Genomic DNA, 72,089 nt, shown 5'->3' on the forward strand with positions numbered 1-72,089 from the left:
ATAAATATAAAAAAAAATTACACAATACATGCAAAAATCTATTAAAAAGGCTGACTGTAAAAATGTAGTAGACTAAACATATATTTAATTCATATTAATATTAATTGCCTTACATTTAATTATATTTCCAGAAAGCTGCAATTGTTACCTTTACAGTAAGCAAGATTGAGGATGAGGATAACTGGTGGTACAACAGCTGTAACAATTGTCATACTGAGGTTGAAAAAATTGAGAAAAAATATAGATGCATGTAGTGTAAGAGAAATTTCCCATATTCGGAGAAGAGGTACATGACAACTTATCATTGGAACAGTAATAGATTGTACCAGTATTATAATTAACTTAATAAAGTATATATGTGTATGATATTGTGACAGGTTTAGGTTGTTTATTCTTGCCGATGACAGCGCATTTGCGTGTAATGTGATACTCATGGATCGTGTTGTTAAGAGGATTGTTGGAACTACTGTAACTAACCTCTTAAACGAATCTAAGAAGGTAGTCTGCAAAATTTGCCTTTACTAATTAATTTTTGTGAATGTTGTGAAAAACAGGCTCCTTTAAACAACTCCATGCCTACTACTTTGATTGATATTGCTGGAAAAGAGATTACAGTTAAATTATCGCTAATTGAAGCAAATATTAATGGTGATAGTAATGTATTTGAAGCTGTTGACTTATATGACATGCATGTTATGGAAAATGTGATGAAATACTCACCCATTACCAAGTGCCCTTCTTTCAACCAATCTGAGGTTTGTAAAATCGTAATTTAATTTTCAATAGCTTCAGATATATTGTACCTGATATAATTTTTTGTCTTTATCTGCAACTAAATCAGATCATGGATGGTATTGAGCTCTTTGATACTCCAGGTTCTAGCACCTCTGTTTCTAAAAAAATTAAAAAGGTGATTTATAATTAATATGTCTTTATTTCATTTCTTATTTTCATAAAAATGTATTATTCCTCGGTATAACTCATTAGGTTAAATTGATATTGATACTTTTTAAAAACTTTCTATGTATGCTCAAGTAATAAGCTTGCAATTAATTTTTTTATTATAATTTGTCCCTTGATTTGTATTTTATTATATTTGGTTTGCAGGATCCTTGATATGATGTGTTGCTGCACCTATGTACACTTCTTTCCAAAGCATTGGGACAATATTGAACTTCTTTCACTTTTTTGAACATTGAATAAAAATAGGGAATTAAGTTAAATAATTCTGCAATTGCACTTTTCATAAACATTTTGTCATTCCTTATTGGTTTAATTTTGTTTGGTTGTGAGTTGGTTTGGTTTTCAGAATAAAGCTCAGTTTCAGTTCGATTGTACTCAATATTAATCCAAGAAATTTGATTTACCTCTCTTCATGTTAATTTTGCCAATATTTTTTCAAATATTATTATATTCATATATATCTTCACAATTATATGTGAAATTGTACATAGATAAATTTAGATTAATTCACGTTTTTCAGTTGAGTCAATTTTTTTTATTATCCCGATAAGTATTGGTGTGTAGCAATGCATCCGTCCAAACTTGGGCTGCTACTCAATGTACTTGATTAAATATAGAGAAACGTTTATAATGTAAGTAAAATAGTTGCATTTTCAATCATATTTGTGCTCCCGATTTTTTTAAATGAAAGAAAGTAAGTGGTTATAGATGTAAATTTTACATATTTTCGCTTCAAAACTTTGATCCCATTTTTGGGATGAATTTAATTACCTACATATTACTTACTTCCTTCCCTAATAAAAATTTCGGAAGCAAGGCCTTAGCATTAACAAAAAATATATCAAAAAATTACGTTATTGATTCAAAAATATTTGTTAATGTATACAAATATAATATATTTTCTGAAAATATATATGTTATAGGGAGAATTTCGTATAACAATGTTGTGGAGGTTAATGGGCGGAACAAAGATCAAGGACAGTGTTTGAGGGCGGAGGAAGGTTGTTTGGTGGTGGCTGAGCTTGTATGTGGACTCCTTAAGAAAGAATAGGATTTGTTATTCTCTATCAAGTGTCGACTCCTGTCCCATACAAGTGCCTACGTACCCTATTTATAGGGATCAAGCCTTACGTAGTTCTTGGGGAACAAGTCACGTAGGCTAGGGTTAGGACTCTTCAGCCCGTGCAGCCCAAGCCCACGATAAAGTCAGGCCTTCAGCCAATTAGTCACGTAAATCTCGATCGGCTCCACACGCTTCCTACAATCTCGCGGCATCTCCGCAATCCTTCCCGTGATCGTAGGAACAACCCGTGTCGACCCCGAAATCTACGAGCAACTCAGTCATCTATGAGTCACTTTCCATGTTGCACACAAAGTCTTTCGATGCGACCCGGCCTGGTCACCTCGGCCCGCACCGCCTTCAAATAATAAATATAATGTTACCTTTGTTTCTATAAGATGTGGGCTCATGAGCTCAGCCCGCGTATGGGCAGCTAAACCCACCTCGCATGAAGGCACCTGAGCCCACCTCGCGTGGGCACAACCGAGCTCGGCTCGCATATGAGAGCCCAAATGACAAATATGAGCTCACCTTACATGTGTGAGCCCAGCTCGCATGTCCTCACTTGAGCCCAGCTCGCATGTTTGAGCCCAGCTCTCATGTCATGAGCCCAGCTCTCATGTCATGAGCCCAGCTCGCATGTAAACTCAGCTCGCATGTTACGAGCCCAGCCCGCATGTGAACCCAGCTCGCATGTTGCGAGCCCAGCCCGCATGTGCTGGCCCAAGTCATATAAATCCATGGTTCTAGCCCACACACAAGAGTCCAGCTATTTAATGCACCCACAGGGACCTGTTTAGGGCCCATGGCCGAAAGCGAGCATAACAACTACCCCCCAAAATTCCTGGTCGCATCTTGAGGCTAGGTATTTTCTAATCTTTTTATGGCCTCGCAAGTGTGAGCCCACCAGGCCGCACCAAGCCGCCTCGCGTGTCTCGCCTCGCATGCCTTTCATCTTTGCATTCATTTTGACAGCCGTTGGACAGCTGGCGTGGGGATTCGTGTCATCTTATGAGATGACGACACGTGTCGCCTCCTCCTTTCTCTCTCCTATCCCCTATAAATATGTGAGATTTCAATTCATTTCTCACATTTCCAAGAACACTTCCTGAATTGCTGCTCAATTTGCTCAAGGATCTACCACGGCGAAGATTATCATTTCAACAAGAACCGTCTACCGGCGGCGATATTCTCCGGGACCAGATTCATCAGGATCTTCATACACCTCTCCCACAGGTACTCTTCGATTCGAGCCCGTTTTTTATTCATGCTTTATTCACGCACACCATACGAGCACACACCACCTGTTCGATGCGAGTTCACACACAACCACAACGCGCGATGCGAGTCCTTTTGCTCGTTTAGATACTTAGGTGTGATCCCGTGTGAGATGTGAGGACACTTAGGTGCGATCCCATACTTGTTTTTTTTTCTTTTTTAGGGCCACACACTAATTTTCACCATCTTTTACAGATGTCGAGTGCGTCTTCAGCCCGCTCCTATGGATCATCTCGCTCTTCCTCGAGCCCGGCTCGCACCTCTGCTAGCCCGGCTTGCTCTTCAGCTACTCCATCTCCATTAAACCAATACCCTCCTGAGCAGCGAGGCTCCAAGGACTTCCAACGCGAGCTGACCTCTCTTTCTGGTCGTCTTAGCCAACCTATCTCTCCCGGCTCAGCTATCACCCCTCAAGGGGCTTTGAACATTGCCAGAGTTGAGAACTCAATGCGAGCAGCTGGGTCCGGCTCGCTTGATATTCACCTCGACCCGAACCCTGAGGATTTTACCAGGGAGAAGAATATATATAATTGGAGAAATAGGCCCGTGGACCTCTCTCATATTCCAGCCTCCCTTGGGGTAGAAGAGCTGCTAAACCGCGAGCCTGCTCCCTTGGATAAAGACCGAGCCGAGGAGATTTTAAGAGAAATGGCTGAAGAGAGGGCAGCCCGTCTGAGGCAAGCAGCAGCTAACCACCTCGACCCCATTCACCTTGACTCAGAATCAACTGACAGCGACCTGGGGAGTGCATACTATGACACCAGGAAGAAAGGAAAAAAGCCTGTAGCTGCTGAATATCCCATCCTGGGACTCGAGGGTGAAGAGGACGGCTCGCATTGGTCCTATGACTCTCCTCAGAGCGAGGAGGTGGCAGATGTTACAAGTCAGTACAAGATTTGTAACTATAATTATGTCCCCGCGGCCTCTCCTGAGCCTTATGTGCCTCCTGCCCAGCCCGAGCTCGAGGGTGAGATTATTTTCAAAAGGCAGATCATTCCTGATGGGGAGGAGAGCTCAACTGCAAACGAGGAGGTTAAGGTGCTCGCTTGTCGCGACCTGCCTACCTCGCTGACTCAGAAACATCTGGCCGAGCACATTGAGCAGTTTCAGCTCGAGGGCCATATTGTCTTGCCCCTACCTCATATGAGATGCTATAGATTCAATCACTCGGAGAATGGAGGTAGGGTGCCTCGCATGGTCTTGTCCACCTTCCTATTAAGGCTGGGAATCTCCTCTCCTCTCCATCCCTTCATTAAAGATGTTTGCGAGTACTTCCAGCTCGCACCCCTTCAGATCAATCCAAACGGATACCGGGCCGCCCTCGCATTGTACATCATGTACCACAAATGCGGGTACCCTTCTCTAACCGCGAGGCAGCTGGGTTACTTCCTCCATTTGAAGCATTCTCCTAACGACTTTGGATATTTCTACTTCTCTGTCTGGCCGTGCTTCAACAAGAAGAACCTCATCCACAACGGGCCGAGCAACTCAGGGAAGTGGAAAAGCCCTTACTTCTATATCCACGAGGTGCCTCGAGTCCAGACTCATTTTTATTATAATCCATGTAAGTTTTCTCTTGCCCGCTCTCGTCTCTTCTACCATAGCTCTTTCCTTTTAACAAGAATTTCTTTCATCTCCAGCCACCCCGCCTCGCACTGTTCTTGTGGGACAGGAAAAGATAAACGCGGACAGTCTTCTAAACCTTCCTAAGGCGGACCGGGACATCCGAAAACTCATAACGACCTCCAATCTGGTCGCATGTGGGTTTTTGAAGGAAGGAGTGAGGCTGACTCCTCAGAAGAAATCTAGGAAGAGATCCAGAAAGGGTAAGAATATCGGGCTCGCACGTCCGGGCCTGGCTGCTCGCATGCGCGAGCTCGTGTGCTCACTTTTTCCTGCATGCATCTTGTTTCACATCGCACTTTAATTCTCCATATTTTTCACATGCTCGCATTACTTCTTTCCTTTGCATCATGCTGTGACTAATCTATTGCTTTGTTATTTTCTTTTTTAGAAATGGCCATCTCCCCTATCCCCTTCATGGAAGAGGCTGAGCAGGCTGCGGCCTCGGGCCCAGTTCAGCCCGCAGCTGCGAGCACAAGGGCTCGATCTCAGGCCAATCCTCCGGCCCGCATGACTACTCTCTCCGAGCATCTCAAGGATTCAGGGCCCTCTCCTCGACTAAAGAGGCATAGAGGTAAAGAAGGAAAAACTGGAGAGCCTGAGCCAAAGAAAGCTGCTCCCTCTGATGCTCCTCTTCCCTCTTCTTCTTCTGCCAATGCGGTCGCGACCACATTCGGCCGGCTCGCCCAAGGTCACATCAGCGAGCAGGATTTAAAGGATTGGTCTTTCTCTGCTCTCGAGGTTAACCAGGATGCACTCTCCCGAGCCGCGGCCGAAGTATACTATCGTCAGTTATCTAAGGCTCGAGAGATGCGAGCCCTCAGCCAGACCAACACAAAGCTCGAGGCTAAAGTCAAGTCCCTTCAGAGTAAGGTCGCTGAGCACGGGCAAGAGAAAGTTACGCTGGTGAACAACTATAATCAGAAGTTAGTTAACCTGAATGCTGCTCACGACAAGGCCCTAAGGGAGCAGAAGGAGGCTCATGACCTGGCTGCTGAGGCATGTAAGAAGGAGAAGGATGCCCTCGAGGAGAGGGTGCTTGAGCTGGAGGGATCAGTTTCTGCCCTGACCGAGGGCCATGAGGCCGCCCTCGCTGATGCTAGGAACCTGGGGGCCAGGAATTTCATGAAAGTCTTTATGAAGAAGGTTCCTGACTTCGATTGGGCGGCTCTGGGTGCGAGCACAGCGAGGCATGCTGACAAGTTGAAGCTGGAGATGGAGAGGGATGCCCAAATTGCTGAGGAGGCTCGGCTCGCGGCCGAGAAGGCCCAGGTCGCTGGTGAAAATCGTGAGGGAGCAGAGGCTGATAACCCTTAATGTAATTTTGATTAGAACTAGACTTTTGACTGGGTAAGCGGGCACCCCTCTCGCCTCGCGCTTGTATTTGAAATATTCTGCCTCGGGGCATAACTTATTTAACTTTTGTTTGTAAAAAATGTCTAAGTTTTTTGTGCCCGCGTATGTCTTTACGGTGCTAGCTGTTTTTTTTTTACCATGCTTCTACTGACCAAAAAGTAATCATAACTCTGGCCGCTTATGGCGAGCGTTACCCCTTCACTGCGAGCCCAATTTATTCAGCTCGTGTCATTTGTTCAATCAAACAACCATTGAAAGAGAATGCCAAGTGGAACAAGCCCACATCGACTCGCAGGTGTTGTAGGTGTGCTCGCACTAGGAGCTCGCATGTGTCTTCTCCTCGCATCATGCAACTTTGAGTATGTTTGATGGAGGGCTGGGCCCCCTGGGTCGCATTTATGGTTTTGAGGGCCAGGGTATGAGCTCGCATCGCGGGCCTATATCTCTATCCACATCTTTTATCTACTATGTGTTCGTATTTGCCTAAGCGGGCCGTGGCCCGGCTCGTTTCATGTTCTTGGCATCAAGCGGGTCGGGGCCCAGCTTGATTTAACATGTTAATAAAACAACTGTTCTGTCCTCGCATGGGTTCCCAAGGATGGGGTCCCCTGCTGGGTATTTAATCTATTAACAGAAGTTAAAATATCAAGTGCACAAATAGAGATCAATCGTTTATTCATAGATAATGGGAAGTGAAAGGAATACATGCTTGTGGTCTCAGGGAGGCACCTATATGGCACTACCCCCCGAGACTTAGGAATATTTGAAGATAATACTAAGTCTGAAAAGAATAATATTACTGATAATACTTGCGAAGGTGTTCCGCGTTCCAGGCTCTTGGGATCAACTTGTCTTGCATATCATTGAGGTGGTAGGTTCCCTCCCAGAGCACCGATTTTATCTTGTAAGGGCCTTCCCAATTTGCTCCCAAGACTCCGTGACTCACCACCTTGGTATTTGGCATGACCCGGCGCAGAACTAAATCTCCCACCTTGAAAGTTCGGGCTCGAACCTTACTGTTGTAATGCCTAGCTGTCCTCTGCTGATATGCCGCAATCCTGATCTGAGCCTCTTCTCGAGTTTCTTCGATCATATCCAAATAGAGCCGATGATTGACCTCGTTTTCCTCTGAGTCATAGTTGTCCCTTCGAAAAGATCCTGCTCCCACTTCAACGGGCACCATAGCTTCACACCCATACACCAGAGAGAAAGGGGTCTCTCCAGTTGTGGTTCGGGGTGTAGTGTTGTAAGACCATAGGACCTGGGTGAGTTCTTCTGGCCATGCTCCTTTCTTCTCTTCAAGCTTTGCTTTTAAGGTATGCTTAATGATTTTATTAACAGCCTCTGTCTGCCCGTTACTCTGGGGGTGGCAGACTGTGCTAAAGCTCTTCTGAATCCCCAGCTGCTCACAAAACTCTCGCATCTCCTTGCTATCAAATTGTTTCCCATTGTCAGATATCAGCTTGTAAGGGATGCCATAGCGACATACAATAGCCCTGTATACAAACTCCCTGAGCTTTCTCGCTGTGATAGTGGCTAGGGGCTCGGCCTCTGCCCACTTAGTGAAATAGTCTACCGCAACTACCGCATACTTGACGCCTCCCCTGGCCTTCGGGAGTTCCCCAATCAGATCAATTCCCCACATGGAGAAGGGCCAGGGGCTCATGAGGGATGTGAGAGAGGCCACGGGGTTGCTGTAATAATTGGCATATCGCTGACACTTATCACAAGCTCGGGAGAATTCAAAGGCGTCTTTTTTCAGCGTTGGCCAGTAGTAGCCTTGACGGAGGATTTTCTGAGCTAGAGAGCTACCCCCCGAGTGATTGCCACAAATACCCTCGTGTACTTCCCTTAGGATGTAGTTGCATTCCTCCCCATGTATGCATTTGAGAAGAGGAACACTGAACCCTCTTCTGTATAGAATCTCGTCGTATATCACATAGCGGGCTGCTTTGTATTTTATTCTCCTTGCCTCGTTCTTTTCGTCCGGAAGTGAGCCTTCTCTTATGTATGCTAGAATAGGTGTCATCCACGTGGGGCCGAGCTCATTATTGAGGCTGCCCACCTCGTGCTCAGGCACACTAGGTTGCCTCTGTATATCAAGTGGCACGGTCCCTAGCAAAGTGCTCTCGCGGCGTGAGCCGAGCTTAGCTAGCTCGTCCGTGCCTTCATTCTGTCCACGCGGGATTAGTTCCAGCCTCACCTCGTTGAATCTTGCGATTATCCTCTGTGCGCACTTCAGGTAAAGCTCTGTTCTCGGCCCCTTAGCTTGATACCCCCCATTTATCTGATAGACCACAATCATGGAGTCACTAAACACATTCAAATTCTCGACCTTCATTTCCAAAGCTAGCTTGAGACCGTTGATCAGGGCCTCATACTCAGCATCATTGTTGGTTGCATGAAAGGCCAGATGGGTCGCATGTCTGATTTTGTGAGCCTCTGGGCTGATTAGCTCGATTCCAGCTCCTGCTCCATCACCGTTAGAGGCACCATCCACATATAGGCTCCACCATGGGGCACTATTTTGTCTTTCCAGTCCAACTTCTTCTGTGCTAGGTATAACAATAAGGGCTCCCGGCTCCACTTCTTGATGTGGGGGAAATTCTAGCACAAAATCGGCCAGGGCTTGGCCTTTGATCGCAGTCCTTGGCTTATAATCCACCTCAAATTGGCCGAGCTCAACCGTCCACTTCAACATTCGACCAGAAGATTCTGGTCTATGCATCACTTGTCTGAGGGGGTAGGAGGTTCGCACTTCTATCTTATGTGCCTGAAAATAGGGCCTGAGTTTTCGGGAGGCCAGAATCAGAGCATACGCTAGCTTTTCGAGGCTTGTGTATCGAGTCTCGGCATCGGCTAGCCTTTTACTCACATAATATACCGGGAGCTGGACACCATCCTCCTCTCGGACTAATACTGCACTTATTGCAAAGTCGGAGACGGCCAAGTATAGAATCAAAGTTTCTCCTGCTTTTGGGTTGGACAACATGGGAGGGCTACTGAGATGCTTCTTTATGTTCTGAAAGGCTTCCTCACATTTTTCGGTCCACTTAAAGTTCCTCCCCACTCCTTTGATTGCTTTGAAGAACTCTTGGCATTTATCGGAGGATTTTGAGACGAAGTGGTTTAAGGCAGCCACTCGTCCCGTTAAGCTTTGAACATCCTTCACCCGTCGAGGGGATCTCATCTCGAGTAGGGCTTGTATCTTGGCTGGGTTGGCCTCAATGCCTCTATGGTTGACAATAAATCCCAAAAACTTCCCCGATTCAACCCCAAACACGCATTTCTGGGGGTTGAGTTTCATTCTGTACTCCCTTAGGATCTGGAACATTTCTGCCAGGTGGCGGACATGATCCCTCGCTTCTTTCGATTTTACCAGCATGTCGTCTACATAGGCCTCCATAGTCTTCCCCAATTAATGTTTGAACATCTTATTCACCAGCCTCTGATAGGTTGCCCCCGCATTAAGGAGCCCGAAGGGCATCCCGATGTAACAGTAAAGGCCCCGATCAGTAATAAAGGAGGTGTGCTCCTGATCTAGCCCATACATGGGGATTTGGTTATATCCCGAATAAGCATCCATAAAACTAAGCAGCGCGTGCCCAGCCGTGGAATCAACCAGCTGGTCGATTCGGGGTAGAGGAAAGCTGTCCTTCGGGCAAGCTTTGTTCAGGTCGGTGAAGTCTACACATGTCCTCCACTTGCCATTGGGCTTCTTGACAAGCACAGGGTTGGCCAGCCACACGGGGTAGAAGGCTTCTCTCACAAGTCCTGCCTCCATTAATCTATCCACTTCTTCTCTGAGGGCCTCTGCCCTCTCTCCACTAATCGGCCGTCTCTTTTGCCTAACCCCCTTCTTTTTCGGGTCCAAGTTGAGCCGGTGGCACATGACATTTGGGTCAATCCCTATCATATCGGAGTGTGACCATGCAAAGACATCCAAATTCTCCCTTAGGAAGCGGGCTAGATCCACTCTCAAGTCAGGACTTAGGTTAGAGCCTATTCTGAGTACCTTGGAGGGATCATTTGAGTCTACCAAGATCGGGATTGTGTCCTCTGCGGCCCCGGCCCTCTCGACCATTGAGGGCATTCTCGGGTCTAGATCTGCTCGAGCCTCGCTAGTTTTTTCCATTTCCGTGATTGCCAAACCTTCCGCATCCTTGAGCTCGGTTTGGTGAGCTTGGGTCGGGTTTATCAAGCGTTCAGAGGTCGCAGTTACAATTCGAGTGATTGGGTCCATAGTGATGGTTGTTTCTTTGTGTGCCCACTTCCCTCTCCTAAGTGTTGCAGTGATTTGTTCTGGGCTCTCTTCTTCATCACTTGCTTCCTCTACAATCCCCTCTTGTATCAACATGATGGGCTGAGATGCTTCCATTAGTAAGGCCCCTGGGCGTGGTTCCACATGAATTCCCATGTGCTCGAAGTAGTTCTCGGGCAACTCCTCAATTGAAATCAAATTACAAGTCTCGTGGCCCTCAGAACGTATTCTTTTCCTGCCCTCTGCCTCTTCCATGGGGATGTCGCACTCACCTGCTTCAGCTATCTCCCTTGAGGCATTTCTTGACTCGGCCGCTTTGAGTGCCTGGTTGTAGCAGACCCTGGATTCGTATTGACAGCTCTTCAAGATGCCTACCCCCGTGGGGGTTGGGAATTTTATCGTCATATGATGGATCGAGGTCACCATCCTCATTGCCCTCATAAGGGGTCTGCCCACTATAACATTGTAGGCACAAGGCTGGTCTACGACTGTAAACATAGCGATCTGGGTGGCCACATGAGGCTCCTCTCCTATGGTCACCGGGAGCCGAATTGTCCCTTTCACTCCGATCGAGTCTCCCGTGAACCCGTACAGGTGCCCACCTGTTGAGGTTAATTCTCTATCCAATAATCCCAGTTTTTTGTAGGCATCATAAGTCAAAACATCAGCCGAGCTCCCGGTGTCCACCATTGCTCGGTGAACATTCACCGTCCCAATCTTCATTTTTATGACTAGGGCATCGGTATGAGGGTAATGCACCCATTTTGCATCATTCTCTTTAAACACGATATCATCGACCTCCCTTTCAAAGAGCTCCGGGGGCCTTTGGCTTAGATGATTGACGTTGGTGAGTGGCTTGTCCTTTGCTTCCCGGGCATATCTGTCCATCGCCTTCCGGCTGTCTCCACCAATGTGAGACCCGCCTAGAATAATATGAATACTACCAGCCCGAGGGACCCTTTCTTTGTCTTCTGGGGGTGGAGGAGGGACGGTATGATAATCCGTCCTGTGTCTTCGAACCTCCTTGACAACCCACTCCGTAAGCTTCCCTTGTCTAATCAAAGTCTCGATCTCATCCTTTAGTTGTCTACAATCAGCTGTATCGTGTCCGGTGGCCTCATGGTATGCACAATACTTCGAAGTGTCTCTTTTATTGTAGTCTGTGAGAGGAGTTGCCTTCCTGAATACCCCCTTCCCCACATATGTAGCATATATGTGGTCGATAGAGGCTACCAGAGGGGTGTGTGTCTGCCATTTGCTTGTATAAGGCCTTCCCGAATCTTTAGTGGTCTCTTTGCCACGGGCAGACTTTTTCGGGCTCGAACTACGCCGATATGTCTTCCTCCTTTCGTCAGGGCTTGAGGATCGGTCCCTCTTGTCTCGATAGCTTTCGCTGATTTTCAGCTCTCTCATCGATTTCTCTACCCTCTTGAAGGGTTCGGCTTGCTCATAGAACTCGGCCAAGGTCCTCGGCTCACTCGCTTGGAGGCTCTTCCAAAATTTCGATCCTTCTTTCAGCCCTGCTATCAAGAAATTTTTGATGGTCTCCTCACTGGCTCCTCTCACCTTGGGGACCTCGGCGTTGAACCGACGAAAGTATTCTGCCAAGGGCTCCCTCTCCCTTTGCTTGATGTTGGCTAACGTGGCCACAGGAGGCGAATAGTGGAGGGTCGACTGAAATTGTCTGACGAACAAGTCCTCTAATTGCCTCCACGTTCTTATGCTAGCCGGTCCCAACTTGGAGAACCATTATTGGGCACTACCTCTGAGTGATGCCGCGAAGAGTCTGCAACGGGTCATCTCCGGCACCTGATAGACTTCCATCTCAGTGTTAAATTGAATAAGGTACTCCGCCGGGTCGGCTTCGCCGTTGAATAGAAGGTCGGGGTTGTGCCTAAACACCCGAGGTAGGGGGGATGATCGGATAGCAGCCGTAAACGGAGAGGGGGCAGCCGAAGCAGGGGGCCCTCTCTTCTCTTGCTCCATCTCATCTAAGATCCTTCTCAGGTCCCTTATTCTAACAACTTCTCCTTCTCTGTCACCTCCCGCATTACTCGAATGATGTGAGCCCTGAGGTCGTTCGCGGCGTCCCCCTCCTCCAGCTCGGTCCTGCGACTCCTCTTCACGATTGTATCTGCGTCTATGTCGCTCCTCCCTCCTGGGTGAGGTGTGTTGACGTCTTTCCGGAGGGGTCGTTGCCCGTTCCCTTTTCGAGCCTCTTTTATCCACGGGCTCTTTCTCTTCTCTCTCCTTCTTACAATTCTCCAATTTGAGCCTGAGGTCATGTTCGCTTAGTTTTCTACCCACTCGGTCTAGCACGCTAGTTGACCTTGCCTCAGATGAAGCTGGCTTCGGCCCCGATCTCGTAGAGATCTGGCTGCCCCGCTCATCATGGCCTCGGGGTATATCTTCCTTTTCACCTGATGTTTCTTTCTTCTGTTTGGTCTCGGTTGCCACGTCATCAAAATCGTGGATCAGCTTCTTCTGAGGGCCTTTGCCCTTCCAGCTACGCTGTGAGACCTTGAGGCGGCGCGCCTTACGCTTGGCGTTCCGGACCGAGCTTCTTTCTACCTTTGACATTCGGGCGTTGATCTGATTCATCTGATCGGCCAGCCCTTCGAGATACGTCATCACAGCCTGCCCGTCCACGGTTGCAATTGGTGGAGGTGGCGCCTGATTCTCTGGGGGCGTGTGTTCGAAAGTAGGGTCCTTCTTGCCTCCGCTCCCTGGTGTCGTCGCTTGCTTGCTTTCTTTGGTCATCTTTCTCCCTAAGATGAACGAGATCCCCTCCTTCTAGCGCCAAATGTTATAGGGAGAATTTCGTATAACAATGTTGTGGAGGTTAATGGGCGGAACAAAGATCAAGGACAGTGTTTGAGGGCGGAGGAAGGTTGTTTGGTGGTGGCTGAGCTTGTATGTGGACTCCTTAAGAAAGAATAGGGTTTGTTATTCTCTATCAAGTGTCGACTCCTGTCCCATACAAGTGCCTACGTACCCTATTTATAGGGATCAAGCCTTACGTAGTTCTTGGGGAACAAGTCACGTAGGCTAGGGTTAGGACTCTTCAGCCCGTGCAGCCCAAGCCCACGATAAAGTCAGGCCTTCAGCCAATTAGTCACGTAAATCTCGATCGGCTCCACACGCTTCCTACAATCTCGCGGCATCTCCGCAATCCTTCCCGTGATCGTAGGAACAACCCGTGTCGACCCCGAAATCTACGAGCAACTCAGTCATCTATGAGTCACTTTCCATGTTGCACACAAAGTCTTTCAATGCGACCCGGCCTGGTCACCTCGGCCCGCACCGCCTTCAAATAATAAATATAATGTTACCTCTGTTTCTATAAGATGTGGGCTCATGAGCTCAGCCCGCGTATGGGCAGCTAAGCCCACCTCGCATGAAGGCACCTGAGCCCACCTCGCGTGGGCACAACCGAGCTCGGCTCGCATATGAGAGCCCAAATGACAAATATGAGCTCACCTTACATGTGTGAGCCCAGCTCGCATGTCCTCACTTGAGCCCAGCTCGCATGTTTGAGCCCAGCTCTCATGTCATGAGCCCAGCTCTCATGTCATGAGCCCAGCTCGCATGTAAACTCAGCTCGCATGTTACGAGCCCAGCCCGCATGTGAACCCAGCTCGCATGTTGCGAGCCCAGCCCGCATGTGCTGGCCCAAGTCATATAAATCCATGGTTCTAGCCCACACACAAGAGTCCAGCTATTTAATGCACCCACAGGGACCTGTTTAGGGCCCATGGCCGAAAGCGGGCATAACAATATATTTATACATAATAATGAAAAATAAATCAGTTAAGGATCGTATTAGCACGCGTAGCGCAGGCATAGGTCCCTAGTTGTACTTTAATGATGATAGTAAACTTTTAATAATAAAATATTAAATATATAATGAGAATAATGCACATTGTTGGAGTTCAAGTAAGATAAATATGTTATAAATTACTAGGACATAATATTTTATATTATATTTAAGATTTCAACTAAGATATCGTTGAACTTCCTTTTAGGAGTCAGAATAAGTATTATTTTTTGTGAAAGGTAGATTATTGAATGTGGTCCTTTAGATAGAAAAATCTCAGAGAGATGTAATGAACTGATACGTATGTAATCATTTGTACTTTATTACTAAAAATACAAAAAAATAAATTATAAATTCCCCGGTGTCACCGTGAAGTGAATAATGTATGATGCCTAATAATAAACTATAACATAGTGAGAAATAGAGCATAGAATTAATATAAAAGACTTAAAGACCCATATGGTTATGTTTTAAGCATAAACACTTGGAAATAAAGCATATATTCAGCACTTAATAAGGACTGACTGCACTCCGTTGCACATTAAAGGGACAACAGATTGATTATTCTATAAGAATTAGCTGTTTGCTATACATTTAACAGATATACCACCTCCACTGAAAGCAATTTAATCTTGATTGATTGCATTTAACAACCAGGTGTTCTCCAAACCCCTACCCTTCTCCAGCTTCAAGGCCAAGCCCCCTTGTCATCTTAAACAAACTTCTACAGCAATAATCTCTTACTCAGGGTATAGATACCCTGACATTAACCAACTGTCTGCGTTAACAAAGACAAAGCAAACTATTTTGCGTATAGATACCCTTGCTAGGATGTATGTCGCTTTACCCTTAATTTTCATTAAGAAAAAAAGAACTCTTTTCAGGGGCTGAAGACCTGGCAGATGGCAGATTAACACATGACCATCACGACAAGCTTGGCCTTTACTAATCTACCATAATAGCTACACAAAATCTTTATGCTATCAGTGATATTCCCGTTTGCAGCAGTGACCACTCTATATTCATCCGACGCAATGAGATGTCCAGTAAATAGGCCCTCTTACCCAACCTATATTAGGACTACACTCAAAGTCAAAGAATATACATATGCTGACCTTGACTAATTCCAAAAAACTTCCAAACCAGAATCTGCTTCTTTGCATAACAGGAACCAAAAATTCATTACAAAATTTAACCCTATGATAATTGGGGAACTTAAAATTTCACCAGATTCCAGCATTTAACCTATCTACGGTCGTCCACAAAGCAAATTATAAAACGACCTGCAGCTAGCTGTACTTACTCTTACATTACTTGAAGATATTCTAGAGTACAATTGGATAACAAGAAAATAGGAAACAAATTATGTAACTAAACCTAAACTTCCCTTGATATTCGAGAACACAAGTAGATTAAAAAATCATCTTTTTCATAACCAAGCTAACAAACATGGCATAGAAAATTATAGCCTACCAACTAGACTTCTATACTGTTAGCCCTTACAAATTACAGTATCAAATCTTATTCATCTCCAGGGTCCAGGTTCACCTTGGCAATACAAAAAGTTCTGGAAATGAACATATATTCAAAAATAAAATTGATATTGATTGTATCTCATAGCTACATCCTGGATTTGTAGACCTTAACTCTTCAAGCTTTAGTCTTATAGCTCATAACTGTAAAGATGACAAGTAATAACCTTTCCGACGATACCCTCAGGCCTCAGGCCTCAGGCGCTCAAGATCTATTGCAACAAGCATTATTAAGATTATTAACATAAAAACAATCAATAATAAGAATTGATCAATGATCAGTAATATAATTTCAGGTTGCAGCTAAATCAGATAACCTGCTGCTGATCGAGCTTCAGCAAGCAGTAACAGTCAGACACCCTATCTAAAGTTAGAATTGTTTTTTTTGTGTTCTTCCACAACTCTGGTCCCTATGGCTTTATAAAGTCTCCGGATTGCCTTAAAAATCCTGGTCTCGAGTAAAACAACTCTTCTGACTCAAATGGTTAAGCAGATGGATGATCAAAACTATAGTTGCAGGTGGATTAAAAAATTTAGAAGAGAGAATACGGTTGGAAGAGAAAGAGTATGTGAGATATCTTTTTTGTGATTAACCTTCTCCATCAGATTCATTTACTATGTATAGCTCAAGGAGTGACTGCCAAAAAATCGTCGTAATCAGGCGATGTTTCCAACTGCCTTAAATAAAAATTAGTGCAATAACGACTCTTGTAGTGGTAGCAGGAGTTGAAATTAGCGCAAGTCATAGAGGAATTAGCTTAAGACAAAATAATCGGATGACTGATTATACGTCAAAGAGGAAGTTACTGGGTGGGGAATTCTCCGTTAACCCTACACATGTCAGCATTTTATTGGGAGAGTAACAGACTAACAGGTGCTCTAAACCATAGGAGGCTACTAGAGTATGAAAGCTGGCGCAAGGGCAACGAGTGTAGGATAATTTTTTTAGTTTTCCTGCTGAGACTGGGGACTGTGACAGAAGACTCTTAGTCTTCGAGTCCTTAGCTTAGTTCGGGGTTTATAGTTTATATAATATGGGGCAGCATTTTGTTAGCGGCCTGAGGTAAGTGTGTTCTCTAGAAAAGGTTCTTGAGTAACCAGTAACCACCATCCGAAGTAGTGGCTTTCGGCTAGCCATCAAGCATATGAAGCATTAAATTGTTATATCGTGATGAGTAACACATTACAAATTTCTCTCAAAAACCTTGTTCCCTACAGCCTAGTCACCATAATCACAGAGACGGAACTAAATAAGGATTTACCTGGGCTTAAGCCCAGGATGATTTTAAAGAAAAAAATTATTGCTTATGTATATTATGTGTTTTCTTAGTCCGACTATGTGTGAAGCTCAGTAAGTTATCCAATCTATCCAAACCAAGTAATATCTGATTACTAATTCACGGCCACTGCTATTTATCATATATAAATCCTCTCCAAAATAAATAAAAATCAGTACTAAGAGTGAGCACTGAAGCTAAAGTCCTAATTCTGTGTGTGAAACTTGGCTAGTGATACGTTGAGCCCACCCGCTTTTGAATTCCTAGTTTCGTCCCTGCCATATCACGTAATCTCTAACAAGAACAAATTAAACCTTTCCAATGAATTCTATCATACATAAACTAAAATGCTTTACTTGTAAACATCTTACATCATCAATTCCAGACAAATGCACATAGATATCATTCATGTAGACATACTAAACAGTGAAATACAACATGAATACTCAGATAAAAAAACATCCTTCTAATCCATTTTCGCAATTTTTCAATAACAAGATACAATGTGACAATTCACTAAAATGCAGTGTAAATCACATAAAGTTTCTAACTTGATTCCACAAAAGAATCCAATTTCATCTTCCTCACTAGCCCATTTTGCCTCACAAACCTGGAATTCAACCCACTCCCACATTCTGGACATTCATCGAAATTCCCCACCGGGAAAACCGCAGAAGCAAACCCAACAGAAAGCTCAATATCATCATCATTTCTATCAACCTCAACAATATTAAGCCACAAAAACAGTATCTTAACACTAATCCCACTTAAATTGGTGAGCTTATTTTTCGCAATGTGACCGCTTATCGTAGACTTATATTTAAGCTGATATGATCCTTCGGCTGAGAAACTACAAGTACCATTTAAGTAAAGACTGAATTTACCGGTGGATTGATCAAGATCGTACCCTTTTACGCCTACTGGGAGAAGACCTGCCGGAAAATTGTAGGATTCGAGGAGGGAGTATGCGTCGGAGAAGTCTCCGGCGAGAGACGGCGGAGGGAGAGAGAGGAGAGATATGGATAGGAGAGAGATAGTGAGGATTGTGATCGGAGACATTGAGTTCTGGTTTGTGATTCTGGTTCGGAGATGTGTTTTATTTTAGGAAAATCATATGTAAAATTTTTGAGTAGTTTAATTACTTTTTAATTTTTTTTCAGTATTAATGAATAAAATATAGACTTGAATTCGGTTTATTCTTAATTATTATAATTAAGATCAGATTCGAGATGATCGGAGCAATTTGATCATATTAAATAGATTTCAAAAAGGTTCCAAGATATATTGTTATTCACGTAATTTTACCTATCTGAGAACCATTTTGAAAATTCAAATATTTGTTCAAATAAAACTCTCGTAGAAATAAATGGTGTATTTCTATTTTATTGGGGGGAACAATATTTTTATATCATTGACATTTAAGATTTGAAGTTTTCTGCAAGCTACTCGGTGTGTGTCATGGATTAAATGAAATCTGAGATCGACTTTAGTACACGTCCTTTAACATGCACGTCTTTGACATTTCTTCGATGTGATTTTGGGTACATATACTTGTAATTATTTTAATTGAAATGTAAGAGCATCTCAACCACATAGAACCCTTAGTTAAAAATCATTAATACATACTATAAATAAAAAAATATAGAGATTACGTAAAAAAAATTCATCTCCAATGGTACATTTCCCTTATTTATAAATATAGTCAATCTCTTGATGTTGGCTATATTTGTTGAACCACTGCAGACTTGTAAGAAATCTGAAAAAAAAAAATTAATCACTTATTACCATATTGAAGTAAAGTATTCTATTTATAACAACATAAAATTTTAATAACATACTATTTTTAAAATATAGCTAACCAATATAGTCAATACCATCGAAGCACAATACCTTACAGGTTAAACAAATTTTACATATTATCATACAGACCCAATTTAGCCAACTAATTATAACTAACATTATTGGAGATGCTCTAATGAATAGGTTCAGTTTCTTAATAAATCCTCTATCTCTCCTATTCAATTGTATACGGTTTTTTTCAATATTCGACACACACTTTTAAATGAATATAAAATATATCTCCAAAATTTATTTTTGATTTTCTCTTTTTTTAATTAAAATACTAACATCAAATTTTTATTCAGAAAAAAAAATTTAAAAATTATTTACGGAAATATACTTTAGAGTAGTATTAAAATGTTCGTTGAGTTTCCGTCCACCAATATATACAATCTAGGGGGCAAAGAGAGTAGCTACTATATTTCTTCTTTTTTTTTCTTTTTTTTTTTTGCCACGGAAATAAAATTTTATTAATCTTTCAAGTCCTCATACAAAATAAGTAGGAAATCCGGATGAATATTATCCATCCTCCAACTACGATCAGCTAATGAACAAGTGTGTCTAGCTACGTAATGAGCTACTTTGTTCGCTGACCGCTTAATAAACTTCAACGTCACTTGTTGATCTCTGAAACTCGATAATAATTGCTTGCACTCCTCTACAATGCCACCAAGGTATGAGAGTTTGATTGCATTGCTTCTGACTGCTTGTACGACAACCAAACAATCAGTTTCAACTTCGACCTTCGTCCATTTGTTCTTCTTCACTCAACTAAGAGCTTCCTTGACACCTATCGCTTCTGCTAACTCAGGCTGAATAACTCCTTTTCTACCCACAGATTTAGCCTCTATCATCTCACCACTGTGGGAGCGAGCAACCATTGAAAAACTGAAGTGGTCTGAGCTACTGAAAATTGCAGCATATGTGTTTACTTTAACCGTTCCTTCCGTTGGTAACCTCCAGTGATCAGCTCCGTCCTCTCGAGTTATGAGACCAAGAAAACTGTCAAATGTTTTATCCTGAGCACTTTGCCATTGGTAAAGTAATGATTTTGCAGATTCCACAACTTCTATAACACTCATTCCCCTTTGATTCCACACCAGCTCGTTCCTGCTCTTCCATACTGACCATAAGACCATTACAATATTATTGATCTCCTTAATCTGCTTCGTGTTGAAAATTTCAGCGAGCCATGACAAGAAGCACTGCTGCACTTGGTGTCTGTTACAATTTGTCACATAACCCAGACAATCTCTTGCAAATTGACAAGAGATCAGACGGTGAAAAATGGACTCCGACGCATTGTTGCAGACGGGACAATTATCAGTAATATCCACATGTTTAGTTCTTAACTATACCTTTGTTGGTAGACATCCAGTTGCAGCGCGCCATACCAGATTCTTCACCTTGGCTGGAACCTTCAGATTCCATAACTTCCGCCAGAAACCAGAGTTATCAGCAGTATTGCTATTAGCATTCTTCTCCCTTTGCAGCATCCCATATGCACTCTTCACTGAATAATGGCCTAACTTCTCTTCTTTCCAGTACCAAGAGTCCTCCATATTACTTCGAAGCGGAATAGCAGATATTAAGTTAGCGTCCCGTTCCTCAAAAATGTCTGCTATTAACTCCTTATCCCAAACTCTTTCCCCTGTAACCATTAACGACTGAACCTTGTTATTAACTAGAGCTTCATGCCTCGTACGAACAAAAGGGTCATCAACACATGGTAACCACGGATCGTTCAGAATATCGATCTCCCTTCCTGAACCAACTCGACGGACAGCACCTCTTTTCAATAGAGTCTGGGCCTCTATGATACTATGCCAGATGTAACTCGGATTACTTCCTAACTTGGCCATTAAAAACGAACTGCTAGGATAATAACGAGCTTGAAAAACTTTGCTTACCAGGCTAGTAGGATGTTGAATGAGTCTCCACCCCTGCTTTCCCAATAGGGCTACATTGAAATCCCTCAAACTACGAAAACCGAGACCGCCATCAGCCTTTCTTCTACACATTTGTTCCCAAGACATCCAGTGAATACCCTTCTCCTTGTTTGAATCGTTCTTCCACCAATACCTACACATTATTCTTTCTAAATCTTTGCAAACCTCCAAAGGTAGAAGGAAGACATTCATTGCATAATTAGGAAGAGATTGTGCAACTGTTTTTAACAAGATTTCTTTTCCTCCTTTAGAAATGATTTTCTTGTCCCAGCCCTTGACACGATCTTGAAGCATGTCCTTTATATACCCCAAAATAGCCGATTTATTCCGCCCCAATGCGTTTGGCAGTCCCAAATACTTGCTACCTGCCTCAGCCTCTTGGAAACGAAGCTTATCACAGAGAGCTTGTTTAGTTGTTGTCTCTGTATTAAGTCTATAAAATACAGAAGACTTATCAATATTTATTTGCTGGCCCGAAGCTTTCTCAAAGATACTCAACATATTCATAACATGGTCTGCTTCCAACTTACTTGCCTGACAATATATATGGCTATCGTCGGCAAAAAACATGTGAGACAATGTAGGTGCACCTCTTGCAACACGTATGCCCTTAATAAACTTCCTTCTTTCATAATCTTTAATTAGAGCTGTAAAACCCTCCATGCAAATTAAAAAAAGATATGATGAAAGCGGATCGCCTTGGCGAATACCCCTCTCCGGAAGTATAGTTCCAAATTCCCTGCCAGCATGACATATCTGGTAATGAGCTGAAGTAGCACAAGACATGAAAAGAGTTACCAGATTATTACTAAACCCAATTCTTGTGAACATTGCTTTCAAAAAGCCCCATTCAACTCGGTCGTACGCCTTACTCATGTCTAAATTCAAAACCATCCAGCCTTTCTTTCCTTTAGTCTTCCTTTTCAGAAAGTGCATGACTTCATAGGACAACATGATATTATCGGTAATTAAACGACCGGGAATAAACGCACTTTGCGTTTCAGAGATTATCCCGTTAATAACACGTTTAAGCCTATTTGCCAACACCTTAGAGATGACTTTATATGCCACATTGCACAAGGAAATCGGACGTAAATCAGTCATATAAACTGGACATTTCTTTTTTGGAATCAACACTATGTTTGTGTCCGTAAGGTGGTTATCGAAAGAGGCAGTGTCAAAGAAACGCTTCACCAAAGATATAAGATCATTGCCCACTGTATTCCAATATTTTTGGTAAAAACCGGGACTCATACCATCCGGTCCCGGAGATTTTTTCGGATGCATTGAAAATAACGCTCGTTTAACCTCCTCTTCCTCAATTGGCGTTAAGAGCTCCAGATTTTGCTCTTCTGTAATCCGTCGGTCCACACACTCAATCACAGGCTCCCATTCCGATTCTGCTGATTTAAAAAGAGTTGAGAAGTAAACGATCATCAGCTCCTGCAAACCTGAGTTCCAACTAACAGATTGACCATTGTTGTCCAGGAGAGAATGGATGGTGTTAGTTTTCCTTCTAATTTTTATCGCCGCGTGAAAAAATCTGCTGTTACTATCCCCTTCTTTGAGCCACAACTGTTTACTTCGTTGCTTCCAGAAAACTTCCTGTTGTGTATATGTTTCATGCAGTTGTTTGGCTGCTTCTTTATACTGCTCTATAGATGTTGCATCACGTCGACCCTTCAGATTTTTGAGAATGTGCTTACTCCGTTTTATTCTACTCTTGAAGCTGCCAGTAATCTCCTGGCCCCATATCTGTAATGACTCAGCACACTTAGCAATTTTTTGCTGCAGCGAAAGACCTGCGTACATCCTCCACGTTTCTTCTACTATTTGCTGACACATTGGCTCTCGAAGCCACGCGTTTTCAAACCTAAACCTCTTTGAAAGAACCACATTGGAAGTAATCACTGGCTCAATCAAAATAGGGTTATGGTCAGAGGTCGTTAATTCCAAGTTTGTGAGCTGAACATTTTTAAAAATATTCAAAAAACTGTGTGAAACCAGGGCTCTGTCCAATTTGACTTCGATCCAAGCGTTCGTGCCATAGCTTTTCTCAAAAGTAAACTGATATCCTTTTAATTCCAAATCGATTAGCTCACAGTCTTCAATAGCCTGTATAAACCCCTGAAGTAACCAGTTAGGATATTGTCGACCACCCCTCTTATCTTCATGAGTAATGGTGTTGTTCATGTCACCAATTATACACCAGGGAAGCTGCGAGTTCTGGTGAAGATAACGAATCAAATCCCACGTATTTCTTCTTCTGGCTCTATTAGGCTCTCCATACAGACCAGTAAGGCGAAATTTATCCCACCCATGCACAGAGACTTCAACGTCGATGTAGTGTTTACTGAAGGACCTTAGATTAACCTCATCTTTATTCCTCCAAAGCAAATCTAAACCACCACTATGACCTTCACTTTCTACTGTAACAACGCCTTCAAAACCTAAAATATCCCTCACCCTTTCCACTCTACCTTTCTTATAGAGAATTTCACTTAAGAAAATTATGTTGGGCTTCTTTTGGAGAGTTAACTCCGTTAGGAATTGAACGGCCCACGGGGTCCCAAGCCCGCGGCAATTCCAGCTAATACAACTCATAATGCTAGGCGAACCTCCCCCTGGAAACTCGCCTCCTTTCCGTTTTTTTAACTGAAATCCTGATCCATGGTCATCATTTCTTCAGTATCAGAGCCCATTCCTATTTCTGTATCCAGGCCCATAATTTTATTATCTCCCAGCCCATCATCAGTCCTTCTCTTTTTTGTCTCTATCACATTAATATCAGTATTTTTATTATTGTTATCCCTTCCTTCGAGTGAGCTGGATAAATTTAAAACGCCCTGATTCGCGCCCTTAGCAGTACTTGCATTTTTTCCGCTCCTATCTTTACTCCCTTACCATTATCTCCGGGATTTTCTGTTGCAAACTTGCCTCCGTGATTTGCTCATGTTTCCTGATTTTCAAATTTTGCATCCATCTGTGCTCCACCGTCACGCAACCACCTTGCTCCGATCTGTTTTACTGGCTTCCTAAACGGTGCACGCATCCAGGCACCGTAGGGTTTCACAATCTCATTTGTTGGAGTATCGAATAAACGTGAGCAGGACCTATCTGAGTGGCCAAGTATTCCGCATATGAAACAGAAAGTGGGTGCATTTTCATACTTGAAACTGATCCATACCTATTCTTCTCCAGATTTCCTCAGTTTCATCTTTCGTTTTAATGGGCTTGATAAATTCATCGTAACACGAACTCGAAAATATTCTTTCCACCCTACTTCAAAGTTACGTGGGCATGACTCAACGAAAACCCCTATATAATTCCCCACCTCTTTGATGACTCTTTCAGACATGAAACCTGCACGGAGATCATGTATTTGCACCCATAGATCCAGAGTATCAAGATTAACACATCTTGGTATCTCTCCTTCTTTCATCCTTGCTATAATCAGAGTTTTCCTGTTGAACGACCATGGATTTCCGTCCAAAACTCTCTTTATGTCTACCTCATGATAAAATTGGAACAGGTACAGGTTCACGTCCACCTCCTTTATGTAAACCCCTCTTCCTGGCTTCCAAATAGCTGCTAATGTCTGTTGCATGGCCTGAAAATCCATTACGCCTTCACTTAGAAAACGTCCGACGAGACATAACTTCGCATTAAAATCGCCAAGGTTTTCACCTTGTCCCGCTTCCTCAAAACCCTCCAGAGCTAATCCACCTTCTTCCTCTTCATCCAAGGTTATGTGTTGCATTGCTTCGACTATATGGCTTGTTGATGCCATATTGATGTTGATGATACTACACTTGTAAAAATACCAAAATACTATGACAAAATGACTTTGCAGAGAGCAAAACGAATTACCATATCACAGAGACAAGCCTATTCCATCTCTCTGGTGTTTAATTGTAGCAAGAAAAAGTGCATTGTATCGCAGAAAAATATATTTTATTGAAATTGTTATGGCTCGGTGTTTATCTAATTTATTGGTATCTTTTCGTTTTTTATTACAAAAAAATTAAGTGTCAACCTTGTCACATAAATAAATGTTTTTTTATGTTAGTAAGTGGCACACAAATCCCAAAATCAAAAATAATTAAGTTAAAATTAATCGAGGTCAAATTATACCAGCAAGATTTTCATAAATAATATGGTCCAACTCCAATGTAACAATTTGAAATATCAAAAGTAAAAAAAATTAAGTAAAAAAGTTTAGGCCAAACTATACCAGCAAGATGCATAATATCTTGATAAGTGATAGTACGACGGAATTCTAACAAAATAATTTAAATTATATGAATTTTCGTACTTTGATTTATCCCCTAATTTGCTAATTATTTGATGCCTTATTACCCTCTATATATATGGAAGAGATCAATATTTCAACTATGATTAGTATTAGATATCCCAAATATTTTTCATAAAAAATTTACCAAATGACATGGCTGACACATGCCTGATTTTAATTTGTGGGCGCATATAAATGTACGCGGGGTCTCATATTATTATTAGGAAAGTTGCCAAAAATTAAGATGACATATCAGATTTGGGGAATTTTTTGATGTAAAAATTTGGCATTTTTAACATTTTCCTTTTGATTAATAATGTCTGATATTAATGAATTACATGAACACATTTACCTCGTAAGATTTTAATTTTCGTAGTGCATATATACCGGCATGATTGTTCATCCGAATAAAAATATCGGTATTTCTAATGTGTGCCCAATACCACACAATAAATACTAAATTTTATGAGTTTGGTACATTTTTATCGGTGGAGTTGTTATAAATGCAAGGGGTCCATCAATATTTATAATTAGAGAACCAATCAAAATGCACCAAACTCATGTGAACCAAACTCATGGGAGTTAGTGCTTATTGGGTGTATTTAGGTACACAAAAAATTGTAAAAATATTGCATTCTCGTCTTTCGTGTAAGGTAGGGCTGTACAAATAAACCGCTCAACCGCTCGCAACCGAACCGCATTTGCGGATAATCGCGAAACGCGAGTTGGTTGTGGATTTAAATTTTAAAAATCGCTCATTCGCGGTTTGGATGCGGTTTTAAATTCTTGAAAATCGCAAAATCGCAACCGCAACCGCAACTCGCAATATATATTTATAATAAAATATTTTTCCAAAAGTGTAGTTGATATCATATAAAATTAATAAGTATACACATTTATCAACTAATCTTAGGTTAATGTTAAGACTTCATTCATCAAATTCACAATCATTATAAGATATATAACCAAACAAATGAAAAATATAATCAACATGTAATTTTTTTTATCATTTTCTTTTTTTTTTTCTCTCGCCTCCACATTTTTGTATGTTTTTAATATCCTTACTCTACACGGAGCATTAGTTTATATTTTATTTTTGAATGTAATTTATCACGTAACTTAAATTCCAATTTATTAACATTCCAAATTTACTTTTTTGCAAATTATTAATTATTTTAAAATAAGTGGTTAAACCGCAAACTGATCTGCAATAACCGCAAATTCGCAACCGCAAATGACGCGGTTAACCGCAACCGCATTTGCGGTTGCGGATGACAATTTTTTAAAACCGCTTTTCACGGTTTGGTTCGACTTTTACCCCAAAATTGATCCGATCCGAACCGCGTACACCCCTAATATATGCGGTTGCGGATGACAATTTTTTAAAACCGCTTTTCACGGTTTGGTTCGACTTTTACCCTAAAATTGATCCGATCCGAACCGCGTACACCCCTAATATAAGGTCAATACTCCCAATTTTTACAGCATTCTCATTTGAGCTCAGCACGGAAAGTTGAGTAAGAGCCAAAATTTATTAAGAATACGTAATGCATTTTTCCAAGTTCATTTTGATAGTGACCATCCCTATTACGATAATAGTGTTAAGAGCAAACCATTTATAACGTGAAAACTGCGGTTAAACTTCTATTAAATAATTATCGATAAAATAATAATTTTCTCTGATCTCAATATAATGGATACAGTATATTTTATTACCGATAAAATAATAAACTTGCTAAAATAATATTTTTTATTAATCTTATTACTTTAAAAAAATTTAAATGTATTATTTTTTATTGATCCCGATCCTATTACTTTTTATTGCATGTGTAAAGTTCTCTCACCATTTAATAAATCATCATCCAAAATCCTCCCTGTTCCGTTAAATCTATCAAGTGAAAAGCCATTGATATCAAAAGAGAAACATTTAAGCGTATTTTTATTTTTTAGAAAAAATGTTTGCGTGTGTATTTGATATGATGTATTAGAAAACCATTTTTTAATTTTTATACTTCTTTCTGGTAAGAGTACCTTTATTCCTACACTGCTATATTAATATTACTTGCCCGCAAGGGTTGACTCAACTGTTTAAAAGAGAGGAAAACTATTCTCTTGGTCACAGGTTCGAATCTCACGGAAGGAGAATTTATGATTATGCCTCCTGAGTCAAAGTTTGTCGCTTAAATGCGGTTTACCTTGGTTCACGTGGTTTGCAGGCTATTGCGTGAGCCCGTAGGGTTTACCCAGTGCGCACCCGAAGGGTAGCGGCTGCGGGTTATCTACGATAAAAAAATTTCTGATTCATAACCAAAATTTTAAAAGATTCGCGATCGGGATACATTATCCTAAAAATTGTTAATTTTATATTTTATGAGACCAGTGAGTAATGCGAGCAATTTCGTACATGACATGATAACACGACACGAAAATAAAGAGTTTGGTTTGATATTTTTAGTACATGAACGGTGTTTGATTTACACATTGATACACGACACGAAATCAAAGTACACGAAATAAATAAATATTTAAAAAAATTATCAACATTATATGAATACATATATTTTATAATAATATTTTACATATAATATTTACATAAAATAGATACAAATTTAAATTTCATGCTTTTGAGTATTTATGACCTATTAATTCAAGATTATCTAGTAAAAATTTAATATTTAAATATATATTTTATTTATCTTTATTTCTTTATTAATTTTAAATTACGTAAAACACATCACGAACTGAAGGTACACTAAACACGAATCGAATCCTTTCTTTTATCAAATCTCAGGGACATGGTCTTCACTGTTCGGATTCGGATTTGGGCCAGCCATTCATAATATAAAATACGAAAATACACAAAACAGACGAATTGACGGCTCTACTAGCGAGGCACTTCAGCCTTGTTCATCCCCTTGACTAGTTGAAGTAGACTATGCTAGAATGGAACAGATAAAACTTTGATTCGACTAAATTCGTAATACAAGTTGAATTGCAAAATGTTAAAAAAAAAAACTGATCGGAAAAATACTCAGCCTCCCCCAAAATCAAGAAGAGCAAAAAAACCGATTCAAATACCAGTCCCCACTCTTCTCAACTCCACCATTACAATCAAATCCACACCCACACTGCGGACTCTCCACAAAATTATCAATATAAAACCCAGCCGACAACACCCCAACAGAGAACTCCAAGTCATCGCCGTCACGGCTCACTTCACCGATATTAAGCCACAAGATGAGTATCTTTACGCTTATGCCACTCAGATTCTTCAGCTTCCTGTTGGAGATTGTGCCTGATATAGTTGACTTGTATCTCAGCCTGTAGTCCTGGACATAAAACTCGCATGACTTGTCTAAGTACACTTTGAACTTGCCTGTGCTTCGGTCGAGCTCGTAGTTTGTTATGCCCACCGGGAGCATCCCGACCGGGAAGTCGTATTCTTGGAGGACTTCGTAGACTGTCGGGGGTTCGTTTCCGGAGATAGATGAGAAAAAAGATAGTGAGATGATGAGGAAGCTGAGGAGTTTGAGAGAAGAACACATGGTGTTTGATAGATGTACTGTGAGAAATGAATTTTTGGGAGAAAATGTTAGCTTCAACTATGTGTACTCTTACTTCTATTTTTTTTTCTTCAACTATTTATGTACTCCTATTTCTATTTATTTTTTTAGTAAAGTAAAAACAACAAAAAATGCTCGGTATATTCTATTGGGTAAAAAACGAAAACCCCCCCGGAAGCTTAAAAACTTTCATCAGTAACAAAATTTACGATACTACTTCCTTTGTGTATTTCAATAAGTAGTTTGACTTTTATGTTCACATTTTTATAAATTTATTTGAATATATGGTTAAAATAATAAATTTTAATATTTTATTTTATAAAATAAAAATTTATAACTAAAATTTTAATTTACAAAAAAAAAAATTACTGTTACAATTATACAGTCAAAATTTTTTAAAATGTATTCTAAGAACAATTGAATTATTGTTGTCATCCATGTCCATGTGTAAAAATGAAGCACAGGTTGGTCAGTGATGACTCATAAAAAACTGCCAATAATAATAGAAGTTTGAGTCCCATAAATGTTGTTAATAAATTATTATACTCAAATTTAGCAATACATTAAAGTAAAGACAATAAACCGCATCTCTAGAAATGGAATAAGCTGGAAGCATGTGGCCAGAGCTACCCATCCGAAACTGCTGGTTATGTGTTCGCGTTGTGCCAGAGCTTGAGAGTTAAAATGGGGTTTAAGACCCCGAAATGGCTCGTTACTGGACCAAAACCAATTGTTTAAAGCCAATTGCAATCGGACTAGCTCAGTAGGATAACAAAGAGAACCTTTAAATGTTAAATTGGCCACCTAACGTTCTTGTCAATGTTATCTATCTACTAGTCTCTTCTCCTGTGTTAATATAACATAACAGATAACATATATGCAGTCTCTGCTACTGCTCCAACATTAACCTTCTTTAACAACACTATAATGCTACAGAACCCAACAAATTATAACATCACAGCAACTTAGCAAGTCTCAGGTACAGTCGCAATTGTCACTATACAGTCTATACTTGTAGCTAAATACATAACCAGATTTCTGATGAATGATGGCACAAATAGAAGCCACATTATCAGCTGTTCTGATCATCACTTTAAGTCAGAAAACAAGCCGAGGATATAAGGTTCTAAGCATAGATAAAAATCAGAGAAACTATAGATGATCCAACCAGTTCAGAAGTAGCTCTCTAATAAAACATTTCAAAATATACAACATGGCTTCATTCACCAGTCACCACAACTCTTATGTTGTATTGAGATGAATGAATTGGAGGGAATGAAACATAAGTTGTATTTTAATGACTTGATGTTCAAAACTTCCATTCCTAACAACCTAAACTAGACCTCAAACCCCCAAATTTGAGAAAGAATGACCCATTCCTCGTCAAACCAATTTTCTTCACAATTCTTAAAATTACAAATTTGCACTCCCTCTCTTTTTTTCTCCAACCTCCATTGTTTCCCTTTAAGTTAATCATTCCATTCCAGTCTCCTTAAGAAAACATAACATGAGAGGGCAACAAGAAAAGAGTGGCAAATGACTGGGCTATAATTTTGTACAACTTCTTAAGGGCTTTGAAGGCTATTTGAATAAACTAGAGTCTAAGTGGACAGCACTATATATTTATTGCAAGTTTGTCAGCAAGAGTCACTCTTGATGCAGGATCACCGCGAATCTTCAGCAGTGCCTCGTATTCATGTAAACTCAAGATATTCATATTAGCAACTTCGCATGCTGAGAGTCTTGAGACCTATAATTCATTACTCGTGTAGTAAAAAACCAGGATTATGTTTATGGTACTAGACAGGATGGCATAACACTCATATTTACTAAAGAATGGGTTTGTCAGGTCACTATAAGTACACAAAAAAGAAAAACAGGGGCGGTGGAAGTTCTCCCTGTCCTTGTGATAGTTTTTCTCTCTGTTCGTGTGACAGTTTTATGTTTCAATCAGTCTTCTATCATGCCTGTTAATTTCTTCTATCATTCTACAATCATTCCTATTATATTTATATTAATATCAATATCAACAATCCTTTCTAATCATATACATACTATTAAAATAACTTTGTTTTTGTTTATCCGAGTACAATGGCTAGATCTGATAAGGCTCTAGAAGAAATGTATGCAAATCTGGTGATTGCTGACAAAGAAGATGAAGAAATTATTGTTTCAAATGAGGATGTGGTGGCACCAAAGAAGACATATATGTTAGTGGGGAGATTGCTTACAGAAAGGAATATCAATTACAATGCAATGCAAAATGTAATGGCGGGTTTATGGAGACCGAAGGAGGGCATGAAGATATATGATATGGGTGATTTGAGATACTCCTTTGTATTCTTTCATCCACTGGATATTCAAAAAGTTATTGAAGGAGGACCGTGGTCATTTGAGCAAGCCATGCTAGTCTATCATCAGGTTCAAGAGGGTGAGGATCCAATTGCAGTTCCATTGCAGCATGTGGAAATATGGGTGCAGATCTATGATATACCAAGAGGATTCCTGTCTGAGAATATACTTAAAAGTGTAGGATCATCCATAGGTACGTATATCAAATCGGACCAGAACACATTCGTAGGGGGGTGGAAACCGTATGTTCGTATCAGGGTGTTATTAGATATCAATAAGCCATTAAAACGGAGGTTGAAGATAAAGAGGGAAGGAGATAGTTGGAGTTGGTTGAACTTTAAGTATGAAAGACTGGGAACCTTCTGTTTTGTCTGTGGGATTATAGGACATTCCGAGAAGGATTGTAATGTAGTCTATGCTCATCCGGAAAAAATGGTGGAGAAAGCATATGGTGCATGGCTGCATGCACCAAATAAAAATGCTAAGATTAACACAGGGGCGAGATGGATTAGAAATACGGGAGATAAGGATAGTGCCTGGGAAAAGCAGCAAAATAAAACAACAATAACCGTGCACAGTGGTGGGAAGGTGGTGGAGGGATTCATGGAAATTGATGGGTCGATACGTCAAACAACGACAGATACGGAGGGAATCAGGGTTCAATCCCGGGAAAATAGGAAAGTATCGGCGAGTGGAGAGATTGCAGCAATCAAAGCACAACAAAAATGAGTACGGATATGGCAGTTACCGAAATGGAGGCAGAAAATATAGTTATGGAAAATAAAAGAAAACGCGTAGATGAAGATTTAGTTGGAGACAATCATGGGCTAATTATGGGAGAAGATATAAGTCATGGGCCAATTATGGGAGAAGATGTAAGTCAAACCTCATCAGTTGGGCCAAAAAACTTGCAAATGGCGGGTTCTGGAGTCCAGGCCCGCCAAGAATCATGAGTCTATTAGCTTGGAACTGTCGTGGGTTGGCCAACCAACGGACAATTCGATTTCTGCATGAAATCAATAACCAGTTGAGGCCAATATAATATTCTTGAGTGAGACTTTGATTAAAGCAAATAAAGTAGAAAAGGTTAGGAAAAAACTAGTGTTTAAAAAGTGTTTTGCAGTTGATTCACAGGGTCATAGTGGGGGTCTTGCATTATTCTGGAAAACTGAAGATGGTGTAAATATTTTGGATAGTTGTAGCAATTTCATCGACTTCGAATGCATGCATGAAAACATGAAAAAATGGAGGTATACAGGTTTCTATGGGTTCCTAGAGCGACAAAGACGTTTACAATCGTGGAATTTGATGAGAGATCTAGCCAATACATCTAATTTACCCTGGTGTATTATTGGCGACTTCAATGATATGAGCTCTCAGGAAGGAAAACGGGGAGGACAGTATCAACCGAGAGCATTGTTAACAGGGTTTTCGGAAACAATCTTAGAATGTGGCTTAAAAGATTTGGGGTTTAAAGGAGATATGTTCACATGGGAGAGGGCACGGGGAACAGAAAGATGGATTCAGGAACGACTGGATCGAGGTCTAGCTACAAAAGAATGGTGTGAGATGTTTCCAGCGGCTGAGGTGCAAGTTCTTGAGGTGTCAACATCTGATCATATGCCCTTGTTCTTACAGTTGAATCTACAGGTATACATCCAAAAAGGAAACATGTTTCGTTTTGAGAATGTGTGGATTAAAGAGAGTGAGTGTCGGAGTATAGTGGAGTCAAGTTGGAATGCAGGAAACAGTAATGATATCTTAACAAAGATGGTAAATTGTTGTGCCAAGCTGGAGGAGTGGGGAGGAAGTTTGGTGAAGGATATGAAGCTGAAATTGGCAAGATATAGAGAAGATATGAGAAGATTTCGAAGCAGAAGGGATGCAGCTGGGGTTAGACAATATACCGAGGCCCGTTGATGTTATTTGAAACTGCTAGAGAAGAAGGAAATCTTTTGGCGGCAAAGGGCTAAGCAATTCTGGCTACGTGATGGTGATAAAAACACCAAATTCTTTCACAAATATGCAACGGCGAGAAAGGAACATAATAAAATCAAAAGGCTGAAGGATGAACATGGGGACTGGAAGGACACAGAGGAGGATATTCAAGGGCTTATTACAGAGTATTTTGACAGTATTTTCAGTACATCGGGAATGGAGGAAGTTTTGACAGCTGGATTGGATTTAAACACTTAACAGAAGAACAAAAGCAAACCATTGTAATGCAAATAACTGAGGAAGAGGTAAAAAGGGCTGCATTTTTTATGCATCCTGACAAGGCTCCTGGTATGGATGGTTTGAATCCGTCATTTTTTCAAGCATATTGGGATATAGTGGGTATCGATGTATGGCGGTTCTGTCAGAATTTCTTTGAAACATGTGAGTTTTCTGAAAATTTGAATGCAACGTTGGTATGTCTGATCCCTAAGGTGAAGCATCCAAAGAAGGTTGGAGATTTACGACCAATTTCCCTTTGTAATGTGATAATGCGTATACTATCCAAGGTGATGGAAAATAGGGTGAAACCAATGCTTCAGACAATTATCTCGGAATAACAGAGTGCATTCATTGAAAATAGGCTATTGACAGACAATGCAATAGTGGCGTTTGAGGTTAATCACTATATTCATCGAAAAACACAAGGGGCAGTAGGGATGGCTGGCTTGAAAGTTGATGTGTCTAAAACACATGACAGATTAGAATGGAATTTCATTGTATATATGCATAAAAAATTTGGTTTTCCTAGTCTGTGGATAGATCAAATTATGAAATGCATAAAAACAGTGACTTACAGCTTCCTACAAGATGGCAAAGTGTTTGGAAAAATTATTCCAACGCGTGGTGTGCGACAGGGTGATCCTATTTCACCATATCTGTATATAATGTGTGCTGAGGGATTGACTGGTCTTATGAGAAGGTACGAAACAGACGGACTCATTCATGGTTGCAAGATAGCTCGAGGAGCACCCTCAGTATCATATCTGCTTTTTGCAGATGATTGCTACTTCTTTTTCCAAGCAAGGCAGAGTGAAGCACGGATGATGAAGGCTATCCTGGAAAAATACCAACATATTTCTGGACAAATAATTAATACAAATAAGTCAAGTATTAGTTTTAGTCCGAATACAAAGATAGAAGACAGGAATGAGGTATGCTTTATTCTCCAAGTCCAGGAAACAGAAGCTCCAGGCAAGTATCTTGGGATGCCTATGAGGTTGGGACGAAGCAAAATGGAGACATTTGGATTTCTGATAGATAAGGTACAACAAAAAATACAAGGCTGGGTGCATAAGGATATATCCAAATAAGGTAAACAAACGTTGTTATCATCAGCAACACAAGTTTTACCTACATTTTGGATGAACCCTTTCCTTATCCCAATTGGTATATGTGAAGAAATAGAGAGAAAAATGAATGGCTTTATGTGGGGACGGGGAGCAGAGGGTAAAGGAATTAAATGGTTGTCCTGGTCGAAACTGTGCATGCCTAAGGGGTGTGGAGGTTTAGGGGTTAAGGAGTTGAGGAAATTTTATCTGACGATGTTGGCTAAGCAATGCTGGCGGTTGCTAAATCAATCAAATGGACTTGTTTTTGCGATAATAACGGCCATATATTATCCTAATACATCCATCTTTCATGCACAACTGGGGCAAAATCCAAGCTTTATTTGGAGGAGTTTAATGGAGTCTTTCGAGGTTATTAAAGTAGGAGCTCGAAAAAAGATTGGAACAGGTGAAGCAACGAGGGTCTGGCATGTACCTTGGTTGCCGGATGAAGAAAATGGGTATGTAACAACTAATATGCAGGAACAATTAAGGGATATAAATGTTCGAGGCCTGATGGATGGAACAGGAAGGATGTGGGATTATGACGTGATTGATGATCTCTTTAATACTAGGGATGCTGCACTAATCAAACGTATACCCATTCCAATGACTGACAAGCATGATAGCTGATTTTGGTTGTTAGATGACACATGTGAGTTTACTGTGAAGAGTGCATATAGGTGGTTACAAGGGGAGTTAGATACTACGTATAAGAGTTTTTGGCATAAACTATGGTCACTACAACTCCCAGGTAAGGTAACTCACTTTATTTGGAGAATATGCAAGGGATGCTTACCAACTGCGAATGCATTAATGATTAAAAGAGTGATGCAAAGTAATCGATGTCCATGGCGTTGGAGTGCAGCAGAGACGGATAATCATGTTTTATTCAACTGTGATTTTGCTCGTACAGTGTGGAATATGGCTGGTCTGCAACAGGTGGTACAGACAGAAATGCACAATACATCATTCGAAGTATTCCTGCGAGTCTTTGAAGTATGTACTAGAGAAAAGTGTGTGCAGATTGGAATGTTAGCTTGGGCTATATGGAACAGAAGAAATAAGTGGGTCTGGGAGCATATAAATGGATCAACTTATGGAGTAAAAGCTATGGCTACAAGTTACTTAACAGAATGGAAAAGTGCTCAGGTAAAGCGTGTAGGAGTAGGTGATCAGTTCTGGAGGAAACCTATGGCAGGATGGATTAAAATCAACACAAATGCAACAGTGTTCCCTGATGGCAGTGTAGGAGTGAGATGTGTATTGAGAGATGAGCAGAGCTTCTTTCTGGGGGCGAGGAACAATAAAATTGTAGGAGCATGGTCACCAAGGGAAGCCGAGACACTTGGAATGAAGGAAGCATTATCATAGTTAATAAGCAGAAGAACTCAGTGTTGCATTGTCGAAACAGATTCACAGGTATTGGTGGATGCATGTAATGGAAAGCCAGGTGCAACTATGTTCGGTACAATAGTGGGTGATTGTATTCAACTTTTAAAGCACATAAATCCGGTGCTTCTTAGGTTTATTTATCGTTCTGCGAATAGGATAGCTCATGTTTTAGCTACTTATTCTATGTCAGAAGAGAGGGAGTGGATTGATATCCCCGGATTTTATTTCTCATGTACTCAAAAGTGATTTGGTTTAAGGAATGAAAACACGAATTATTAAAAAAAAAAAGTACACAAAAAAGGGTAGCTTGAAAGTTCATCAGCTCCCAGCAACCTAATATGCAGAGCTCAAATTCACAAGGCAAGGACTTCATTTTCATGCCCCTGGACCATATCCAACAAGGCAAGAATTTTACTTTAATGCCCTGAGAACATCTACAACCCACAACACCAAAATTGTGTAGTTTTTACACCATTTTGGTGTAAATATCACACTATATTCAATCTCAATTCCAATCCATTTACACCAAATCCTCCACTAATTTTTTGTTTTTGGTGCTAAAAGTAATACGTTTCAAGTCTTTGCTGATTTTTGGCACGATACGAAAGGAAGAAGTTCGTTTCAAAGTTTAAGTGTAGGGGTATAATTTGAAAATTTGTTTTACACTAAATTTGATACACCAGTATTCATGTTTTGCAAGTTTTACACTATTATAATGTGGCAGTGGAGTGGGTTTCACATCAATATAATGTAAATACTATTATAGCTTAATTGTGTTGGCTCGGTGATGTCCCAAGGCCTTGCATATTTATTATGTCTATCCAAACAGAATCAAACTGGGTAGGTCTGTTTGGTTTACATATACGTCAGATTCATAACAATTAACAACTATTAAAGGCCTTAAAGGACAGGAAAGTAAAGTCCTTGCGCAAAAAATAATCCATCTCCTCCTAAAACACAAATTCAGTAATAATATCTAATGACAGCATAGCAGAATTTATGACTCGGACTACAAAAAAAGATAAATGTTACCTGTAACTCGCGACACTCATCTGGCAGAACCAGCCCAACAGACATATAGTTTAACAAGCCATAACCTAAAGCATATACGATATTGCTTACAAATCCTACATATAGGGCTAAGCGGGGAATGAAATGGCACCTGCGCTGTGAGTGGGTATTAGTAACAGCATGATTTAGGCGCTACTCATCATCAGGAAGTTTAATATCACATTCCGATTTGCACCGCGAAGTAAAAACCAATAAACGAAATATACATTACACAAGTTGAAAGAATTGGATTTAACTAATACTGTAAAATTGTGAAATAAATACACACAAAATGAATTTGCATCTCTAATGATACAATCGAACAGCAAGAACTTGCAACAAACATGAAGAAAAGATTGGAAAGCAATTAAATTACCCCAAATCAGTTGATGAAAATATATGAAGGAAAAGACACCGGGTACTTCAGAAGGCATGTAGTTTCCATATAAAATCAGTTAACATCCTTGAGTCTCTTTATTAATGACTCAAGAGACTTTTTCTTAGGATTTTGCTTGTAATTCCTTGATCCAAATGTTCCAAACATCCTCTCTGAAGGATCTCTTAACTTCTCAGAAATGGTCACTACCTTCCTGTAGTCCAAAGCATTATAACTCCTCTCTCTGATAACCGGATTCAAGAAGTTCTCTGGGTGGTTGCTCAAAAGCAAGTTAACCATCTGCCTTGCCCCAGCAAGTGCATTCTTTAACTGGGTCGTGTCTGCTTCAGGCAGAAGAGAAGCTTGATTCTCTGCAAATGTCTCCAGTGATTTTATATCTATATCTAAACCCATAATGGCATTTAAAGTAAACCTTTTTACAGTTTCCCCGTATAAAGCCCCGATAATAAGCTCCGATATGTGAGAAAGGACATCTTGCAAAACTCTTTTGAGAACCTTACTGGGTAATATCTGCTGTGCGGTGGAAAGCAGAGTTTCAAGAAAAATGCTGACCTCGTTCACATATTCATTCTCAAGCTGTGGAGGTTCATCAGCTAACCAATTTACATTTTCAATCAACGTCATAAATCCATCTACCTTCTTCTTAAGCAACCCTGCGAGCATCTCTTCGGAGGCATCACGGGCTTTATTCAATGGAAACTGCCTCCTACTTCTTTCAGCCATTCTCAACGGAATTCCTGAAAGCTGAGCTGCATGTCTAAAAAAGAAATCACAAGCACGCTCCAAGACAGACATATTGGCTGCTACTATCATCGCTTGGTTGACACCATGTATAGATGTACTGATCAGCTTTAGAAGAGCACCATCCAAGACATCACTCAAAAGCCGATCCAAGTACTTCTTCACAACATCGTAGAAATCAAGCTGGCCACCATAAGACATGAAACTCACAGAATCCTCAATAAATGACCGTACAATTCGACAACAATCGGGAACCATCGAAGAGAATGGGGCAACATATGGAAATGCTGGCATAATATCTGATGTTTGTATTTGAAACGATAGCACATTCATCGAATACTCATATTCTTTCCTCATATACATATTCTCAAATCTATCAGCCTGGAGAACTTCAGAAATTTGTTTACGACAATCAGACAACAATAACTCATGATACTTATCCCTATGTTTACTCAACACATCAAGTAACTGAGCAACAGGATAACCATATCCACGTAAAGTAACACCTAATAAACTCACATAATCCTTAATAAGCAACAAATGATTCGCAGTTTGCATCCTAGAAAATTGATCTTCTAATACGGAACACATTTTACTAACAGCAGTATCCCATAAACTCTCTACTTCCATTTTCGATATCAATTGTCCACCGGTTCTCAAAACACGATCTTCCACAATAAAAAAGCCAGCAATTTGTGCAAAAAAAGTTTGATGAGATTCCAAAAAAGGTGTCATCGAAGATACCTGAAAATCCGAAGTAAGCTGAAGCTTCCGGTTCTCAAAGTAATACTGCTTGAACCGATCTTCAAGTCCTAATGTCTGGTGAATATGATAAGCTCTATACAACGGAGTCAAATCAAATTCCTCCCCAATTTCCGCAAATCCTTCATCATCTTCCTCCTCCAACGCATAAATAACATCTCGTGAACTCAATCGACTCTGCTCCTCAGCTTGCCTTTGCTTCATCCGCATCTCCTCTTCTCGTTGTCTTGAAGCAGAAGCTTGTCCGATCGCCATCTGACCTAAATTCCTACTAACTAATCGAATATCAACTAACCAATCCCCGAACTCCTTATTAATTAACCGTTCAATATGCGATCGGATCGCAGGAATTTTCATCTCCAGCATTCGCCTAATTGTCGAAGAAGGCGTTTCACTAAAATACTCGGACTCAATCATCTCCAAACACTTCAACGCCATATAAAAGTTCTGTTCTTTAATATGCACATTCGCTCGCGAGCAAAGCTCCATGAGCTCAACACAAATTTTCGACGAATTAATCGCTAAATTAATATTCTGACACTTATTCTTCGCTTCAATAAACGAATCGAGCGAAGTCAAAAGCGGACCAGCAACACTCTGAAGCTGTGAATTGGAGTTCGAAAGCGACGATTTAAGCGAATCGACATCGGAGAGAAGCGATCGGAGATCATCAACGGCCAAGATGAAGTCTTGATAATGAGCTTTACAAACATCTTCAATCTCAGCCTCTTTAGATCGAGAGAAGTGACGGAGATGATGAACTAGGGTTTCAGGCTTACCGGAAGCGAAAGCTTTGCGAATAAAGGGACCTAAGTCTTCGCCGTTAGCGACGGCGGCGGAGAGGAGGATCTGGTCGAGCTTGTCGCCGGATTCTCCGTTCTCTGTCGTCGCCGGAGCGACTTTACGGCGAGATTTTGCTGTTTGCATTGGTTAGTAACGGTAGATTGACGGTGCCGTTAGAGACGGAGGAGATATAGGAGGGAGAGAAATAATGTGAAGAGATAGAATTGTTGGGCGTGAAGACAGTTTAATGTGGGGGCCGTGTTTAGTGTAATGACAATAATCACCCTGAATGACGTTGTTGACTATTTTTTTTTTTTTTGAAAGATCAAATTTATTTATTTTATTTATCTTTAAATAAAAACTGTTAAGAATCAGTAATAACGAATGTATATAATAAAAAAAGTATATACAGGTAATATTAGGTTATGGAGTCACTTGGAGTCATTGTATTCCATATATGTTATACAAGTAAAATATAATTTAAATTATTTGAAAACGTATTATTTTTCGATTGATATTCTACAAATATCACAATTTTATTAAATTTTTTACAGATTACATATATTTTACAAGTATAACATTACTTTTAAATATTTGAGATTTGCATGATTTTATTAAAATAATAATATTTATGAAACATATTTTGCAAAATAATATGTAGAATATACATGGATTCCCAGTATTCCAATTAAAAGATTAACTATATAGATATTTATTTTATATATAAGTATACGATTTTAAAAAAAGTTTATAAAAATATATGAGATAATTGATTACTCCTAACAAACTAGGCTGCAACAATTCATAGAATAACAAAATCATATCATGCGAAAAATATATTTAACCTAGGAAATATTTTGTTAATGTGTTCGACTGTCCGAAATAATCATGAAACGACCTAACACCATCCCAACTAGGGGTGTACACGGTTTGGCCAACCCGACCAATCCAAACCGAACCGACCCTATTTCGGCCGAACCAAACCGATTTTTTTCAACCCGATATATAGTTGGGTTGAAAAAATGTCAACCCGATTTAATTGGGTTGGATATGGTTTTCGATAATTTTAAACCAATCCAACCCAACCCGATTAAAATTTATATGTACATGCTAATAAGTTAATCCAAAATAATGTTTAGGCCATTTACATAGATCCATATATCTCTAACTCTAAATGTAACTTATAACCTCCGTGTTCATAGTTTATTTCGTAACAACAATAGATGTTTGATTAGTGTTATATTTTTTGCATTTATGATTCATTCCAATATATAAAGCATAAGTAATATTATTAGTACTTTTGATGTTGAAAATTAGATGTTTAAGACTATTCAATATGGAGGATTGTAATATTGTTTTGAACTATTTTCAAGTGTTTTAAACTTTAAAACCTTATGTTTTATTATAATTTTTTATATTAATTTTGTATATTTAATAAACCGATCAAACCGATCCAAACCGAACCAAACCGAAGTATACAAATTGGTTTGGGTTACAAATTTAAACGGTTTGGGTTGGGTTGAAATTTTAAAAACCCGAATTAATTGGGTTGGGTTGCTAAATTCTCCCAACCCGCCCAACCCGATCCGTGTACACCCCTAATCCCAACCTTCTGGTTAAGTCGGAGCCTACGTTTGAAATCAAACAGGAATTTTAAAATAAATAATATTACACGTATAAAATTGTATATAAAAATTATGTAAAATAATATAACAAATAAAGTGAGGTCTTTTAATTGATATTATTTATCCGATGAAGGGGGGCTCATTTCAATCATAACTCATATGTGATTTTGTGAAACATTTTATACCCAATTTTGTCATTTTTCTTTTGAAATAATAAGCCCTGAAATCCGATTTCTTTGCAGAAGGATAATGTGATAAATTTGGGTTTAATAATTTAGCAATTGTTTGTGTAGAAGAAAGAAGCGGCGTTGATGTACGTGGTCGGGACGCGCTTCTTAAGCCAACTAATCCACGTACTTGGGGTTTTTTTTAAATAAGTAATAGAAAAGATAATACGTATATGTTTTTCTTGGTCTTTTTTTCACCTAAATGCGTAACTTTCCAATAATTGATAATATATATATATTTCTTTTACAGCAAGCATTAGCTAGAGCCTTCATTCAATCAAATTCTTGTCAGCAATGACAAGATGAGTAACACGAATGGGGCATTCCTCCATCCAGGGTAGATAACTTTTTGGAGTGGAATGTACCACCACCTTATTGCACGTTCTATTACAAAAATTGAAAGAACAATGATCAAAAATCAAAATGACCCGCTGGAACTTGGATGTCATTTACCAAAATCTAAATAGAGATAGCCGGAACCCAAAATCTTAGAACGAACAAGAGATAAATCAGTTAATCACGTGAGCTATCTCATTATGCTTGTTTTACTGGAATTGAGCAGAGCGGAAACCTGCATCAAAAACATAATTTGAACCGAAACAAATTGCTTAAGCTTCAGTTTGAACTCATTATTTTGTAAAACATATTCAAATGGATCACTTAGTGACATTGATGGAATTAAATTTAAATTATAGTATAATTAATGGTCAAGCAAAAGGCCTTGCTGAATTCTCTGTCAATACTTTAAATAAAGTGTTTAACAGTTCATTTGTACGACATAATTGTAGTCTCATTAAACTCAACAAGTGGATTAGTTACGGAGTCTGCATATAAAACTCTCGAAATAATTGATAGCTGAGTTTCTAATCAGTTATTTTGATTTCAGCATTGCATAAAGTCGTATCAGTACAGTACATATATAAGTTCACCAAACTTCAGACCCTGGAACAGGCATACACAATCTCTTAGCAGTTCCTTTAGCATAAGATGCTTTTTTTAGTTGAACACGGCTATCTCTATCTGATGCATATAAATCTGATGAAAAACATTGTAGGATAAGATGCAGAACCTCTCGAAACGGTAGTTCTGTAAATGAAACAGTAGCATCCAATTGAAACAGTCCTGTGCAAACCACACTTACAGATTGCCGTCCAGATTTCCAGGTTCTGTATAACATTGAAGAATAAGATGCAGAACCATTCAAAATGCTAGTTCAGCACAAACTACACTTACTGTTTCACTACCAAATTCCTGCAGTCTACGATTACCGATTCGTGGTGAATATCATTGTAAGAAAATGATTGTTCAATAAAATTTTCTGTAAACATAGCATTGCAAAAGACACAGGTACTTTTGAGCCGTTGTCATGGTTGAAATTCTTCTTCGAGGCCACTCTTATTAATTTGACAATTTTACTGCAGCAGATGAAATTTATAGTCGAGGAGCATGCTTTGTTTCTGTCCCCTGCAGTAGATGAAAAGCATCATTGTATCAGAGAAGCTGAAAAGTGAAAAGATACTTATGTATCAACTCATAAATAGTTAATTGTAATGTTAAACATAGTTTCAGGAAGATGACAGATATATGCATACGCACATATATAGAGTCTAGCTCCAGTGAGAACCGGTTTAGATTAAGAACTAGTGAGGACCAACTTTAGATAAGAACTGGTGACAGATGATTTGAAAACTTGAAACTGATGATTCTGTGACTGTAAGTGGTGATTTTTACTCAACTCGTGCTTACCGAGGTTGCTCCAAATCACACTCTTTCCCATATTTCTCATTATAAGGACTTCTCGCAAGTACATATTTATACACACGTATGTACACATGAAGAAAATTACAAGGGAGTCTAATAATTATTTAAGAAAATTCAAAAAACTAATTTATATTTGGAAATGAATAAACTTTTGTATATTTTAGAAGCCAGGAAGATTTGGAATCTAGAGGAAAAATTGCAGGTCATAAATATAAAACATGAACCTTATATGGTTCTGCATCGGCTTAGGTTTCTGTGAAGAATCAAACAGGACCCACAGTGAAGTGGACATTTCAGAGAAGGAAAAGAAAGAACGGGAGAAAGGAAAATGCAATTGACTAAGGCTGACTTAAAGGGCAAAAAGAGAATTACACTATGAGGATATAAATAGAATGAGATAGAGTTGAGAAAAGGCATGAAATATATTGTGGAGAAAATAGAATAGCAGGAGGCGACCTCTTCCTCGAATTGGGGCTTATTGTAACCTAATTCAGTAAATCGTCTATCATTACAGTACAATAGAGTGTCACTTGGTTGTTCTAGTGTCTATTGTGTGAGTGTGAGTTTGAATATTTAATTTGTCACAAAGTGGTATCAGAGCTGTTCGACAATGGGGCCTCCAGCAGGAACACAAAGATCGGAAGGGATTGATGAACAATGGGCTGTGATACATACGAAAATAAGAGGGACAGTGGCGGAGGAAGTAGCAGCAGCCATTAAAGGGGCGGTAGCAGCGATGGAACAAGCATTAACCAGTCGATTGGTGGGTAGTGTGGGGGAAACCATACATAGCCAGGACATAAAAATGGAGGAGGCAAATGCTCGATTGGAGGGAAGAATAAATAGATCGAGAGAGCAACAAGAGAAACTGATAGCGATGTTGAAGGATGACCAGGTGAGGTTTCAAGCGGAGATACGAGCAACGTTGAAGGAGTTAGGGGGGACGAATAAGGCACTGATGAAACACCTGGAGGTACCTTTAAACGCAAGTATGGTGACTGATGTGGAAAAGTATGGGGAAACAGTTACAGGGGAGAACAGCAGCCATAGCAAGGGTGTAGTATTTGGGGATGGAAACTATGGAGGCAGGGGTCAGGTGGAGGTCTAGGTGGAGGAGTGGGTTTGGGTTATCCCGTAGGAGGTGGAGGAACAAATTGGAGGTTTAAGAAATTGGACATGCCTCTTTTTGATGGAATAAATCCAAATGGGTGGATCTTAAGAGCGGAAAGGTATTTTCAGTTTTATCGTTTGACTGAGGAAGATAAAATTGAGGCAGTTGTTGTAGCATTAGAGGGAGAAGCATTATTGTGGTTTTAATGGGAACACAGATGGAGGCCAATTCAAAACTGGGAGGAGATGAAAGCGATGATTAGACGCCAGTTCCGTTCAACCGCTACAGGTACGCTACATGAACAATGGTTGGCTCATAAACAAACAGGGAGTGTAGTAGATTATCGTAAAAATTTTATTGAATTATTGGCGCCTTTGGAACGAGTTCCAGAAGAGATAGCAAAAGGACAATTTCTGAATGGGTTAAAAGAAGAAGTTAAAGTGGAGGTTCGATTGTTGGGTCCAAAAAACTTGGATAATGCTATGGATTTAGCGTTAATGGTAGAAGATAAATTAAGAGTGGGGAACGGTAAAAAGGAGTTTAATAGGAGTGGAACAACGACCAGTGGTAGAGGAAGTTTTAGCCAGAGTACACCATTTTTCTCTGCACATGGGAGTTCGTCGAACTACTCAATGGGGTCAAGATCACTAGGAGGGCAGTCTGCATATAGTCAATCTGTGGTGTCAACTGGGGGAAGTGGACAGGTGAGAAGATTAAGTGATAAGGAGTTACAGTTCAAACGAGAAAAAGGATTGTGCTACCGTTGCGATGACAAGTGGTCCGTGGGGCATAGATGCAAGCGAAAGGAGCTCAGCGTATTACTCACTTGTGAAGGTGATGACGAGGAACCAGAGTTAAGTCCACATAGTCAAATGTCGGAGGATCCTAGTGAGGTATGCCCAAACTCTCCTCAGCCCGAGATCTCTTTAAATTCCGTTATGGGCATTACGAGCCCGAAAACGTTGAAATTGATGGGGCAAATTAAGGAGAAAGACGTAGTGATCATGATTGACCCTGGGGCGACCCACAATTTTATTTCGAAAGAAGCAGTGGCAAGTTTAGGAATTCAAGTTACACCCTCCCAAGAGTTTGGGGTATCATTGGGTACAGGAGATGCAGTGCAAGGGAGGGGAATTTGCAGGTCGGTAGTATTAGAGGTGCAAGGAATGGTAATCGTGGAGAATTTTCTGCCCTTGGAATTTGGAAATTCAGATGTCATACTTGGTATTCAATGGCCGGAAAAATTGGGAACCATGACCACGAATTGGAAAACTCAAACTCTACGATTTCAATTGGGCACAGAGATGGTCACGTTAAAGGGGGATCCAGCACCGACACGAAGTGGTATATCGCTAAAAGCCATGATCAGGCAACTAAAAAAGGACAGGGGTATTTAGTTGAATTTAATTTTCTAGAAACACCATCCATCAGGGAAGAGAACAGAGAAAGAAAAACAGATTGCCCGACATTTTTGAAGCCAGTATTGGAGGAATATAATCAGATTTTTGCATTACCTACAGGTCTGCCTCCCAAACGTAGTCACGACCATGCCATAGTGTTGAAGGAAGGAACTAATCCAGTTAATGTTCGCCCTTACCGGTACCCCCAGGTGCAGAAAAATGAGATAGAGAAATTGATTTGGGACATGCTCAAGGCTGAAATTATCAGGCTATCAACTAGCCCATTTTCGAGCCCAGTCTTGTTGGTTAAAAAAAAGGACGGTTCTTGGAGGTTTTGTATCGACTACAGGGCCCTGAACAAGGTAACAGTGCCGGATAAATTCCCTATTCCAGTGATCGATGAATTATTGGATGAGTTGTAGGGGGCAGTGGTGTTTACGAAGCTGGACTTAAAATCTGGATATCACCAAATACGTATGAAGGACGAGGACGTTCCGAAAACTGCGTTTAAAACACACGAAGGACACTATGAATTTTTGGTGTTACCCTTCGGATTAACGAACGGTCCAGCCACATTTCAAGCGCTAATGAATGAGATTTTCAGGCCTTATCTGCGAAAGTTTGTCTTAGTGTTTTTCGATGACATTCTCATTTACAGTCACAGCCAAGAAGATCATGTGCAACATGTGAGAACAGTCCTACAACGGTTGAAGCAACACCAACTATACATCAACAAAAAAAATGTGAATTTGGCAAGAGGAAGGTAGCTTATTTGGGGCATATTATTTCAGAGGCAGGGGTAACCGTGGATGCGTCCAAGATACAATCAATGCAGGAATGGTCTCTCCCCAAATCCATTAAAGAACTCCGGGGATTCTTGGGACTCACTGGATACTACCGAAAATTCATACAAAATTATGCCAAGTTAGCAGCCCCACTTACTGAGCAATTAAAGGACAATTATCATTGGACCGAGGAAGCCACGATCTCGTTTCAAACTCTTAAACATGCAATGACAAAGGCTCCCATATTGTCATTACCAGATTTTAGTCAAAAATTTGTTATCGAAACCGATGCATCAGGTTTAGGTGTGGGGGATGTGCTTTTACAAAACAATCACCCAATTGAGTATTTCAGCAAACTACTAGGACCTAAGACCCGACTAAAATCCATCTACGAAAAAGAATTGATGGTTATTGTCTTTGCGGTTCAAAAATGGCGGCACTATCTTATGGGGCGTAAATTTGTGGTGAGAACAAATCAACAAAGTCTTCGTTTCTTGTTTGAGCAAAGGGAAATAGGCCTTGAATATCAAATCTGGGTATTTAAGTTAATGGGGTTCAGTTTTGACATTCAATATAAACCAGGAGCTGCTAATAAGGTAGCGGACGCACTCTCTCGGGAGTATGTCAATCAAACGAAATTGACAGCATTAATCTCCTCTTGTGGCGCTCGCTGGGCAGATTTTATCCCCCATATCAACAAGATCCTTTCATTAAACAATTACATGAGGACATTAATCGTGGCGCACCAGTCCCAAAAGGGTATGTGATGGATCAGGGCATACTTCGGTATAAAGGGCGCTTGGTCATTCCAGCAAAATCAAAGCTAGTGCAGCAACTATTAAAGGAGTATCATGATAGCACTCTGGGAGGCCATGCGGGTGATTTTAAAACGTATCAGCGGTTGGCCCAAGAATGGTATTGGCCGGGTATGAGGAGGCAAATTCAGCAATATGTGAGTGCTTGTGTGACATGCCAGCAAAACAAATCATCCTCTTTAAGCCCAGCAGGTTTGTTACAGCCGTTACCTATTCCGTCCAAGGTATGGGAAGATATATCCTTAGACTTTGTGGATGGATTGCCCAAGTCCCAAGGGGTAGATACTGTATTGGTTGTTGTCGATCGGCTATCAAAGTATGCGCATTTCATTGACATCAAGCACCCCTACACTGCACAATCAGTTGCTAATGTGTTTATTAAGGAAGCACCACGGGATACCAGCATCCATTGTCTCTGATAGAGATCGTGTGTTTCTCAGCATCTTTTGGCGTGAACTATTTCAAGCACAAGGCACTAAACTGCACAGGAGTTCAGCGTACCATCCACAATCCGACGGCCAAACTGAAATTGTGAACAAAATCATGGAAAATTACTTGAGGTGTTTTATTAACGGTCAACCAAATTCTTGGGCAAAATGGTTGCCTTGGCTGGAGTACTGGTACAACACATCCTTCCAGACTTCCATTAATTTAACTCCGTTCAAAGTGGTGTATGGCAGAGATCCGCCCCCTTTGTTACGTTTTGAAAAAGGTAGCACTGCTGTAGCAACATTGGAAGAGCAATTACTGGAAAAAGATGTGATTTTAGATGATATCAAGGCTAATTTGTTGAAGGCTCAGCATCGAATGAAGAAGTATGCGGATGCCCACAGAAGGGAAGTGGAATTTCAGGTGGGCGAACCGGTGTATTTAAAAATACAACCATATAGGCAAAAGTCATTGGCACGAAGAGTTTGTGAAAAGCTGGCAGCACGTTTCTATGGGCCTTTTCCTATTATAGAGCGCATTGGTCCAGTAGCTTACCGTTTGGATTTGCCACCATCGTGCAAACTCCACAATGTGTTCCACGTGTCGCAGCTGAAGAGAGCAATTGGTCAGCAACCCCACTCCCCAACTATACCTCCTCAACTTACGACAAATTTAATTTTAGAGGTGGAACCAGCTGCCCTATTAGGCACCAGACTTGCAGCAGACAGTAGTGGAAGAACAGAGGTGCTAATTCAATGGGTGGGCATGGAAGATTGGGAAGCTACCTGGGAGGACTATGAGCAGATTCATGATCTCTTCCCTGCATTTCACCTTGAGGACAAGGTGAAGGTTTGGGCCCGGGGTAATGTGAAAAATCAAACAGGACCCACAGTGAAGTGGACATTTCACGGAAGGAAAGGAAAGAACAGGAGAAAGGAAAATGCAATTGACCAAGGCTGACTTAAAGGGCAAAAAGAGAATTACACTATGAGGGTATAAATAGAATGAGATAGGGTTGAGAAAAGGCATGAAATATATTGTGGAGAAAATAGAATAGCAGGAGGCGACCTCTTCCTCGAATTGGGGCTTATTGTAACCTAATTCAGTAAATCGTCTATCATTACAGTACAATAGAGTGTCACTTGGTTGTTCTAGTGTCTATTGTGTGAGTTTGAATATTTAATTTGTCACAGTTTTACTCGCCATAACCATAATTACAAGAAATTCACACTGGGCCCAACGGCCCAACAAAATAGCAAGCAGCAGCAAACAATAATTAATTGATCAATTTTATCTACATAAAGAAACCAGAAAATGTTTGTAACATTCTTTACAGGTACACATGAAAGTTTGCACCGACTGTCAATATCCCATATAATGGTAATGAAGAGGCGTATGAATCGTTGATACTCGATATACCAGTAAATTGCAAAATTCAGTCAGTATTACTTGTAATTAACCTAGAGGTTATAATCTGTGTACGGTAGATTACTCACCAGAGGAATCTCGTTCATAGCATGTTCTGCTAAGTAAGGACAGGGCTCGAAGAACTTGCCATAAACCTTTGACCAATCCTCCAATCTTGAGCAGATGTATCTCGACCCAACAAAATTGGCCCAGAAAATGATCCCTCCTCTGATGAGATAGTTAGCCTGTAAGCATTGGGGCAAAACAACTATACAGTGTTACCAAAATAAGGGAAACAAACCTATATGCAGGAAAAACCCTTCCCAAAACTGAAGCAATATCAAGATCTGATGCTCGAACTGCAACTCCTTCTGCGAGGATACGGCAGGCCTCATTTACAACAGGAAAGAACAGCATTTCCACTATTTCTCCAGCAGACAGCCTTGACAACTGTGAAAATGCATTTGTAAGAGAGAACATTAGGCACTAATTTGAATTATTTAAATCTGGACTTGAATGTAAACAAAAAAAAAAAAGGAGAGAGATGCAACTGTAACTAAAAACAAAACACACTATGATTAAATAAAAGCTTTAATTAGCAAAAAAAAAGCTTTAGTTTAAAAAACGATGATAATACCGGGTTGGTGAGCTGCTTAAACTTAATACAGGCATCATGAACAGCAGTTTGGCTCATAAATGTGAACATAATTCTTGATTATACACTTAAGCAATATAAGCGTCGACAAATTATGAGTAAATGACCATTTCTAAGAAACACCCCAAAGGTTTAGTTAGAATAAAAAAATTACTAACATGCAATAAATTAAATCTAGGAAGGGAAGTGAGACCTTGGGATCAACAATAACTTGAGATCTTCTTCTTGCTTTCTCGACAAACTTCACTATTTCTGGATCTGGGCTAGCCTTGCGCTTTTCATCATAAAGATAGAAACCTTTACGAGTAGATTGACCTGTGTCAAGTCAACAAAAAATCAATGAGTGAAAGGTAACTTTATTGTCTTCTGAAGGAGGAAAACTGGAAAAGCTAATTAACTACCAATATTTGCTAGCCCCTGAAACTCAAAGTAACATCATCTGTTGCATACAATTTGCTCGATTAGACTTACCTTCGCGTCTATCCTCTAGCATGATGGGAATCAAATATGATTTATAGACTCTTTCTGGGAACTTTTCAATGTATTGGGAACCACTGGCAATAGCAACTCGAAAGCCCACTAGATCGGCCAATCTGTATTAGTAAGGGTGCAACAAAGAAGGAAATCAAAATTTACTAATTCAAAAGGTTAAAATACAGAACCGTCTAGAACTATTATGTAGATTTATATATCGAAACAATATATTGTTGCAGAAATTACTTTGTCTACCTCTTTTTTTTGCTAAATCTTAAGCCTCTACATATAATATACTCCTTCTGTTCTTAAAACAATAGTCGTTTTGACTTTTTGCACACATATTGGTGTGTAAAACTATAGTCATACTTAATACTGAAATTATAATTTTTCTAATCAACATCTTAAAATCCAAACTTTTATTTGATGTACAAATGAAAAAATGATATTAAGCATGGCTATTTATTATTTACGCCTCAATGTAATGTCAAAGTTCAGTGACTATAACTTGGGAACGGAGGAGGGAGTATTAAGTTTAAGCTATATATTTCGTAATTGATTAATTTTGGATAATATTCCAGTTCATTACTGTTAATAAATGATCGAAATACATTAACTATAACTGTATTCAAACATGCAGCATTCACCTAAATGGGCCCATCGGCATTCCAAAATTTGTGATAGCCTGATCAATCTGGTAAATATCTGCACCACGTTCGACGAGCAGTGTGGCTGCTTGGGAGAAAGGAAAGAACATGCGATTTACTGCAAAACCAGTGCAGTTCCCAACGACCACAGCTGTTTTTCTTATCTTCTTTGAAACATCCAGCAAGTCCACAAGCACTTGAAGGGATGTCCTTTCTGTACGTATAATCTCCAGGAGAGGCATAAACTGAGCAGGACTGAAACAGAATGTCATATCAGTGATGAATTAAAATAGGAAGATAGTTAGATTAAAATATTACCTAAAAAAGTGGGCCCCAAGAATCCGATTTTGGGATTTGGTTTTTTCTCCAATTCTATCTAAGTTAATAGAAGAAGTATTACTGGAAAAGATGCAATGCTGAGGGCAATACTTTTCGAGATCAGCAAAAACTTTTTGTTTTAAAGTGACATCTTCCAGAACAGCCTGCCATCAGATGAAGAAGTTAGATATACTTTCTGGTTCAGTGAACGATACCAAAGGAAACACCAGCATGCCATAAGTATTGGACGTGACAATATGGGATGGGGCAATTTCAATTATATTTTCGGCGAGGACGTATCAAGTTATGATGTTATCACTCTTTCCCGAACAAATCAAAGAAAGAAGAAAGTGAAGATAACAAAAAAATAATGTTAAAATAAAATTTTCTCCACAGGAACATGCATATTAAAATACACAGACGCATAAGTTTAAAACATTAAATAAAAGACATAAAAAAACAAGCATTAAGTCTAAACAAGAATTCTAATCTAGAAAGAGAACAAACAGCATTTAAGAAATAATAACAAAAAAAACTAATGCAGTTAGCCATTGCTTCTTGACCCAAACTAAGAGCATGTACATAGTCCAATCTTTTTCAGGGTGGTCGGGCCTACTCTGGCCTATGAGAATGTCCACCACAGATACCATAATGTTCAACTCATAAATTTTTAAACATCTCATCAGATGTTAGAAAAAGGACAGTTTTTCTCATGATATTGTGTTATAGAATTCATGAAAAAGACTGTCCCGATCTTCAAAGTTTCAACTGAGACTTATATAACTTATAATTGTTCTCTGTATCTAAATTTGTTTGTCATGTAGATTTAAATTGAAGAAAATATTAAAAGACATTTTTTTCTGGAGCGTACCTCTATGACCAAGTCCACATCTTTGAAGCTGTCATAATCAAGAACACCCTTTAGCTGAGATAAAACTGTCTCCAATTTATCTTTAGTTATTTTGCCTTTTTTAGCATGACTTTGGAGATTGGCTGAAGTAAGAAAACATTTTATTTCTTTACGACAGGAAAGCATATCATTTCTGTATAACATTACCCCAGAATATTTTTACTAATTCTACCCCCTACAATATTATACTAACCTTTAACTCTGTCAAGCCCAGCTGATAGTAAATGGCGATCAACTTCTTTAAGGATTACATGGTAATTACCCAGAAGAAACACTGTTGCAATTCCAGAGCCCATCAAACCCCCGCCAAAAATAGCAACCTTATTTATTTTCCGCGGTGACAGTCCCATATCAGTGACGCCAGGAATCTGCAGTTAATTCTATTAAATAAATAGATCAAGGATATCTTCTAAAGTAATGCAACAGTTTCAGAACTGCCAAAGTTACACTACTATCTTAATTTTAAAGTTTGGATTGTGGGTGCAAACTTGAAGCTTTTATTACATTACACATCCAGGATTGCAGAAACATTGAACAACCATGCAAGTGAATTAAATAGTTAGTTAAAACAATACAAATTTAGATTATCAAAGTTACAAAAAAGCTGGACACTATTGCACAAGTTATGCAATAACCAAGTGTGTGGTCAGCATCCAAAACTTGCTTCCTTGTGTTAGACTTGTAACCAGATTTAAAACTGATTAAAACAACAAAATCCAAGGAGGTTTTATTTGGTTCAAAACATTAATGTGTCTAACAACATAGTAGGGAAATGTTCCCTATAGAATTTAGGAAAATATTTTGTAGGGAAAGATCATTCGACCGATTACATAGTTTGGATGATTTATAATGGTATATTTGTTTTTTTTGCCAAGTGATGGTATATTTGTTCGATGGACAGATTAAAATGTCACAAAGATCAAGATGATATCCATTTACTATAAAATTCCTATGCCTAGGGAACCATGGTGCTTTGAAACATGACATTGACACTACGGTATACCTTCAATGTTGCTCGCTGAGCAAAGAAAAAGTGGACTAAAGCCTTGCAAGTGTCCGATTGTCGAAGTTGTAGCAAAGCCTCTGCTTCCTGCCAATATTAGGATTTAGCTTAGTTTTATTTGACATTCCATTTGAGCAGTAAACAGAAATGTAAATGGAACATTTATACACACCTTCCACAGTCCGGAACGAGGACCAGCAACTATACCCTCTTCAATGACATCAATGCAAACCAACGGGTGTGTCAAATTTGGAGTTTGTTCCCGTGCTTGGGATCTGGCTAAGTTAAGGATTATCCTAGCTTCTGCCAAGGGCTCTAATCTGTCATTTTTGTAAAGACTAACAACCCACGGTCTCCTGTAATCCAATATATCCAAGGCCCAGTGTCGGGCTATACTTAGCAATTTATCACTAGGAGCTATGGCATCCACCAGGCCGAACTTCAAAGCATCCTTCCCACTTAATCTCTTTGACATCTTTTAGAGGGTGAAGAGAGTAATGAACTATGCTTTAACATAATAGTTGTATTGGAGCAGAGTAATTAAAAGAGTACCAAATTGATTGCATACCATAATCATCTCAAGGGCCTTAGGAAGACCCACTAGCCGTGGAAGACGTTGTGTTCCTGAGGCAAGACAGTTCATGAGATTGTGCAACAGTTAAAGACCTCAAAGTGCTTTCTATTTGGTCTCTACTACAATAGTATTACTTAGTAGAGTAGGGAATCTTCATCCCCTGGGCCTGATGTGTGCAATAATGAAGTATTTACACATTTTTGTAGTATACCAGTTACGGATATTTTTTTATTTCTGTTTTCTATTTGAACAAATTCTTAAACAAAAAATATATTCAAGTTTTTGTAGACACAACTTCACAAAAAGAAGGAAGGGTTTGTACATGTCATTAAACTGTACGTACATTTTAAAAGCAGCTATTCTCTCAAGTCCCACTAATTCTGAAAGTAAATTGTGAAGGTCGTGTCAATCTAGATATTTTTATGCTTGAACATTATTTTTTTAGGTGAAATATAGTAACCATACATTTCAAATTTCAATGTATAAAATTATCATTGAGTTGCTACTTTTTTAGAAAAATGCATCCATGTAAATTTATGAACTCATGGAATTATAAAATATCAAGGAAAAGAGTAATTGCATTGTATTGATAGAAGCCATGACAACATAAGCATGAAGCACACAAACACCACCTCCAAGTCCGGGAAGGATTCCATACTGAAGTTCAGTCAAGCCTAGTAGTGCTGAAGAAGTTGATATACGGGCGTGGCAAGCCTGAGGGATCAACAAAGAAGTGTTACAGTCTGAGCTCATAGAGGAATAAGAAGTTAACATATATGTACAAAATGCACTGAAGTACATACCAGAGCAATTTCTAATCCACCACCAAATGCAGGTCCATCAATAGCAGCTACGATAGGTTTTCTAGCAGCTAAAACAAGGTGAACCTGTTTTAAATGGTTATTGCAGAAGCAGTCACTTAAAAAAGACTAAAATTGACATACCTTCCAATGTGTCGGTTGCAAAGTCAATGGACAGAAAACCAAGTTCAGCGTGCGCTGTTGTGATTTCAAAGTTTACATGTTACTATGTTAGACAGAACAAATTGCATTAATTTAAAACATAATATAACATATTAATGACTACCCTTTTTTCCTTGGCTTTTTCCGAAAGTTGTCACGTCGGCGCCTGCTGAGAACTTGCTTTGTGAACCTGCTCAATCAACTTACATATCAGCCGTTTTTAGAACTGCAACTATCTACAAAAGCAAAATGAATGAAGCATCACTGTTTACCGATTATAACGAGTGCTTTTATATCATCATGTTGTACAGCTTCCTCGATGCTCTTCTTCAAGGAAAGAAGTACTGAAATTTAAAATTGATGTTGTTAATTCCTTATACAGTGTAAAAGAAGCCTATTCTCCAAAGTATTCTTATTAACTACCACTTACAACTTACAAGAGTTAGCTGGTGTCTGAAAATTTTAAAGTGCATTATGTGTTGGGAGCATACATTTAATGGTCCACTCGATTGGAATGAATAAAATTTCACTGAGTATGGAATGAAATTTGTACTATTTTGGGAATAATGATCATAATTTACATCACAAACCTCGTATCAAACTTAAATTTCGATTTTTCCCACTCTTCCCTCTTAAATCCCCTCTTTTGCATTTCTCATTGTGTTCATGTTTTTTCATTCCATTACTTCCAACCAGACAAAGTTACAAGGCCAGAGAGTGGCACTTTGACCTCTTTAAAATATGATTATTCCTTTATACTTAACATTTCTACTAACTAATTCTTGATCCAAGTAAAAATTATAGCCAAACAAGTGCTTTAGTCTAATCTGATGATAACAAGAACTGGCAAGAGGTGATGTTTATGCATCTCTAGGCATAATACAATTTTATTTTTATTAACAAGTGTATCTCAATATATTCAACACATAAAATAGTGATAGATACCATCAACAGAGACCAAATTAAGAGGTGGATTGGTGATGGTGATGATGCCAACTCCGTCAGCTCCGACTTCCAAAACTGTCTTTTTAATCGTCTTCTCCATCGTCTAATATTATAAGTTAGTGCTTTTTTTTTCTTTTGAAGAGTCGGTTTTATAAGCTGATGTTTTGTATGATCGTTTTTTTTACGAGATTCCTAAAATATTAGTACATGAAGATTCTGCGGCCACTTCAGACAAATGTTGTCAGGCAAGGTGGGCCGGCCCTAGTTGAGAGTTAGAGGGGGTACGTCTGGGCCAAATATCCGGAATTTGAAGAAAAGAAATAATTTCAAATTTTGTATTATTATTTTATTCGGTTTATGATATCTACTTTTTTTATTTTAAATTATTGAAAGTGTAGAATTTTTTTTTAATTTAGAATCATTGTTATTACGAATTTTGCATTATTATTCTGTTTTACTTCTTTTTGGGTTAAATCGTTGAAATGATAGAAAATTCTAATCAATTTAGAATACATATTTATCGTTGATTATAAAATATTTCTTTATTTTAAATCTAACGGCTATGATCAATTTGTTTAAAAATCTAACGGTCCATATTAAATTGTAACGTCCTCAAACTCGGGGTTGGGAATGAGGACCCACGACAGCAAAATCATTACTAAAATATAACAACATAAATAAAATAAACCTTGAAAAACTAAAAGTATCTACACATGAAAAGTACGAGACAAGATCACAACTAACGATCAGAAATTATTATTATTATATAACCCTTTATTAAATTATTCAAAACACGAACCCGACTTGGAATCGCCAGATAACCTAAATGTATCTGATTTCCAACTTTTACATCTCAGCCAAACTACCAACACTTCCTCACACCATCTTCTCCCTGATATGGCACCTGGAATCTAACTGTACAGAAAGGACCGCTAGGAACACTTTTAAGAGTGGTGCGCCTAAATCTTGTCATCTTCTTGCTTAATTTCAAGGTTGGATTAATGCAAACAGATGAGTTAGAAGGCTCAGCAAGTAACTAATATAAACAATTCTAGTTATCAAAAGAATATGTGATAGTAACTTATTAAAATTTGAAATGATCCTCGAGATAAGGGTTTAAGGAATCAAGGTTAAAATCCTGGACAACTCAACTTTAGGAAGAAGTAACAAGAATATCGAGCAGGTTCTAACAAAATTCAGAAAGCTTCAATTAACATGTTTTCATTTTCAAATCAAAATTCATTATAAAAATAGTGCTTAGAGCACAATTAAACATTTTACTTTCTCTTTTATCAAACTTAGAGCCCTCGATTGGAATATCCATCTTTTAAACATAATACGGGTGATCAGCCCGTACTGACCTACATCCGGTCATAAGGTACCTATGGCATTATTCCAGCCTATAATGTTGGACTAGCCCCGCCAGTCTCTTATGTGATTGGACCAGTCCCGCTAGCCTTTTACGTCCTTATCCAATTTTTAGAAATTCATTGAAAACCTCAAACATAGTACTTTTAAACTTAACTCATTTTCAAATATTACCAGTCTTTTGAATCATGTGGACTCTTTTAAGTTGAAAATTATTCTTAGTTTCATTTCAAGAGTTCAGGTAGAATAAACAAAAGTATACAAAATAAAGCGTAAGTTAGGGAAATGATCAAGGTTAAACATATGTATTATCAATATTACCAATCAAGGTTATTTCAAGGAAGGAAAGTCAACAAAACGTAAGTACTATCAATGTGAGGATCTAGGTTAACAAGGTGTTGATTAGGAAAGCGATTCATCGAGAAGTATAGGGAAAGAGGGTACTTCAGGGAACACGATATCAATTTGAAACAGGGTCAACGTATTTGAAAAAAATGAACCAATATCAAAGTTTATCAACAAGATCCAATAACATTATTATTATGGTCATTCTCATTATCAATTCATAACATATACATTCTATGTGATCATTTCACAAGAAAAGGCAGAGTTACTTGCCTTAAGAGCTTTCCTTTTTCACACAGATTGAGTTACTGTCACCTAAAACTTCCTTCCATTTCCTAGTTTAAACGCCTTCGCTTTCCAAATCTACAATATCAAACAGATCCTAGTTAGGAACCTTGCCAACAATCGACGTTTCTCTAAGATGTCTAATCCTTACCCCATTCGCGTTACTTAAACCAACTCATACTTATATATATATATATATCAACATTGAACACATAACACAAAGCCACATACTTTCATATATACCTCATATTCCCATTATTCTCATTCTGACTCATTCGATCAATTCAAACAATTACTTACATACTTGCTTATAGATACCATACATTACCCTTATCACTTAACTCTTAATTACAAGACAATCTACACACAATCGCAGTAGCATATGTACCAAAAGTTTACTAGCCCAATAGCGTGTGTGTGTAACGTGTTGTGTGTGTATTTTGTTGAGTATGTGTCTGTATATCGACATTTTGTGTTTGTGTTTTTATTGGGAAACGGAGGTGAAGCCGCCACCGATGATGGTGGTGGTGGTGCTGTGATGTTGTGAGACAAGGAAAAAGAAAAGTAAGGCGAGAGAGAGAGAGATGTGGAGAAAGAGACCGGAAAATTTCCGATTTGATTTTGGAAAAATGGCTAGGGCGAAAAGATAGATCGAGGACTGAAGGTAATATTTCGAGGAAGAAATCGAGTTTAGGGAGGTTGCCGGAATATGGCCGACGGAAGCCGGACGGCGGTGACGATCGATGGTAGCCATGGTCATAGGTGACATAAGGTTGAAGAAGATGATAATATCTAGAGGTTTAAGATATTTAGTATTTGAGTGTATTTTGATATTTAAAATGGAGAGTATTTCGGGTTGAATTTGGAAAAACGGGTTGGGTAGATTGATAGATCGGGCAATGGTAAGTAGAACTCCGAAAAAAAATTGTGTTTCGAGCTTGCCGGAATTTGACCGGTAGGAGGCCGGACGGTGATGTCACCGAAAGTAGCCAGGATTGTTGGTGGTAGAAGGTTGGAGAAGATGATGGGATTTGGGGTGTATTAATGTGACGGATTTTGCTCATTCAATTTAATTGTTGATGTCATAATTGTTGGAGTAATTTTGGTATTTTCTTAAAGAGAGAGTTAAAAATCTAGAATCTATTTAATTAATTGTTAGATATTTTAATGAGTGTCTTGATTGGAGGCTTTTATGGGTGGCCTATTTGAGGGCATAATTTTGGCCTTTTAATGGAAATTTGGTGACAATTATTGGGCTTGTTTTGTGCCAATTTATCGGGCTTGTTTTGTGCCAGTTATTGGGCTTCTTTTGTGCCAATTTATTGGGCTTGCTTGTGTCTAACTAATATTTTGGTTAGATTTTATGTTATTATTATGTATTATATATTTCTATTTATTTTATAATTTTAATAGTCATTTTTTAATATTTTTCTTTGTCTTTTTGGTTTTATTTTCAGGATGGTAAGAGATTTAATGGGGGTTCTCATATCAGATTTAAAGCTCAATTATCAACCAAGTTCTCGGATTACAAGATAATGTTGAAGATATGCGAGATTTTTCGCGCAACTATCAGACTCTAGTTTATACTTAGTTTTGTATAATATATTTTTAGTACTTAGTTTTGTATAATATATTTTTAGTGGGTACTTTTTTTCCCCTCTTAAATTTTTTCCCCACTGGGGTTTACTCTTAAGGGGTTTTAATGAGGCCTAGTTGTGGGTTATCTGATCGGACATTGAAGCGATATTGTCTAAGTTTCCGGGAGCACTTGCTTTTCAGTTAGATGATATACTTTGATGAATGAAGGAAACTTTGTCCCTCCGGATTGTATTCTTGATTTGTATCAATGGAAATATTTATATTTCTACAAAAAAACCTTTATAATTCTAACGAGAATTTGACATGATTCGTTTGTAATTTTACTAACCACTTAATCCAAATTCAACAAATCAGTTTCTAACAATCTTCGCCTAGCTTACAATCAATCACCAATTTGACATCACATACAGACATTTCATTATTCTTTTGATCATGCATACATCCATTTTATCATATCATTTATAATCCAATTTCTTTGAATTAAAACCAAGTTTTTAGGAAAATAACTATATAAATCTTATCTAATTTCAACTATGCATCGAATCTCATACAAGCAACCAATTAATCACATTGTTATAACCCATATATATACTATATTATAATAGACGAAACATTGAAAATTTGGTAGTCGGTACTTGCTGAAATTACTTAATTACCCTTAATAATTTGTTTAATAAAATAATTAATATTAAAGTCAAGTTCTACTTTTTCTATTCATTTAATTGATATAAAAATCTATACTCCTGCAATTATTTGTCTGTAGAACCTGCTAGGACATGCTCGCCCTGCCTGAGTCACCTTTATCGATTTACTTGGTTCTCATATTATCCTTCTCGCTGAAGACATGGTTAATAAAGAACCAAATTAAAGACCCGGATAATATAAATTATGCTTTTATCTATAATAACCGGAATGAGGTATAATTTGGTTCAACGATTATTCCCTAATTTTAGTTATTAAAAAAATAAATAGATAGTGTTATATATCCGTTAAACTATTAAATTATTAAACTACTACACACATGGTCTACTTATCCTACTAAACTACAACTGCAGCTTTGTATATTATTAAAAAATAAAAAAAATAGTGTTATATATCCGCTAAACTACTAAATTGTTGAACTACTAGATATAATATACTTATCCTGCTAAACTACGACCACATGTTATCCTATTATTATTATTTTTTTAATTTATTATTATTATATATTTATATAAATAATTTTGAAATTATAATATGATAGGATAAATAACAAATTTAAATATTAACGGGAACCCGTGCATCGCACGGGATTTAAGCTAGTTTATATATATATATATATATATATATATAATTCGAATCCAATTAATCCCAAAAACTGAATCAAAAACCGAATGGTTCGGTTTCGAAAATCCGAACTTTCAAATTCGAGACATGCATAATGGTTTAACACACAAAATTACATAATCGATTCATTTTACATCGATTTTACCAGATTGGATTCTGAAAACCAATAAATCAATTTCAAGAGAACTCAAATAGTTAATTATTCTAACATGCAAACATTTATACTAATGTATATTGATTTTTAGGGCTCAGTTTAAACATCACCGCCCACCACCGGGTCACCAGAATTCACCGTCGGTGGTAGCAAGAGTTCGGGGTTGCTCAACCGGCCTCCAACCAGAAACCTCACCAATTTTATCATCGAAAACCATAAAATCATCAAACCAACAATAAATCCAAGCTAACTACTTCAATTCAAGTTTAATTTCGAATTAAACTCAAGAACCCGAAGTGGTTTCTTCCCAAATTCGATAAAAACACACAACAATACACGCATGCACACACAAGCACACAATCAGGAAGCAACAGGACTGTAAAACAAGCTTCGGATCAGAATTTGGTCAAGAAATGATAAAGAACCGATGAGAGAGAGGGGGGAGAGAGAGATACATAGAGAAAAATGAGAGAAATAGAGTGTTAGATATTGAATAGAACACAGAGGGCGGGATAAATTTGTTTTGGATATTTGTTAGGTCACACACATTGTAGAAGGGGGTTGAATACAGTGTTTACTACAATCAAATCGAATATAAGAACTCAAGTAACAGAAAACTGATTTTATTTAACACAATAAACTCTATTACAAAGAATTGTCCTCTCTCAGTGATGAACAAATTATCACGAGAGCTGCTAGGGTTACAATAAATAATAAACTCGATTATGATAACACATATAGTGTAAACCCTATGCCTGTGTTTATATACTACACAGTTACAAGATAATCTTCTAATTGATATCGAATACAATTCTGTTTCCTAATATATATCAATCAATTATCTTTTCTTCCAAGTATTCTATTCCTTATAGAATTCTTCTCCATGCATATTTCTTCTTATGTTTGTCTTGATCTTCTTTCCTTTCAATCAACCACCTTCCTTATTTGAACGTCTCCTTAAGTCCTGGTATTATCTCCTGATAAATATCTCCTGATAACTTAAGTTCTGACAACTTAAGTTCTGATATCTTAAGTCCTGACTTCAATATAAGTACTGATTTCTAGTTAAGTATTGATTTGTCCTGTTAAGTAAGATCTGAAAACTAAACACAAATCATATTAGACATGACATCATAAATATATCTAACAATCTCCCCCAACTTGTAAATTAGTATAATATACAAGTTTAACAGATATTTGATGATGTCAAAAATATTAAGTACAAATGCATGAGAATTTGACTAGATAACTACAACTTACAGTCCTTATAGCTTTATCATCCTCAATGTCTGATAACAGCTGCAGTCTGTATACACTTCAGAATTTAAGCAGTTGTAGATCTTTGACTTGGCTTCAATTTCCGATCTCTTTGATGTCAGAAGTTGTCCTGAGATAGTTCTTCAACAAACATCTCTTAGCATATTCAAGTTCATTGATCATCCTCCTTTTAACATTCTTCAATTCAACTGTATCTTCACCAGTTTGAAAGATAGCAGCCCTGAGATCATTTATTTTAGCTTTCCTTATATCCTGATCTAGTCTGATTATGTAGGCTTTGTCAGACTCAAGATTGAATTCAAGTCCCTTAATACCATAAAATGTAGTGATGATTTTAGCAGTATTAGGCTTCATTTCAACAATTTCTCCACTATGAGATCTGTACTTGGGACAGTATGGGCTGTCAGACTTTACAGAGTAAAGCTTCTTCTATCTTTGAATATTTGATCTTAAATAATCTGCAGCACCATCTGTTGATCTGTTTTTCACTTGAAGTAGAAATAGAACATGTTCCAGTTCTTCAAAATACTTCAGTGGAATAGCATTCTTCCTGATGTGGAATACCCTCCAATTTGTCATAAAATATAACATGATATATTCTTTCAAAATAGAATGGTAAACCATTTGTACAGATTCAAGTTGATTCAATCTCTCAGGAGTTGCTCCTACACCTGGTTCACTTAAGGAAGTTGGATCATTGGTAGTATTGTTTACTCTCTTCTCTTTTGAACTACCCAATCCAGATTTGTCTCTTGCTTCCTTTCCTGTAACAACTCTTGCTTCAAAACCACTTGATGTAGTCTTTAAAGGTTGAGTCTGTTGAGCTTTGGTGAATCCTGGTAGTAGCATCTTTGAAGGTTTAACATGAGCAATATCAGAGGTTTCATTTTCGTTATCTTCTGATATCAAGCCAACTTGAGCTATGTCAGAGGTTGCTTGCTTCACTGTCATATCAGAACTTACTACATCTTGACTCTGAAGAACTTGAGCCATGTCAGAGGTTGTTTGAGAAATCTTCTTTTTCATCAGAGTAAGACTAGCATCTTCTTCATCAATTATTTCTTCATCCATGACTGGCACATATACCTTTACAGGTTCATCAACTTTTTTTTTGCCCTTGGATCTTGGATCTACCTCCACTTGTGATTTGGCTTTGGTTGCCTCAGAATTTGTCCTTTCCTTAATCACAATACCCTTAAATTTTGGAAGTTTCTTTTCAAAAACAGAAGCTTTAGATTTGGAGTTGACTTTTTCTGCTTTAAGTCTAGCTTCTTCTTCCTTTAGACTTTCAAAGTCCATTCCAGGATTTTCTTTAAGAAATAATCTCCTTGAAATTTCTTCATCAAGTTCCAGATGTTCACTAGAACTTATCCTTTTACCAGTATCAGAACTTATTCTTCTCCCAGTATCAGAACTTGTTCTTTGTGTAGAAATTTCAGTTGTCTTTGATGAAGAACCTTTGCCACTACCCATTCCAGAGTTTCCCTGGTCATCATTTCCATTATCCTTTCCTTTCACTGATTGAGTAGATTTGCATTTGGACTTAATTACTTTCTCTCCCTTTTTGCCATCAGCAGGTAAAAGAAGAGAGACAAGCAATTCCACTGAGGATTGGATCTCATTGAGTTGAGTTTGATGAGAAGCTTGATTCTTTAGAATTTCATCAATTTGAGCTTGTTGCTTCTCCTGAGTTTTTTCAATATACCCTAGTCTGTCAAAGGCTGGCTTGAAAAATCTGTTATTTTCCAATTTTATATTCATATCTTGCTGGATCTAAGATTCTTGAATTTTATTCACCTTGTCATGAGTTATTGAGTGTTGACCTTGAAGGTGCCTAGTACTCCCTGCAGTAACTCTCAGTTGTGCCTTGAAATCATTATTTATTAGCATTTCATCAGCTTTGGCAAGGTGCTCAGCAAGAATTTTTTCAGTAGGAACAAAACTAACTGAGTTCCATTCCTTAGTCCACTCCTTTCCTCTAGGTGTTTCACTCTAAGGTACTGGTACATCCTCTCTAACAAACTTCTTGATTAAATCAGCTTTGTTTGAAGCTTGTTGAGGTGCATGTCCTGATGGACCATTGCATCAGCATCTACATTTATAGCAGCTTCACCAGTAAGTTCAGCATTATCAGCATCAGAACTTACAGATCCTGCAGCATCACCATCCTCTGATAAAAGAACAGTATGTGAGGCTATAGAGGCTTCAACATCATCCTCTAAGTTCTGATCTGCAGTTAAGTTCTGATTAACGGCCAAATCTTGATGCCCACCTAAAATCTGATTTTCATCATCTAGATTCAGAATTGGTGTGGTTGGAATATCTTCATTGAAATCAACATCTAAAAGTGGTGTTGGTGGTGGAGTGAGTTGAGTTGGTGGAGCTTCTAAGTACAGAACCTCAGGCACAACCAAGTTATGAATATCAATTCCAACACTTGTACCTGGGTCTTCAGTATGTACTGGATCAATTACAGGAGACACAGGAGGTGTAAACACTTGCTCTGGAATATTCCCTTGTTCTTGAAATGAGACTTTTGAGCTGATTCAGCAGTAGAAAGTAATTCAATTACTATAGGTTCTGTTGGGATCAGAGATTCCTGACCCCCTTCCTTAGCTGCTTCTTTCAGAGTTGCTTCAGAGTGTGATGATACACTTACAGCCCTCCTGGCTCTTTGCTTATTAAGTCTCTTTGCAGAATTAGAGGCTTTGGGAGCTTCATCATCAGAATTTAGCTTTCTAAGCCTTTTGAGGGGCTTAGAATTCCCAGTTTCAGTGTCTTTCTGAGAAGAGATCTTCTCAGCTTCTACAACAACAGGTTCTGATATGGGAACATGTTCCTCATTGTCTGACTCATCTCTCAGAACAATTCTCCTTCTCTTCTATTGAGATTGAGGTACTATCTTAGTCCTCTTGGGTTTTGAAGATGAAGGCTTCACAGGATGTGCTGAAGGCTGAGGTTGAGATGACTGTGATGGTTTGAAATATGTCCTGATGGAGGGTTAAGTAGGTTGAGGTTGAGAAGGTTGAGGGTGATGAGAGATGGTAGGTTCTGATGGTTGTTGAGTTGGTTGTGATGTGTTGGTGGGTTGAACATCAGGATAAACATATGTGTATGTTTGTGGATCAGCATTTACCAGAATCTTTTTTACTAACTGAGGAATCTGTAAGGGTCTCTGTACATGTTTCTTAATGTCAGCATTTAACAAATCATTAAAAGCCCTTTTTGCAAGCTTAAAGGGTGGAATTAAAGTACTAGCTAATTAGGGTTCATCAGCACAACAAAAAGTATATATAAGCTAACAGAATCTAGCAAAGTATACTACATTCCTATCCTCTGTCATCCTATCCCTATGAAACCTAGCACAACACTTGCAAAATCAAAATGAGTTTGATGAATAAGGGCATACCCGATTTGTTGACTCATGATGGGAATGGCATCAAAGTTGGAGCATTTATTGGCAAATGTCTTAGTGATACAATCAAAGAAAAAGCTCCATTCCTTTATGATATTTGCTCTTTTCAGTTGACCCAGCTTTCCCAAACTTTTCTCATAGCCCAAACTGGCCATGAGCTACTGTAAGACAGGATCCTCCACTGTTGAGAATGTGCAACCTTCAGGTAAGTGGAGAGCTTTACGAACTACTCCAGGAGTAACCACATGCTCGACATCTCCTGATGTAAAAATGATGCTTGGAGTACCAGTAGCACCACCATCATCGAAAAGCCCAGTTCTCCAAAATGTCAGCACTTGTTGGCTGGAAATAGTTTGAGGTTGGGTCAAAGCATACCCAATCTCACTATGAGCTAATAAATCTTGCACAAAGTGCAAATCTGATGGAGCTTCAGCCTTGGTCAAGATTGCAGCATAATTATTTGGGACAAACTTGGCTCCATCAACAATTAAATCTTTGGGCGCCATCAAAAATAAGTGAGAAGTTAGAGTGCCTGTAAGGTGTTTGAGAAAATGTCTGTAAAGAAAACCGTCAGAAAATGTGAGAGAGAATAAGAAAAGAGAGAGAGTAGAATAAGAATGAAAATAAAAGATTTGAAAATCTTTTATCTCTTTTACTTAAACACCCTACGTGACAGCAGTTAATAAGAAGTGGAACAGACCTTTACACCTGTCAGACATGCAGCAGTTAAGGCAAAAGTTAATGGGCACGATAAATAAGTAATAATTACATTGCACGTTCAGTTTTAAAAAAAAATTGTTCCCACTAAACAAATGATTACGACTGTTTTATCTCACATAAACCAATATTCTGTAAAAATATGACCGTTCTGGTAATGACCAAAAATAAACCAAGTCAATAAATACTGCCACGTCAGCATCAGAACTTGATTCTTATCAGGATTTAAAAGTCATCAGAATATGGCTCCTTAACTTGAAAAGTTAATGTTTATTCATGTTATACTTCACAAAAATACTGATATGGGTACATTAGAACTTAATCATCAGAACTTCCATCAGAACTTATCCTCAGAATTTATGCAACTGACACTTAAACTGTTCATCTAAAACAACATTTATCACCACAGTAATTTTCATCATTCATATGGAGTGTATGTGTGTGCATTAAGCTAAATATCAGACAAAGAGTAAAGTCTGATTCACTTCAGTACATCTTAGAAATAAGGCATAACTAAGAATTTTGCTTAAAATCTGTCATTATTCTGAAGTCTACTATAGAATGAGTTCATGCATGAGTCCACCTCAACTGTTTTGTGCTCATTTTATGCATCTTTTGAAATTCCTTTTTATAGTGGCTTCTCAGTGTAAGTGAGTCACAACTGCTTATCAGAATTTATGCTATTATCAGAGTATTTCTCCAGTAATCAGAGAATGTGAAAAGTCACCAAGAAAATTTTATTTTGCTTTTCTAATGCATATTACTTAATACCAGCAATGCACTTGGGTCTTCCCTTCCATATATACTTTTCTCTAGATCTCAAAGGAGTACATGATATTTATTTTTATTTTTTTCTTTTTCTTTTTCTTTTGATAAGTGAAGTTTATCAGCACTTAGTACATTCATCGGATTTACTAACATCGGAACTTAACAGATAAGAAGCACTATTCTAATTTTTGACTTAGTAATAAGATACAAAAAGTAAACTTTAACTTAGCTCAATATCAGAATTTGCTAGTGTCAAAAGATTTCCACATAAACAATTACTTCAAACATGGGATCTTTAGTATGTTAAAGACTACTAGGTCAGCATCTAGCACATGTATCCTTATTGGATTGAATAGTCACAGAAACATTCATATCACTATCAAAGTTTAGAAATTCACATCAGACAACAATCAGCACTTAAAAAATTTCTAATTAAGCACAGAATACACAAAGATAGTAATATCTGTAAATACTGATCATAAAGTCTGATGTATCAGAACATAAATTAAGCAGATTTGGAGAAAGAACCTGAAACCATTCAAAGTTCATTTACCAATCTTGTAAAAGTAGCTTCACACAATGGTTTTGTGAAGATATCTGCTAGTTGTTGATCTGTTGGAACAAAATGCAATTCCACTGTACCTTCATCCATATGTTCCCTTATGATGTGGTACCTAATGCTGATGTGCTTTGTCATTGAGTGTTGAACTGGATTACCTGTCATAGCAATAGCACTTTGATTATCACAGTAAATAGGGATTTTAGAATATGTTAACCCATAATCCAGTAACTGATTCTTCATCCAAAGAATCTGTGCACAACAGCTTCGTGCAGCAATGTATTATGCTTCTGCAGTTGATGTGGAAATTGACTTTTGTTTCTTGCTAAACCAAGAAACTAATCTGCCTCCAAGAAATTGGCAGCTTCCACTTGTGCTTTTCCTGTCAATTTTGCATCCTGCAAAATCTGCATCTGAGTAACCTATTAGCTTAAAGTCTGATTCTCTAGGATACCACAATCCCAGATCAGTTGTACCCTTAAGGTACTTGAAAATTCTTTTCACAGCTGTTAAGTGAGGTTCTCTTGGATCTGCTTGAAATCTTGCACAAAGACATGTAACATACATGATATCAGGTCTACTTGCAGTTAGATAGAGTAGTGAGCCAATCATACCTCTGTAATCAGTAATATCTACTGATGTACTAGTATCTTTATCCAATTTTGTTGCAGTGGCCATATGAGTGGATGCACTTGAACAATCTTGCATTCCAAATTTCTTCAACAAATTTCTGGTGTACTTAGATTGACAAATAAAAGTTCCTTCTTCATTCTGCTTGACTTGAAGGCCCAGAAAATAGCTAAGTTCTCCCATCATACTCATTTGATATCTTGACTGCATTAGCTTGGCAAACCTTTTACAAAGTCTGTCATTTGTAGAACCAAATATGATATCATCAACATATATCTACACCAAAAGTAAGTCATTTCCATGGTTGAGATAAAACAATATTTTGTCAATAGTCTCTCTGTTAAATCCACTTTCCAGAAGAAACTGAGCTAATGTCTCATACCATGCTCTTGGAGCTTGCTTAAGGCCATAAAGTGCTTTATCAAGTCTGTAGACATGACTAGGAAATTTTGAATATACAAAACCTGGAGGTTGTTCAACATATACTTCTTCTTCCAATTATCCATTAAGAAAATCACTTTTTACATCCATTTGAAAGACTGTAAACTTTTTGTGAGCAGCATAAGCCAAAAATATCCTTATGGCTTCCAATCTAGCAACTGGTGCAAATGTTTCATCATAATCAATTCCCTCTTGTTGAGAATATTCTTTTGCAACCAGCCTTGCTTTATTCCTTATAATTATGCCACCACTATCAGTTTTGTTTCTGAACACCCACTTTGTACCAACAACAGATCTGTTCTTTGGTCTTGGCACTAGGGTCCAGACTTTATTTCTTTCAAATTCATTTAACTCTTCATGCATTGTTTGCACCCAATCAGCATCTTGAAGAGCTTCTTCCACTTTCTTTGGTTTAGTCTGAGAAAGAAAAGAGTGATAGAGACATTCATTTGATGTTGTTGTTCTAGTTCTTATACCTGCTTCAGGATCTCCAATAATCAAGTCAGGTGTATGTGCTTTAGTCCACTTCCTTGCAGATGGAAGGTTATCTCTAGAACTGGATGCTCCCCCATGATCCATGCTGTCTCCATCAACATTTTCTGATTCTCCCCCTGAAATTATGCTCTCTGAGTTGGATCCTTCACAATTTGAGTTTCCAGAATTATCAGAACTTGGCTCATGAGAACTTAATGAATCAGAACTTGAGGAGCCTATTCTAGATTCTGATGCTTCTTGAGATGTGGTTGGATCTTCTATACGCTCCCTCTGCACAGGTGCATTTTCCTTTGGTATAGTCACCACAGTTTCAAAAACATCAGAGTTTAATCCATCAGAGTTTGCAGTATCAGGAATTAGACTATCAGGATTAGACTATCAGGATTTACAGAATCAGAATTTAAAACTTCATTCTCAAATCTCAGCTGATCATGATCATTGATATCTTCAAGTCCAGTAATCTTCTTATCATCAAAAGAGACATTGATAGATTCCATGACAACCCTTGTTCTTAAATTGTAGACTCTGAAGGCTTTTGTGGAAAGTGGATATCCAACAAAAATTCCTTCATCAGCTTTTAGATCAAATTTGGATAGTTGTTCAGGATGAGTCTTAAGAACAAAACACTTGCATCCAAACACATGAAAATACTTCAGATTTGGCTTCTTTTTCTTCACCATCTCATATGGTGTCTTTCCATGCTTGTTGATAAGTGTTGCATTCTGAGTAAAACAAGCAGTCTGCACAGCTTCAGCCCAAAAATAGGTTGGTAACTTTGCTTCATCAAGCATAGTTCGTGCAGCTTCAATAAGAGTTCTATTCTTTCTTTCAACAACTCCATTTTACTGTGAAGTTCCAGGAGCAGAGAATTCCTACTTGATTCCTTGGTCTTTGCAGAACTCTTCCATGATCAAATTCTTGAATCAGTGTCATTATCACTTCTTATGATTTTCACAGAGTCTTTAACCACTTTATCCAGTTGTTTGACATGATCAATCAAGATAGATGCAGTTTTACTTTTTGTGTGCAAGAAATACACCCATGTGTATCTGGTGAACTCATCCACTATGATCATAGCATATTTCTTCTTTGCAATAGACATGACATTCACTGGACCAAATAGATCAACATGTAGAAGGTGATAAGGCTCAAGAATTGAAGATTCAGTCTTGCTCTTGAATGAAGATTTTCTTTGTTTTGCCTTTTGATAGGAATCACAAAGGCCATCAGGAGCAAATACTGATTTTGGCAGTTCTCTCACAAGATCTTTCTTGACTAGTTCATTTATATTGTTGAAATTTAAATGAGAGAGTTTTTTGTGCCAATTCCAGCTTTCTTCAATTGATGTTCTACTTAACAGACAGATTGCAGAACCATCAGTACTTGTTGAAAGCTTGGCTTCATAAATGTTACCATGCCTGTATCCTTTCAGAACAACTTTTCCTGTTGATTTGCTAACAACTTCACAGTATTCTTCAAAGAAATCTACATGATAACCTCTGTCACAGATTTGACTAACACTCAGCAAATTGTGTTTAAGTCCTGAGACTAGAGCTACTTTTTCAATGATGACATTCCCAAGATTGATATTACCATATCCCAGAGTTTTTCCCATGTTGCCATCTCCATAAGAAACACCTGGGTCAGCTTTCTCCACAAAGTCTGATAACAGGGCTTTATTTCTAGTCATGTGTCCTGAACATCCATTGTCCAGAACTAGGATGTTTTTCCAGTTGCCCTTTAACTTAGCAGCTTCAGAACTGTTATCATCATTTGCCATCAAGGCATAGTTCACCTCACTTTCAGAATCTGAAGTGTCTGTCCAACTTTTCTTCTTTGTGACAAGAGCCTTGCCTTTGTCACTCTTCACTTTCTTGCAGTTAGGAGATATGTGGCCTTTCTCACCACAGTTGTAGCATTTGACATTTGAGTAATCTCCTCTGTCAGACTTTCCTCCTTTGCCTTCAGATTTTCTGAAACCTTTCTTATCAGAACTTGCACCTTTCCTGGAAAACTTCTTTCCCCTTCTGAATTTTCTGTATGCAATCTTTATGATTCCTTTCACCATAAGAGCACACAGCTTCATCATCTCTTCGTCAGGGTCCATCTCAGATAGACTTTCAGTTTCTGAATCATCATCACTATCAGGACTTGATGACTCAGTATCAGACTTTGTGATGAGTGCCTTTCCTTTGCCTTTCTTTGAGACAACCACTTTAGGGGATTTCTCCTCAGCCTTTAGAGCAACAGCCCTTGACTTTCTCCCATGCCTCTTGCTTATTTGATCCATCTCAAGTTCATGAGTCTTGAGCATACCATAAATTTGATCAAGAGTAGTTTCATCAAGAGCATAGTTGTCTATTATAGTTGTGGCCTTCAAATCCCAACTTTCAGGAAGAGCTAAAAGGAATTTGAGATTAGTATCTTCAAGATCATATTCCTTATCCACTAGTGACAGATCATTAAAGAGTTTGACAAATCTATCATATAAACTAATCAATGACTCATCAGGTTTTGAGTCAAAGTGCTCATACTCTTGAGTGAGTATAGTCCTCCTGTTTTTCTTAATTGAATTAGTTCCCTGGCATCTTGTCTCCAAGGCATCCCATATCTCTTTTGCAGTCTTGCAGTTAATTACCCTGTTTGACATGACATTATCAATGGCACTGTGCAGCAAATGTCTTACCTTTGCATCCTTTGCAATAGATGAGATATCTTCAGTTGTATATTCACTTTTCTCATTTGGTACAGACTGTGCTGGCTGATCTGCAACTATAATAGAGAGCTTGGTTGGCTTGTGTGGTCCTTCATTAATTCTGTCAAGGTATTCTGGATCTGTAGCTTCCAGAAACATAGATATCCTCACCTTCCATATGGGATACTCAGAAGGTTTCAGTATGGGAACCCTAATTGTCTCATATCGATTATGGATTTGAGTCTTTGGAGTTTCTTCAGTTTTGGTGGGCTTGGTTGGAGTTTGTACTTCTTCAGACATGATTGTTTTTAGATCTTTACTGTATGTATGTTAACAAATAGCTCTGATACC

General features: G+C 38.7%; 6 protein-coding genes across 10 annotated transcripts; 1 reads left to right on the forward strand and 5 right to left on the reverse strand.

The window, feature by feature from the left end:
• Positions 1-17,534: 17,534 nt before the first annotated feature.
• Positions 17,535-18,305, reverse strand: LOC141684335 (uncharacterized protein At5g01610-like). The gene has a single exon (XM_074489253.1). The coding sequence runs from the start codon at positions 18,224-18,226 to the stop codon at positions 17,714-17,716; it is 513 nt and encodes a 170-aa protein (XP_074345354.1). The 5' UTR covers positions 18,227-18,305; the 3' UTR covers positions 17,535-17,713.
• A 5,837-nt stretch (positions 18,306-24,142) lies between these two features.
• LOC141686264 (uncharacterized) lies at positions 24,143-24,745 on the reverse strand. Its single transcript, XM_074491309.1, has one exon. It carries the CDS (start codon positions 24,743-24,745, stop codon positions 24,143-24,145), a length of 603 nt encoding a protein of 200 aa, XP_074347410.1.
• A 3,551-nt stretch (positions 24,746-28,296) lies between these two features.
• On the reverse strand, positions 28,297-28,794 carry LOC141686265 (uncharacterized protein At5g01610-like). Its single transcript, XM_074491310.1, has one exon. It carries the CDS (start codon positions 28,792-28,794, stop codon positions 28,297-28,299), a length of 498 nt encoding a protein of 165 aa, XP_074347411.1.
• A 6,509-nt stretch (positions 28,795-35,303) lies between these two features.
• On the forward strand, positions 35,304-35,861 carry LOC141686266 (uncharacterized). The gene has a single exon (XM_074491311.1). The coding sequence runs from the start codon at positions 35,304-35,306 to the stop codon at positions 35,859-35,861; it is 558 nt and encodes a 185-aa protein (XP_074347412.1).
• A 1,308-nt stretch (positions 35,862-37,169) lies between these two features.
• LOC141683519 (exocyst complex component SEC15B) lies at positions 37,170-39,848 on the reverse strand. Its single transcript, XM_074488255.1, has one exon. It carries the CDS (start codon positions 39,757-39,759, stop codon positions 37,384-37,386), a length of 2,376 nt encoding a protein of 791 aa, XP_074344356.1. The 5' UTR covers positions 39,760-39,848; the 3' UTR covers positions 37,170-37,383.
• A 1,936-nt stretch (positions 39,849-41,784) lies between these two features.
• Positions 41,785-55,827, reverse strand: LOC141682805 (glyoxysomal fatty acid beta-oxidation multifunctional protein MFP-a-like). 5 transcript variants are annotated; one of them, XR_012559958.1, is made up of 20 exons: positions 55,664-55,827; positions 54,991-55,062; positions 54,843-54,908; positions 54,701-54,754; positions 54,560-54,627; positions 54,389-54,470; positions 53,751-53,806; positions 53,355-53,657; positions 53,183-53,269; positions 52,373-52,547; positions 52,141-52,262; positions 51,270-51,433; positions 50,952-51,206; positions 50,302-50,423; positions 50,024-50,145; positions 49,477-49,625; positions 49,265-49,403; positions 42,701-42,931; positions 42,537-42,633; positions 41,785-42,038 (listed from the first exon to the last, which is right to left on the reverse strand). XR_012559958.1 is itself a non-coding variant. In XM_074487498.1 (18 exons), exons 1-18 carry the CDS (start codon positions 55,761-55,763, stop codon positions 42,899-42,901), a joined length of 2,169 nt encoding a protein of 722 aa, XP_074343599.1. In that variant the 5' UTR covers positions 55,764-55,827; the 3' UTR covers positions 42,280-42,898. The 5 variants fall into 5 exon arrangements, 1 of the variants encoding a protein (XP_074343599.1); XR_012559955.1 differs by having other exon boundaries at positions 41,786-42,038; positions 42,537-42,931; XR_012559957.1 differs by lacking the exon at positions 41,785-42,038 and having other exon boundaries at positions 42,280-42,633.
• Between the last annotated feature and the right edge of the window lie 16,262 nt (positions 55,828-72,089).

The sequence above is a fragment of the Apium graveolens genome, chromosome 9 (assembly GCF_009905375.1).
Source record: "Apium graveolens cultivar Ventura chromosome 9, ASM990537v1, whole genome shotgun sequence".
In the NCBI taxonomy this organism is placed as follows: Eukaryota; Viridiplantae; Streptophyta; class Magnoliopsida; order Apiales; family Apiaceae; genus Apium; species Apium graveolens.

Bases quoted from the DNA above. Each gene is read 5' to 3' on its own strand.
- LOC141684335 (XM_074489253.1), bottom strand. From the start codon at position 18,226: ATGTCTCCGATCACAATCCTCACTATCTCTCTCCTATCCATATCTCTC.
- LOC141686264 (XM_074491309.1), bottom strand. From the start codon at position 24,745: ATGGCATCAACAAGCCATATAGTCGAAGCAATGCAACACATAACCTTG.
- LOC141686265 (XM_074491310.1), bottom strand. From the start codon at position 28,794: ATGTGTTCTTCTCTCAAACTCCTCAGCTTCCTCATCATCTCACTATCT.
- LOC141686266 (XM_074491311.1), top strand. From the start codon at position 35,304: ATGATTAAAAGAGTGATGCAAAGTAATCGATGTCCATGGCGTTGGAGT.
- LOC141683519 (XM_074488255.1), bottom strand. From the start codon at position 39,759: ATGCAAACAGCAAAATCTCGCCGTAAAGTCGCTCCGGCGACGACAGAG.
- LOC141682805 (XM_074487498.1), bottom strand. From the start codon at position 55,763: ATGGAGAAGACGATTAAAAAGACAGTTTTGGAAGTCGGAGCTGACGGA. The intron at 53,658-53,750 runs GTATGCAATCAA...ACCCTCTAAAAG, and splicing joins AGGCCCTTGAGATGATTATG to ATGTCAAAGAGATTAAGTGG. The intron at 49,404-49,476 runs GTTTGTTTCCCT...CTATCTCATCAG, and splicing joins AGGGTTTTTCCTGCATATAG to AGGAGGGATCATTTTCTGGG.